Here is a 72089-nt window from a genome sequence, read left to right as displayed (position 1 = left end):
TGTGAGAGTGAAAGGCGAAACTAAATCCCTAGTAACTTCAATTCTTTACAGCACGTTCCGAAAGCAAGGAAGAAGAACTAAATCCTTAGCATCAAACTTTACAACATGCTTCGAACATCAAGCAAAACAAGAATCCGAGAGCTACTCTTACTGCAGGTGAGAGCACTTACCTCGGTTCCTTGGACTCACAGCCGACGGGAAGCTTCTAGGGTTTCGAGTGGAGCTTGAAACCTTGGCGATTCCTTTGTGTCCGCGTCTCTTCTTGACGAGAGGAGCTCGATTGTGTGAGGACCTCACGGAGAAGGGTGCTCGCCGGCCGTCAGAAATGCCCTAGCTCTCTGCCGCGTTTCTGCCCGAGAGGAGAAGCGTCGTCGAACTCGAGAGAAGGGGAGAGGGAAAGGATTCGGGAAAAAAACAAAAAGAAAACCTAAGCTCTTTTTTTTTTATAACTAGGTATTCTGTTAACTTGTTAAATAATTTTGCTATCTATTCTAAACAGATCCGTCCGCTTGGATCGCCTGGCAAGCCGCGTTTTGACCGGGTCAGAGGTCGCGGGTTCTATTCCTCAGCCGAACCCTTTTTTCCCAATTTATTTCCTATTCTGTTTTCCTATTAACTATTGCTTAAATAAATTTCATTCCCTTTTTAATCAACAACGCTCGCTGGAACACTTGGTCAGCCGGATGCGCTTAAGAGTTGGCTCGGCCTGAGGTCGCAGGTTCGAATCTCGGCTTGGACATTATTTTTGTCGAAACTTCTTTCGTTTAGTAAAAATACTAAACGATTTCCAAAAATTGCATAAAAATCTCTAAAATTTTTATAAAGCATTTCTAATTATTTTTAAGTACTATTAGGACTCCTAATGAGGAAATTTGGGTCGTTACAATCAGTCTGCACTGAAGAGTGTTCAAGGCTTTTGAGTCGATCTGGGCCTTATTCTTCATGCTAAGGTTCTAGTACATGTTCTCTGGATCAATCAGAACTTTGGTTGGTCCATCTACTGGTGCCTGATATCCTCGTCGGATTGAGAATCACTGGTCGATGTCATTTTTGAGGTAGACCAACATTTTTTTATTCTAGTACAGGAAATTGTCCCCGGTGAAGAGTGGAGAGGGGCAGTATTGTATTCTTCGTTTTGGGCCATTTGAATTCAACACTTGCACACAAGAAGATAAAAGGGAAGCTCTGCCAAAACTAGGTTTTGGATTAGTAACATGGAAGGAAAAAAATGATACGAAAGCTCGAATGGTGTTCCACCACTTTTGAGCAAAATCGAAACAAAAAAAAATTATCCGAAGAGGTGATTGCACCAATTCGAATTAAGTCGAAAATATGAAATCTGAAAAAGAACGAAGCAAAAGAAAAAAATAATAATCCCCTTGTTTGAATGGTGGTTGCACCAATTCAGAGTAAACGTGGCTCCGATACCAATTGTTAGGATCGAAGAAATTTAGATATCTCCACAATGGTAAGATATTGTCCACTTTGAGTCTAAGCTCTCATGATTTTTTTGGTCCCCGGGGCCATGGTGTGGCGATAGGACATCCAGGTTGTCACCTAGACACCAATGGTTCGAACCCTAGCTACAGCGTATTTATAGGAATTTTTCCTCCAAATGGGGAGCGTAATCAAAGAATGCTGGGCTTCTTAGCTGGCTGCCGCGTGCGCTTCCCGATTTACCCTGGTGGCCAGTGGAAAACTTCCGTGGGACCGGGCCGGTCACCCCAGAGATAGTCAATGAAGCTAACTGGGATTATCATTTTTTTTCTCGTGGTTTTATTTTTGGGCTATATCCAAAAGACCTCATACCAATTAAGATATATTTCCATTACAAGTCTATGATCCTTTCTGTTGGTGCAGGTTGCACTAATAGTCTGATTTTGATGTATGATAATAGGTTAAAGTTAGATGAGTTGTTTGTCTAACACTTCTACCGAGTGTGCAGGAGTTGACTGGTCTGAAGGACTTGACACCAGGTTAAAATCCAGTTAGGTCCGCAGGTCTGATAGTTGGTGGGAAATCCAGCTAGGTCCATAGGGCCCGATAGCTGGTACGAAGTCCAGATAGGTCCACGAGGATCAATATCTGGCGAGAATTTTGGTTGGGTCCGCGAGACCTGATAACTGGCCGATGTCCAGTTGGGTCTGCAATCCTGACAACTGGCGGGAAGCCCTGGTGGGTTAGAGGCAAGCCGAGTGACTGCAAATGGTAAGTAAAGGTAAACAACTGGAGGAGAGATCCAGTGAGAACGCGTTCCCCGTTGAGGGAACTGTAGGCGTCAGTTTAGCTTAGGTCCATTTGGAAAATCTAAGCTGAGACCTTAACTAGATCCTAGTCTCGGGAAGATAGGATCTAATTACAACTCATAATATATTATGTTGTGCTAATTCTGTTTTGCAGGGTAAAATATATATTTTTGATTGCTTGGAGTAACCTTTTCTTGCAAGTGGAAAGGCTGAAGAAAAGGGGTCCAGGCGCTCGGACTAGGCTCGCCTGGGCAGGACCGTGGGCGCCCAGGCAATCCAGACACCCAGACCCAAAAATTGATCCACATGCTTACGTGGAGTGCGTCGATTGGCCGAGCCACAGGTCCATACGCCCAGAGGGGTTCTAGGCGTCCGGAATGGATCTATTTAAAGACCTTCAACCTGGAGCTTCAGAATGATAACTACGACTTTCTCTTCTGCTCGGTGCTATGAAAAAGTTCCTATGACGCTGTGAAGCTCCTCCGACAACCAACGATCAAGATTTTTTTTTTCTTTGTCGGTAACACTGTTTTATAGTTTTTGTATTTGCAATTTGTAACCAATTTGAACTATTAGTGGATTGCCCAACGAAAGCACTCGATAGGAGTCATCGAAGGCTTCGAACTAAGTAAAAACTTAATTGTGTTAGCATTGCTTCTTATTCTTCCGTTGCGTATATGTTTTAAATCAAATTTTCGACGATCGCTATTCACCCCCCCTCTAGCGTTCTTTCCAATCCTACACTTTCTATATGTTTTTAATTTGGGACTTTGTTTGCAATTATTGTAACCTAACAGAAGCGAGCCATAGAGACTATGGGGCCCGACCCCGATGCAGAGAATATTGATTCTTTTAAGGAATCGAATGATGTCGAGTCAAAATCTAGGGCTCGGGGTTGTCAACAATCTATTAGGGGTCAAGGACCATATTCTCATAGAGCACAAGCAACAATACCAACTCATGCCACTACCAACTGGGTAATGGACAAAGCACGTATACCAATGCTCGCCTAATCAGTTAAGAATAGATTCACCCTTTTCCATGGAGATTCTGATCCATGAACTACTCATACTTAGTTGGATAACTTGAAGAGTACATTCAGATATATGACATGCACTAATGCGGAAAAGATGGAGCTAGCAATGTATCATTTCTAGACCAGGCCACCACTTGGTGGAGGATGCAACAGACGATTTTCGGAGAGCAGAGTATCACTTGGAGATTATTTCGAAATGCCTTCGAGAGACAGTACTTCCTTGCCGATTTTTGTATGGCTTGTCGTCACGTGTTTCTGAACCTCAAGCAAGGCGACTGTAGTGTGATGGAGTATGATGCAAAATTTAGGCGACTTGCTGAATTTAGCCCCCACCTGGTAGCTCAGGACTATGATTGGATGTTCCAGTTCATATAAGGTTTTGCTGCTTACATTCAGGTCAGAATGTCGGGATCCTCTATCATCACTTACTGAGATGCATTGGATCGAATAGTATTAATCGAGATGACCCAACATGTATCTCAAGAGAAGGAGAGAAACAAAACCGTTTGAAGGGCAACCAGAAAATACAAAACCCGACTCAAGGGGTCACGAGTTACCATGAAAGAATCTTCACGACCGTAGAAGATGGCTCAAATTTCATCAAGATCTCTCCGTCCTTCCCAACCAAATCAGGATGATGAGGTTAAGTGTTACCAGTGCGGTTCACGGAGCCATGAGAAGTCGGAATGCCTGTGGGATCAACCTATATGTTTTTACCGCAAGCTTCCAGGAGATATCAGCAGAGAGCGCACATTGAAGGCTCAATTGGAATCCTTAAATTTCCAACCTCAGAAAGATCAATCAACACAACCTCATTAACAGAAAGGACCCCAGATGACCCAGTCATCACTCCAACAAGGTTCCTTACCTCCATCAGCACAGTTATACCATGTACAATCCCAAGAGCATACGATGGTGCCTGCACCTATACAACGCCCTCTGTTGACATCTCCATATGTTTGGGCATACCCACCGCAACAATATTTACCTCCTCCACCACAATCATATTTGATGCCTCCACCTCAATTTCATCCATTGACTTCGATCCTTCCGAGTCAACCTCAGCAAGATTGGAAGCAACCAATCGTGCCTCCGGAGACCCAACAATCAAATGTAGAAGTCAGACGAGCCTATGCCAGGATACAAGAGGAGATACAACGGACCAGAGGTTCTATCATTTGAGGTGCTAGTTCAGTTTAGCATATTCTTACTACCATATTGATAGACATGGGTGGTCCACGTTTATCAATGTTACATATCTGACTAGGAGAATTCTGACATCGAGATCATGTTGATCAACTGTAATAATACCATCATGGGAGATATGCACAACAATCAAGTAGTCAAGGGTTGCCCCTTGGACTTTGAAGGTTATACTTTAACCGTAGATATATGAGATACTAAAATGGATTTGTATATGAACAAACTACATAGTTAGTACCCTTTAGTTTTAGCAAAATTATGTAACCACTTTTGCATTTTAATACAGAAGTGTTTCCTTGGTCTACACATATTCTAGGGGGATACTTAGTGTAACACATGAAAATTTGAGAATCAAATTTTTATTAATGGGGAGAATGTTATATATATATATATATTAAATTGGATAGATGATTATCATAATTGAATTTATCAAGGAAAATAATAATAAAATATTATTAAAAAATGAAAATATATCCCTAAGGGTGTGTTTGGTTCAAGTCATCCTCTATAATCTTAGTTATGTGATTACCAGGTAATCACATAATCAAGATTATGGGGAATACAATATAACTTATTAGGTGTTTGGTTCAACTAAGATTATACAATTACTTAGTTTTATATTTACTAATTTACCCTTTAACTTTTTGATCCACATCAAGGTCCAACGTGAGAACAGGAACTAGAACTAGGAACTAGGAACTAGGATCGTTTCACAGTGGGGAACACATATGATCTACCAAAATTCAATTAAAAATCATGATAATATATTATAAGCCCCATCAACAAAACATCACAAAAATCCAAAGAAACTTGCATACTTTGAGATTTAAAGAAGCCAGCTTAAAGCCGACGGAACCCCAGGTGGGCCAAGCAACACCGATTCCACCGCCGCTGCTGGTTGGGGGCGAGAAGGATCCGATGGGATGAAAATCATAGCTCGGAAGGATCTCAGGCTCTTGATGTTGTTGCTCTTTTTTGACATCTCCCCCAGCGGCGGTGCTGATAGGATGCTCCTCCTGGGGGTTGATGAGGTCGAAGAACTTGTCGGGCGGCTGCGGAGATCCTGAGAGCTCCATGATTTGCTCCAGTTGGCGAAGATCCTGAGAGCTCCATGATTTGCTCCTCTAGGGTTCTCTTCTCCGGTCGACGATCGGCGAGAGATTGCACTAGATCTTAGATTTGGCGTGAGAAGAGACTCATCCCACGGGCGAGGATCGTGGGATGAGTCTTTGGTAATCGACGAAGTGACAGAGGACGAGGGCGGAGGTGGAGGGGTCGAAGATCGGATAGGTTTTGATCTGAGGGCAATTTTGGAAGAAAAAGATTGATAACCCCGGAATCATGAAAAACCTAAGCTTTCCAAGGTTTTCTGATTCCGGGTTATATTCCCTGATTGCTGATGTGGCGAGAATGTTATATTATCGGGAATCACTGATTACTTAAACCAAACAAGGTTGTCAATGATAACCTACCAAGGTTATCATTGATAATCCCCAACCAAACATGCCCTAAGAGATATAGGAAGTAATCAGAATTTTTAGGAATTTGTAAGAATTTTTAAATTTATTTTCTGGATAATTTTTATTGGGTTTGACAAAGCCTATTTAAATTACCATATTTAAAGGAGGAGTTGATTGAAACTTAACATTAGGTTGGAAAATTAAAAACCTATGTTTTATTTCCCTCTCTACCGATCCCTTCTTCTCTTTGTCTACTGATCATGTCTGAAATCTGAGTCAGACGAAGGTCGACTGAGATGGTGCTAGTGTTGACGGAGAGACGACTTTGACACACCTAGCGTATGTGCATCGAAAAAACGAACCCCCACATGGAACTTAGGGGCAGTGGTGATGAAATCAGCGGTACTTAGGCTCTGCGCACACTCAGACAAGCACACGGAGCGTTAGAAACTAGAAACCAGGGAAAAAGTCTCCGGCGTAGGCCTTCCGACGCCCAAGTCAGATACTTTTCCCCCCAGAAGAATAGTGTACGAAGGAAAAAAGAACTGTAGAAGACGAGTGTGAATGTCCGCGTACCTGGCTAAGGAAAATGACCTCCCTTTTTATATGACGCTGTGTACCTTCAGAGCCTGCATGTTGTCAGAGAATGTTGGCTGTCAAGGCCTGTCGAGTGAGAGAGGATGTACGGTGGGCTCCTATTGGTGGAAGGAAGGTTCCATTTGCAGGTGATAGCAGACTACTGGAATATTCCTTGATGTATGACAGTTATTTCCTGACAGGAGGTTACGATTCCGTGACATTATTGTCGCTTAGCGCTTTATGTCCAACCCGGGTATAGCTACAGACAGTTCACGACCAAGCCTGGTTACATGACCCGAGCTGGGGAAGTCCGATCAGTCGGGGGCAGGTCAGGAACTAGTATAAGTTCCATCTTATGTCTCAGATCTGAGGGACCTACCTTGCCTGTGACCTATCAAGAATTATGCGTCCCTCTTTTTCCTGACTGTTGATTGTCACGTCCTCTTGAGTTTTGACTGTCACGTCCTCTTGACTATTGACTTTCCTGACTATCATATCCTCTTAATTTTTGACTGTCTGATCTTATCAAACTCCACTTTGATGCACCGTATCATCCACATCTCAATTGGAAGAAAAATTTCTGTGTTTTTGCTTCAACTAATGATCTTTTCTCTCTCCAACGCAACACCAAAATTGTAGGTATCTCCTTGAAAGTCTTCCCTTCGTAATACTTAATCTTTTATTAAACTAATTGGGTTAGGGTCATGGATTTGATTGGATGCATGTTCTTTTTGTTTTTCCCCCCACTTCTGCAGGATTAAGTAACTATGCTTCTTAGTTAGTATAAGCAATAGTTTGCACATAGAAGAGGCACAATCCTTTATGGGTGAATAATAAATTATTCAGGTTAATGCATAGAAATGATTGGTGGATAGTCTGTAAGTATACCCATTGCGATAAAAATTTCAAACTGCTCGTTATTTCCTGGTCACCTCTTGGAATAGTTTTTGTACCTTGCAATTTAGATGTATTGAAGTCTGTAGAAGCTTACGCAATTGAATGCTAGTTGAACTTAGGGCTTTAAATAAGCTGAGTCGAGTTGTGCTGAGTTGAGCCGAGTCAAGTTTTAGAGTGTTGAAGTTTGTTTGATAAGGTAACCGAGCCAAGCCTAAAATGCATCAAGCTTTTGAAATGATTGTTTAAGTTTGACTTGGTTTATTTTTTATGAACTTGAGCTTGTTTGAAACTTAGTCTGTGCTTGATTTATTTAGATGTTATCAAGTTCTCAATTCAAGTTTGGCTTGAGCTTGGTTCGAATTTAGTTCGTTTAGATATTATTAGCTCTCAATTTAAGATAATTTGATTATTTGAACTTTTAATTGTTTAATTGATTATTGAACTTGATAATTTAAATTTATTTATTTATTTTATTATTTATTTAGCATATTGAAAAGAGTTTCATTAATAAACATAGTTCGTGAACATTATTCATGAATATTATTCACAAATATTGTTCATAAACGTTATTCATGAACATTATTCATGAACGTTGTTCACGAACGTTAACGAACTGAATACATATATGTTCAAGCTTATTTGTTTAACTTAACGAGCTGTTTAAGCTTATTTATTTAATTAATTTGATGTATATTGAATAAACATAAATAAACTCTTATCTAATTGGATACTAAATTTGTTCATGAATACTTAATTTATTTACCGTCTTAGTTGAACTGTCTATGCAAGCATTTGCTCAGTATTTTGTATTAGTTGAAGATCTTTTGACTGGGATCTTAGGACTAAGGATAGTGTTGATTCTTGATAATGGAAATAAAAGTTAGGAATTTAATATTCAAGAAAAGTCAAGCCATTAAAATATAGTGATTGATTAATAGTATCAAACTGAGAAGAAATAAGTTTAATTGATTAAATCGTTAATCTATAATTAATTCACATAAATAAAATTAGTTAGATGTTCTAGATTTGATTCTAAATAAGTTGAGAAATTGCTATACTACAATTAAGAAATTAAGATGATTAGTAAATAAAAGGGGAAAATAAATTAAGAGCAACCTAGTTAGATTCTCTTAATTACTAGCTAGGATGGTTCTATTACTGAGATTTACTTCATATCTCATATTTGTAGGATTTGAGTTTGATAGATCTGTCAATTTGAAGACAACTAGGATATTCTATAATTTAAGATAGATAGTTCTTCCTTGATCTCTATAATTTCTTTGATCTTAGTATATGATTATTTATTATTATACAGGATTAGATAGCCGGTACGTGCTTACCCTATATCCATTATATATTATTTTTATGATTGACCTTTATTGCTATGAATATTTTAACATATGTTTTTAGTATTTATTATTATTATTATTATTTTAATATATATTTTTTCTTTGTTCTATGAACCTTGGTTCTAACTATTGTCATTCTTATGGTGTGTTAGTTGGCACAAAACAGTGCAACTGATAGATTTCAATGAACAACATACCTTGTAGAGTTTAAATTTACAAGCACAAAACACCTAATTTTATTAGTCATAACTTAAAGTTAAAACCCAATGTACAAGCCTATTTGAAATTTCTAAGCATACTATGTAGACTTGAAATACACGGTTGAACCTAGCATATATGAATTTCTGAAAAATCACAACCGCTAGGAAGAGTTTAGTTTATAGAACGTAGATATGGTATCAAACCTTGGTTGTGATTAACGAACAAAGTGAGCTTAATTATCGGTGTTATATCTGAGAGATATCCTATGGTAATCGCCTTGTGATATGCATTATTTATTGGATAAATAAATATGCACTATTTGAGTGTACATATTATATATATATATATATATATGATTGGATCTTAAACTCACTGATTGAATATCTGTAATATGATTTATAACACGAGAGAACTTGTAATTGTATTACAATTAGTGAGCATATCTACATGTGTAATTATGAATATATTGAAATCTTCCTTAGTCGACGAATTGATATGTTCAGACATCATCGATTCTGTGAGACTAGCACGGGTTATACTCCTTAGTCTAACCAAGTAGTTATTCCTCATTAGTTGGAGACATTGAGATGTCAAGAGTTAAACGTAAATGTTAATTATGGTAACTAATTTATTAGAGTGACCTACTGTAAGATTTCATTTGATTTTTTACATATATGGATATATCAATAAAGCTCTTACTATAGTTCATGTGTAAGTTTCCTTGGACTTATGATATTTAAGTCATCTTGGTCATGAAGACTTATACTTTAACATCTTAAGCAAACATCTCTTAGGAGGTTTGAACCTAGAATGATTGTGTATTAGTCAAAGTACCCGAAGATGTTTGGATAACCCACAAAGGATTCACTGCTCCTTGCGAGAAGATGTATACCTTATGACCAATTGTCAAGATTATTACTCAAATTCTTTGGCCAAAACATCACGTGTTAAGAGTATAATAATCTTGAACACATGCCTGAGTAATTTGAATCGACGGGATGAAGAAGTATTACTTGGGCTAGGTGTGACAAAGTCAAACTAGTGGAGACTGACACATATACCATGTCTTGAACCAAGTGGGTATAAGATGAGTGAAAGGAATGAGACATGACTCCTATAGATGCTGAAAAGTTTCAAAAGTAATTTTGGAATCAACCATTGATTTTATGGTCAATTGAGGATCATGATATACTACTAGGAGTTACTCATGATCAATCCATAATTAATGGTTAATTATAGACTACCAACATAATCGGGAACCTATTAGGTCACACGCACTATGAGTTTATCCGAAGGACTTAAAATGAGTTTAAGAATTGGATTCTCAAATCGAGAGAGACTAAGTCTAGTTGGACCAGACGAAGGGAAAATATGGAACATATTTTGTCAGAACTAAAGCATGGATGAGCCATGTCTTTTGAAGACGAGATGAACCTTCTGTTGGGGATCGGACGACTGGCTTGAAGGGGGGTTGGATAGACGGCGCCCCCAAATCGATCGCTTCCTACGTTGTTAGCTTGCGTAGTGGAATACAAAACAAAACTAACTAACTAACTAAACTAAAGGTAAGAAAGAAATGCAAACCAAGCTACACGATCGTTTAACGTGGTTCGGAGATTAGCGCTCATACTCCATGGTTATCCGTAAGGTGGACGATCCCGATCCGTCGGTGGATGACTCCCCGGCAATCTTCGGCTATCTCAAGTCGCTCCTTGTAGGTGGAGAAACTTCACCACAACACCAACCAAGACTCTTGAGACTAATAGACTACTAATTAGGGTTTACCACCACTAATTTTGTCAGTCATAACCAAGCTCCCAAGCTTGGATTATATAGCCCGCGGGTTGCAAATCCCGCCTACCAGTCGACTGCTAAAACATGCAATCGACTGCCCTTCGTGGAAATTCGACCGTTATATCCCAACGACTCGATAACAGTCGACTGCTCCAGTAAAATCCTAAAACTAGGATTTTACTCCGAGTACAATCTCTCATGCACTCGTACCCTCACGACTCACTTGACCCTTCATTACAACCTTGACCTCTAGCCTTTAAGCCTACTTCCTTTGGCTCTTGTCCCTCGGATGCATACAAGCCCGCGGCTTGTCCCCAATGCCATCCTTCGTGTATGCCTTGAAGTTGCTTCCCTCGGCCCTTGTCCTCGCTGCCTTGTCCACGATCCCTCAGATGCTCCATCCTTCACCGGACCCGAAGCCGTCAACCTGAGTCACATATGTATCCTGCAGTCCTGCACAACTCAAGTACACATATCAAATAACAAGGGTAAACCTAACTTAAACCCTTTGCCCAAATACCAAAACACATGGTCTCACGGACCATTAGGATTGCTCCAACAATCTCCTCCTTTTTGGTGTTTGCCAATACGTTTAAGTTAGGGAAAACATATAGCAAATAAACATGCTAAAACAAATGGACTTACGTTGTCAAGGCTATACACTTGGACTTATACCGCCGAAATAATGCACCAAGCATTAGAACCTATCCCAAGGCTCCCCTTACACCTACGCTCCCCATTGAGTTAGGATTTTACCACAGGGCTTTTTAAGAACCTACAAGGCTCCCCCTACGCAAAGGCACTAAGGTTTTCCCGACTAAACCTTACTTGAGCCCTTTGCCTAACATCCAAAAAGTTCTCCAACAATATCCCAATTGTTGAAAACTTGTCATCCAAATTGACCCTAAACTCATGTATTAATCCCCCATGGATTTTATACACCTGTACGAGTTGACTCGGTCAAAATCCAGTGCTGAAAATAATTTCAGACTGGTATCAGCCGACTGCAGGAAGTATCAGTCGACTGGTCGCTACTAGCTGAGCGAACAGAATGCTTCTGTTCGCTGCCAGTCGACTGCTAAAACATGCAGTCGACTGCTAAAACTAGCAGTTGACTGACACCCTTTTTCAGCCTTTTTCAACATTTCTGACCCACTTTCAGAAATGCACTAATAATTCTACAGACCTCCAAAAATCTCTAAATTTTGTGGAGAGGTGTGTTTTACTCATGTCTACTTGGGAAAAATACATTCAAAAATGTATCTATCATCAATCCCAAGATTGATACAAAATCCAAAAGTAGCTTAAGTGGTTCAATAGAACCTTGACCTAAAATCCTAGTTTTGGCTTCCTCTTGATGTATTTGCCCATACTAACCCACAATGTATCCTTAGCATTGGTTTATATGACATCTATACATCCAAAACCAATTATCATGCTATATGACCCCAATGCCATATTTCTAAGCATAAAACACATCCCAATTGTGTGCAAATTCCCCTGGATGTGACTCAAGTCCTTCTCCAAATCACTTGGCACAATCCATGACTTAACCTAGACTCCCAAGTAAAACCCACTTGAGATCCATTGGTCATGGGTCCCAAATTGACTCTTTGAGCTCCCCCCTAGAGCTCTTAACCTTAGCCACCTCCCTAGGTGACTCATCCACAATGGCTAGGCCATATTGGTGCAATTCCGGTGACACTTGGCCTACAAACCTAACCTACTTAACCTTGGACACCTTGTCCTTGGTTAATTTATCCTTACCTTTAAATGACTTTCCCTTGCCATTTATTGGTTTCTCCTTGCCATAGTTATATGCCACCCTAGCATACAACTTTCCCTTAGCCTTGGAGACCTCTCCCTTGCCATGATCATTTGCCACCCTAGCATATGAACTCTCATTGGCCTTAGAGGGACTAGATCGGTATCCCAAGCCCGATCTATCATTGTTGGGTCTTTGGCTACCCAACATCATCCTTAATTCCTTAGATCTAACATTGAATCTCTTAAGGAATTGTTCTAACTTATCAAGCTTTTCCCTTAAAGCTTGATTCTCCTTTTCTAGGTTCCTAACCCTAGAGTTAATTTGTCCATATTGGATATTTCTAGACCTACCCTTCCTAGGCATGTGTCTCCCATTCTTGGGATTAATGCCTTGGTTTTCCTTAGGTCTACCATTTCTAGGTTTATTATGTATTAGTCTCCTAGGGCTTTGATCTACATTAACCCTATTCCTATCATGATATCTAAATCCAAAATTTTGCATAGGCATACTATGATTATCATTATTTTTCCTAGCATGCATGGATGAATTTAAATTTGACTTTAAATTTAAATTAGGGTTTACCTTACCCTTTACCTTTGGAGCTCCCCCTTGGCATGAGTCTCCATTCTTCCTCCACTTCTTTTCCCACATCTTCAAATGCGCCAACTTCTTGAGCTTTTTCTTCTTTGGGTATTTGGTGTGGTAGTGTCTCATGTCTCCACACGTGAATCATCTAATGTGCTTCTTCTTATTGGCACCATTATTCTTACAACTCACATTAGTGTTCAAATTAATTTGAATGAGTTTATGAGTTACCTTCTTCTTACCCATAGGACATCTACTCTTGTAGTGTCCCTTCTCATTGCACCCGAAGCACACAATGTGGTCTTTTGATTTCACTTCGGTGGAGATGCTCACTAGGTTGACTTTTTCCAAGATTTCTTCTTCATTTGTCTTGGACTCTTCTTCAACCATTGAGGATGTTTCCTCATCTTCCTTCTCCTCGGATGTGACTGAATTCACTTCCTCTTCCTCTTTTGATGTTGAATTGATCTCCACATCTGATTGGTCCTTCTTCCCCTCTTGGACCACTTCATCACATTCTTCGGATTTTTCTTCTTCTTGTGTAGGCATAGGTTCTTCCCATTGAACATTCTTTATCTTGCTCCACAAATCGTGGGCGTTCTCATATTCACCTACACGACTCATCAAGTCATTTGGCAAAATATCAATTAAAATCGATATTACCTTTGAATTTACCTTTGACCATGAGGTTTGCTCCTCCGTCTAATATCGTGGTCGGAGCTTCTTTCCTTTCTTATCTTTCGGGACTTCAAACAGCTCTTTGACCACCATCATGGTGTCCCAATCCGTGTTAAAGAAGACCTCCATCTTCATCATCCAATATGTGAAGTCCCATAAGCCTTCGCCTTCGAACTGTGGTGGTTCTATCAAGCCGGTCATCTTCTTGTAGTTGCTCTTCTCGGCGGTTAGTCCGGTGAAGTACGACCTTGGCTCTGATACCACTTGTTGGGATCAGACGACTGGCTTGAAGGGGGGGTTGGATAGAGGACACCCCCAAATCGATCGCTTCCAACTTTGTTAGCTTGCGCAGCAGAATACAAAACAAAACAAACAAGCTAAACTAAAGATAAGAAAGAAATGCAAACCAAGCTACACGATCGTTTAACGTGATTCGGAGATTAGGGCTCCTACTCCACGGTTATCCGTAAGGTGGACGATCCCGATCCGTCGGTGGATGACTCCCCGGCAAACTCCGGCTATCTCAAGTCGCTCCTTGTGGGTGGAGAAACCTCACCACAACACCAACCAAGACTCTTGAGACTAGTAGGCTACTAATTAGGGTTTACCACCACTAATTTCGTCAGTCATAACCAAGCTCCCAAGCTTGGATTATATAGCCCGCCGGTTGCAAATCTCGCCAACCAGTCGACTGCTAAAACATGCAGTCGACTGCCCTTCGTGGAAATTTGACCGTTACATCCCAACGGCTCGATACCAGTCGACTGCTAAAACTAGCAGTCAACTGCTCCACACTGACTGAGCGAACAGAAAAATTCTGTTCCCTGCCAGTCGATTGCACCAGTCGACTGCTAAAACATGCAGTCGACTGCTACAGTACCGCTACAATGCGCTACAGTAACACTACAGTAAAATCCTAAAACTAGGATTTTACTCCGAGTACAATATCTCATGCACTCGTACCCTCACGACTCACTTGACTCTTCATTACATCCTTGACCTCTAGCCTTCAAGCCTACTTCCTTTGGCTCTTGTCCCTTGGATGCATACAAGCCCGCGGCTCACCCCCAATGCCATCCTTCGCGTATGCCTCGAAGTTGCTTCCCTCGGCCGTTGTCCTCACTGCCTTATCCACGGTCCCTCGGATGCTCCATCCTTCACCGGACCCGAAGCCGTCAACCTGAGTCATATGTGTATCCTGCAGTCCTGGACAACTCAAGTACACATATCAAATAATAAGGGTGAACCTAACTTAAACCCTTTGCCCAAACACCAAAACACATGGTCCCGCGGACCATTGAGATTGCTCCAACACCTTCTTTGGTTTAATTATAAATAAAATTAGTTTGGTTTTAATTATACATAATACCCCGATTCTGAGATTCTGGTTAAGTATGACTTAAAAGGTTAGATGATACTATCCATATCACCAAGGTGCACCTTCCTTTTCGGAAGCTCAAACTTAAGAACTCTAAAGTTAAGCGTGCTTGGTTTAGAGAAATCTGAGGATGGGTGACTTCCTGGGAAGTTTTCCAGGGTGTGTGCGAGTGAGGACAAAGCACGCTGAAAGGACCTCCGGTGGTCTGTGGAGCTAGTCGTAAACTCGATGGGCAATTCTGGTGACGTTCCCGGTGCGGTCCGGGCCGGGCCGATCTTGAGTGCGCCTGTGGCAGGAGCACCCTGGGCATCACCTAGCGAGGGAGATCCTGAGATTTGTCTGTGGGGTGATTCGTGGTTACACAACGAGGACGTTATGCCTTTAAGTGGGGGTGATTGTAATACCCCGATTTTGATATTCTGGTTAAGTATGACTTAAAAGGTTAGATGATATTATTCATATCACCAAGGTGCACCTTCCTTTTCGGAAGCCCAAACTTAAGAACTCCAAAGTTAAGCGTGCTTGGCTTGGAGTAATCTGAGGATGGGTGACCTCCTGGGAAGTTTTTCAGGGTGTGTGCAAGTAAGGACAAAGCACGCTGAAAGGATCTCTGGTGGTTTGTGGAGCTAGTCGTCGGAAATTATGGTGGTGTTCCTAGTTCGGTTCGGGTGGGGCCCGCTTGGGCCGGGGCGTTACAATGAGTGCATGAGAGAATTGTACTCGGGGTAAAACCCCTAGTGTTAGGGTTTACCAATCGACTGGTATCATCACTAGCCGACTGGTCTAAGGTATAGAAAGGTTTTGTGCCTTTGATTGTGTAGGTCAGTCGATTGACTAGTCGTCTGCTAGGTACTAATCGACTGGTGTTGATATCAATCGACTAGTAAAGAGCCGTAAAAGCGGAATCATGGATTTTGTGGAGTGTCGTTGGCCAACATCAGTCGACTGGTGTAGTCACCAGTCAACTGGTAACAGAAAAAATAGATTGGTTATTTCTCCCAAGCTTTATATAATGGAGCTTGGGGTGACTGGCCTTGGTGACGAAATAGGAGTAGTTAACCCTTATTAGAGTCTCTAAAGCTCTCTTGGTGATCAAGAGTATGTGTTTAAGTATTTGTGGTGATGTTTCTCCACCGACAAGGAGCTTTAGCTAGCCGAAGCTTTCCGAGGAATCATCCATCGACAGATTGGGATAGTCAACCTTACAGATAGACATGGAGTATGAGCAAGTTATCTTCGAACCACATAAACAAACGTGTCGTTAGGGTTTGGTTTTTTCCTTCTTGTTTTAGGTTAGCTTTTGTACTTGTTATTTTAAATTTCTGTTGTGCTAATGAATACGTAGGAAGCGACCGAAGTGGGTGATTAACTATTCACCCCTCTAGTCAGGCATCAAGGTCCCAACAAGTGATATCAGAGTGAGATCGCTCTTCTTTGAACTAATCATCGAAAGAGCAATGAGCTAGAGGAAGAAGATGGAGTTGGAAGGAATATTTAGATGGGGCATTCGGATCCCACCTCCATATGAGGGAGAAGACTTCTGGAATTGGAGGTCACGATTGGAGACGTGATTCCTAATGGATTAGAACCATTGGATCGCATTGGAGGAATCCTTCGAAGCTCTGACGGACAAGAAGGGGAAGTGTCTTCGGCCAAGTTATTGGACCGAAGAGCAAAGACAATGATCGGAGGTAAATGAAAGGGTAACAAAATTTTTATTAAATTTGTTGCCTTCTAATGTGTTTTCTTGTGTAGGTGAGTACTAGTGTGCTCATGATATATGGAGCAAAGTGATTGCACTTCATGAAAATTCTACGTAAGCACAAGAATTGGAGGAACCCAAGGAGTAGGGTTCATTGGTCCAAGAGGAGGAGAAGGACCAATCGGATGTTGAGACGTATTCAACATCCGAAGAGGAGGAAGAAGTGGAGAAAGAAGAATCCAAGACAAGTGAAGAACACATCTTAGATGCTCAACCCTCAAGCGCAAAGGATCACATCACATGTTTTGAATGTGCTGAGAAAGAATACTACAAGAGTTAGTGTCCATTGCACAAGAAAAAGGAGGTAATCCATAGCTTGAGTCAAGTTTAATTGAATACTAACTTTAATTGTAGGGATGGTACCAAGAAAAAGTAGCATATCATATCCTTCACATGTGATGAACGGGGGTCACTACCAGTCCAAATGCCCAAGGGAGGGGAAAATTAAGAAGCTCACTCAATTGAAGAAATGGAGGGAAAATGGAGGCTCTAGTTAAGGGGGAGATCCATTGGAAGGGGGAAAGGTAATCCCTAACTCCAATGTTAATTCAAGTTCTAGGGATATGCATGCTAGAAATAATGCTAGTTATTTGCCCATACATAATTATGGATTTAGGTATAACGATAGGAATAGAGTTAACATGCTTGATAACCCTAAGAAATAGAAGTTTAACGTTAGACCTAAAAATGGAAAACGTATCTCGGTTAAGGGAAAGGAGGTAGAAATGATCAAAGCATTAATCCCAAGAAAGGGAGACATATGCCTAGAAAAGATAGGTCTATGACTGTCCAAGGTGGACAAGTTGATTCTAGGGTTAGAAACATAGAATTGAAAAATCAAGCCTTGAAGTTAAGACTTGAGAAATTAGAGAAAGTCCTAGATAGATTTACTATTAGATCTAAGAGACTTGGTAGAGATTTGGGTAGTCAAAAATCTAAAAATGATAGACCCGAGTTAGGATATCGGTCTTCATCATCTAAGGGTAAGGAGAGATTACTCAAGGAGCACTTTGGTAGAATTGCAATAGCAAAGTCAATCAAAGTCAAAGAAAGTCATATGCAAGGGTTACATATGATTATGTTAAGGATGAGATGTCCAAAGTTAAGAAGACAAAGAAATCTTCTAAGGTGCATCATTTTAATGGTTTAGCCATAGTAGATAAGTCACTTAGGGAGGTAACTAAGGTTAAGAGCTCTAGGAAAAACTCAAAGAGTTAATTTGAGACTCATGGTCAAAGGATCTCAAGTAGACTATGCTTGAGATTCTAGATGAGTCATGGAATATGTCAAGTAGTTTGGAGACGGACTTGAGTCTCAAATCTAAGGAATTGACACAATTGAGTTGAGTTTCATACATAAAAATATGAATTTGGTTCATATTATATGAAAATTGATTTTAGATGTATAGATGTATATAAACTAATGCTAGGGATGCATTATGATTTAGTATGAGCAGATACATTAAGAGGAAGTCAAAACTAGGACTTTATATCAAGATTCAATTGAACCATTTAAATAGTTTTTAGTTTTGTGTCAATATTGAGATCTAAGATATATATATTTTTTTAAAATATATTTTTGTTGGAACTCCAAGGTTGTTTTGGTGTGATCAACAAGTTAAGTTAGGGTCTGTGTGTTTCTAACCTTGTGTCTAAGTGTGTAGGAGCTTAGGAGCACAGGTAGTCGAGCGGAAGACGTAGCTAGTGAGAAGGACGGCATGTGGTGCGTCCGAGGGACGAGGAGCTGCGGAAGAGTACACCGACATATGAGAAGGAAGCGTGCGGTGGTTCCGAGGGCCGAGAAGCCGGAGCGGAAGATTGCTCGGGGAGCAAGAGACGCAGCTAGCGAGAAGGTTGGCACGGGGTACGACCGAGGGACGAAGACTGCAGATGAGTACGTTGGAGGACGAGAAGGAAGCACGCGGCGATTCCGAGGGACGAGAAGCTAGAGCGGAAGCCCGCTCGAGAAGACCGGAAGTTGGGTTCGGGTGAACCCTATTCCGGATGGTAGAATCACCCAAGCAAGCAGATCCGGAGTTGAAGATTCGGATCGAGGCGAACTGGACCAGAGCAAAGGTCCCGGATGAAAAAGTCAACCAGAGTTGACTTTTTTGCTCCGGGGTGCCCGAAACAGTTCGGGGTGCCCGGAATGCTTTCGGGCGCCCGAACCTGGAATTTGACCAAATCAAGTCAAAACTCGATCTGAACGTTGGAGATAAAGTTTTATCCCCTCAGGGCGCCCGAAACCCCTTGGGGCACCCCGACCAAGACTATAAATATAGCCTTGGTCCAGAAGCTTTGCAATAACTTAAGCAATTCATTTTTTTTTTACACTTGTACGCTCTCTGTAGTTAAGCTTCTATTTTCTGCGCTTCATCGTTGTAAGAGGCTTCTCCGCCTGAAGGAGTTCTTAGTGTGATCATCTTCCTTGAATTAACAACCTTCCCGGTTGTAACCAAGTCAAATCCGGTGCCTCGTTTTTATGATTTACTTTCTGCTTACATTATTTTACAAGTGTTAGTTTAAGAGTTCGAGAAGGGTTTTTTGTTTTATTTTTACTGGATATCCAACCCCCCTCTAGCCGACTACAACGGTCCTACAAGTGGTATCAGAGCCGAGACGCTTCAGGAGGACTAACCGTCAATCGAAGCAAAGATAATGGTCGGACCAAGCATCCACCTGCCGAAATTCGAAGGGGACTTCGCTACCTGGAAAAAACGGATGCAGGTATTTTTTACAACTGATTTTGAATTAATTTTAACAATGGAATTTGACTTTGTAGTTCCAGAGGGTAAGGAAAAATATCAATGGACGAAAAAGGAGCAGGCCGACTACGTGGCGAACGACAAAGCAGAATACCATCTACTAAGCGTTCTTCCGCCACAAGAAGTCAACTGAATCGGCAACTACAACTTGGCGAAGGAACTTTGAGAGAAGTTCCTCAAGCTGCACGAAGGGACGTCCGAAGCCAAACTCGCTAGACAAGATCTGCTTCGCAATCAGCTCACCAGCCTGCGACTTGGAGAAGATGAGACGGTTGCAAATCTGCACTCAAGAATTAAGGAGATCATCACCGAACTCTCGAATCTCAGAGAAAAGGTAAGTAACTGAGATTCGCTCAGGTATGCGTTAAATTATTTTCCGAGAAATTTAAAATGGGCGTTACTAGTAGATGCCTTTTATATTTCAAAAGATTTAGAAAAAATTCCACTAGAAGAATTTTTCTCTACATTTGAAGTGCACGAAGCAAGATGTGCAGGTACGAAGGAGCCCAAGAACAACGTCGCCCCCAAAGCATCGAGAGACGAACCCGAGTCGGAGTCTTCTCTCGACGACGAGGAAATGGTAATGATGGTAAGACGGTTTAAAAATCTTTGTAAATCTAGGAAATCTAACCATCCGCAGGGGAAAAAGAAAAGGATGATCCGCTGCTACCATTGCGACGAAGAAGGGCACGTCAAGGACAACTGCCCCAAGCTAAAGAACAAGGACAAGGAGAAAGGTAAGAAGTCTGTCCAAAAGCGCAAAACCCTAAAAGCGACGTGGGATGATACGTCGTCCGAGTCGGAAGTTGAGGCGTTCTCCGGACTCGCATTAATGGCGAGTCATCAAGACGACAACTGCGACTCAAGCTCTTCCGAGATGAGCATCGAGAGCATCGATGAAGAGGGAGCCTCCTCGAAAGAAAGCAGCAGTTCAGGGGGAGACACGGACAACGAAATCGACAAGGTAAGTCTGGTACGTTCACTTCTTCTCGATAAATTTTTCAAGTTTGTTACATTATTAACTAAAAACTGCTGCAAGTTAGAAAAGGATAATAAAATTTAAAAGTAATATTAGCTAAATCTTGCCCAATAGAAGAATTTGATAAAATTAAATTAGAAAATGACAAATTGAAATTAGAAAATGACAATTTAAAAGTACAAGTAAATAATTTGAAAAACCATGTATGCTCATATAATGTTAGAAAATATAATAACTTAAACTGGTATTTTAGATATCACTAGGGACAAATTTGAAATATTTCAAGAAAATATGTCCTAAGAAATTTTTGGTTAATCTAGTTGGTTGGAATCTATATTGGGTTTCTAAGTCTTGATTAAACTAAAAAATTAATTAGAATTAAAGCTTTCAGCGAGAAAATTAAACAGATAGTTTCTTTATGAGGGTTTGTCTAAGGAAGTGGTTGTTGCTCCAATAACCAAGAAGGTCTAGTGCCTCGTCACTACCTGGAAGTCAAAATATTGAAATGAAATGTTTAATTAACTTTATGGTAAAACATTAAAAATAGAATTAATTAATGCTTTAAGAAGTTATTCAAACAATTTTTTTTCAATTTAGAAATTCTCTTTTAATTTTTACTTAGAAAATTTTTGCGTAAAATTTTTTACTTAGAAAAATTTTCACTTAGAAAAATTTTCAAAACTTACTTGTGTCTAAATATGTTTTTTTTAAAAAAAAATTATTGCAAATTTTTCAAATTTTTTGAAAAAGTTTTTTTTTTAAATATTCTTTTGCTTAAAAATATTTTTTTAATAAATTTTTAACATAGATACATGCTTAAAGAATTTTTTTTTTTGCCTAAGTTAAAAGTGTATCTAACTTACAAATTCTTTAATTTTTTTTTTTAAAAAATTATCTAACTTAGAAATTCTTTAAAGTTTTCTTGACAAAAATTATCTAACTTAGAAATTTTTCTGGTTAAAAAAATCTTAGAAATATTATTTAAGTTTTATTCATTGTAAAAAACTTAGAATTTTTTTTGTTTTAGAAACTTTTGACATAGAAAATATTTTTCAAAATTTTCTAACTTTTTAACCCTTAGATTTTTTTGTAAACCCCAATTTTTTTATGTGATCAAAGGGGGAGAAGAAAAAGTATAAGTTTAGGGGGAGGTAGACATCATTTTTTATCTTTTTGCACTTAATTACAAAATTAATTAGTTTATTTTATGTCTATTTTTACCCTAACTTAACATGGGTTGATCACATAAAAAATGGGAGATTGTTGGAACCCTAAGGTTGTTTTGTGTGATCAACAAGTTAAGTTAGATCCTGTGTGTTTCTAATCTTGTGTCTAAGTGTACAGAAGCTTAGGAGCACAGGTAGTCGAGCGGAAGATGCAGCTAGCGAGAAGGACGACACGCGGTGCGTCCGAGGGACGAGGCGCTGAGGAAGAGTACACCGGCGGATGAGAAGGAAGTGTGCGGTGGTTCCGAGGGACGAGAAGCAGGAGTGAAAGATTGCTCAGGGAGCAAGAGACGAACCTAGCGAGAAGGTCGGCACGGGGTGTGACCGAGGGACGAAGACTGCGGATGAGTACGCTAGCGGACGAGAAGGAAGCACGCGACGATTTCAAGGGACGAAGAGTAGGAGCCGAAGCCCGCTCGAGAAGACCGGAAGTTGGCTTCGGGTGAGCCCTATTCCGGATGGTTAAGATCACCCAAGCAAGCAGATCCGGATTTGAAGACTCGGATTGAGGTGAACTGGACCAGAGCAAAGGTCCCGGATGAAAAAGTCAACCAGAGTTGACTTTTTGCTCCGGGGCGCCCGGAGCAGACCGGGGCGCCCGGACCTAGAATTTGACCAGATCGAGTCAAAACTCGATCTGAACGTTGGGGATAAAGTTTTATCCCCTCAGGGTGCCCGGAACCCCTTCGGGGCGCCCCGACCAAAGCTATAAATATAGTCTTGGTCTAGAAGTTTTTTAATAACTCAAGCAATTCATTCTTTCTACACTTGTACGCTCTCTCTGTAGTTAAGCTTCTGTTTTCTGCGCTTCATCGTTGTAAGAGGCTTCTTCGCCTGAAGGAGTTCTTAGTGCGATCATCTTCCTTGGATTAACAACCTCCCCGGTTGTAACCAAGTCAAATCCGGTGTCTCATTTTTATGATTTACTTTCTGCTTACATTATTTTACAAGTGTTAGTTTAATAGTTCGAGAAGGGTTATTTGCTTTTATTTTTGCAAGCTATTCAACCCCCTTCTAGCCGGCCGCAACGGTCCTATAATATTTTCCAAGTAGACACTGGTAAAACAGACATCTCTATAAAATTTATTAATATTTGGAGGTTTGTGAAATTTTTAGTGTATTTTTAAAATTGGGGTCAAAAATATATTTTAGGCAGAAATAGGGTACCAGTTGAATGGTAACAATCATCATCGAATATAGAATGCTTTTGTGAGTTGAATTCGATGGGGGCAGTCGACTGGGGTTAAGAGCAGTTGATTGATATAGTCTGAAATTGGTTTTTAGCATTAGGAAATGACTAAAAGGATGATATACATGTATGTAATCTTATGGGGGACTAATACATTATAATTGTTGTCATTAGAGGTTAAAAAAATCTAATAATTAGGATATTGTTGGAGCTTTTTTTGACAATTGGCAAAGGAGGAGAAGTTTATGTTTAAGTGAAAAATCTAAATACCTTTGTTAGAAATCCTAGCTCAAGGGGAAATTTAGGTGAAGGGGGAGTCTAGGAATTTATGTGACCCTAGATTTTGATATTTGGGCAAAGGTTTAAGTTAGGTTATTGTTGTATTTGATATGCATTGTGGGTATGCAGGATGCAGGTACAACAAAGGAAAAGTCCAAGTGTGATCTTGTCAAATGTGAAAGTCTAAGTGGGAGTCTTGACAGTGTAAGTCCAAGTATGTAATCTTGGCAACGTAAGTCCAAGTGTGACTTAGCAAGGATGAAGTCCCAGAGTGAGGAGCTCTTGGCAAGGTTGAAGACCTGGCAACATGACCCGACAACAAGGACAAGGCTGATGTAAGCTCTTGAAGGCAAAACATGAAGGATGAGGAAACATATAAGGGACGCAAGGCTGATGGAGGAGGCTAAAAGGCAAGGTTAAGTTGTGTGTGAGAGGATGAGTGCATGAGAAAATTATACTCATGGTAAAAACCCTAGTGCTAGGGTTTACCAGTCGACTAGTATCATCACCAGTACACTGGTCCAAGGCATAGAAAGGTTCTGTGCCTTTGGCTGTGAAGATCACTTGACTGACCAGTCGACTGGTAAAGAGTTGTTAAAGCAGAATCATGGATTTTGTGGAGAGCCGTTGGACAACATCAGTTGACTGGTGTAGCGACCAATCGACTGGTAATGGGAAAAATAGATTGGTTGTTTCTTCCAAGCTCTATATAATGGAGATTGGGGTGGCTGGCCTTGGTGACCAAAAAAGAGTGGTTAACCCTTATTAGAATCTCTAAAGCTCTCTTGGTGATTAAAAGTATGTGTTTAAGTGTTTGTGGCAAGGTTTTTCTACCGACAAAGAGCTTGAGCTAGACGGAGCTTTCTGAGTAATCATCCATCGACAGATTGAGATCGTCTATCTTATGGACAACTGTGAAGTAGGAGCAAGTTATTTCCGAATCACGTAAACAAACACGTTGTTAGGGTTTGGTTTTCTTCCTTCTTGTTTTAGGTTATCTTTCATATTTATTATTTTGTATTTATGCGCTGCTAACAAATACGTTGGAAGCGACCGAAGTGGGTGATCAGTAAGGGTATTAAGCGACCGAATACATAAGAAGCGACCGAGAAAGGTATCTCAGTGGGTATTAATTGTGAGGGTATTAAGGGATACTTAGAGAGATTTTTTTTTAAATATCTTCAAATCATAAACATCCATCCATCCATCCATCCCTCTATCATTTATTTATTTATTATTATTATTTTTTTAAGGGACCGATCCGGTCGCACAGAAATTTATTATTAGACACCAATATAATCGGGAAGCAGTCTGTTGGACCCCGTAGTTATTTTGATGTGATCAACCAAGTTGGTTAGGTCCTGCTTTATGTTTGATCCCTGTGTCTGAGTGTGCAGGAGCTTAGGAGCGTAGGAAGTCGAGCGAAAGACGCAGCTAGCGAGAAGGATGGTACGGGAAGTGAGCCGACGGACTCGGTGCATAGGAAAGACGAAAGAACTGCGGAAGAGTACACGGGTGGGCGAGAAGAACGTGCGCGGCGTTCGAGGGATGTTAAGCCGAGATGGAAGACTGCTCGAGGAGAAGGCCAGAAACTGGGTTCGGGTGAGCCCTATTTCGGTTGGCCGGAATCACCCAAAAGAACGGAACTTCGGAAGTTGAAGCAAAGAAGAAGACGAGCTGGAAAGTCAACTCAAGGCACCTTCATCCCGATCGAAACGACCGTTTGCATTCTGATAGAGTTCTATCCGATCACTCGACCTGAGGCGCCTTGGAGCTCAGTTGGAGGCGCCTTAGACCTACGGGATAGACTTTTCAGGGGCTATAAAAGGACCCCTGGACCTAGGAAGTATTCATCAATTTAATCATCAACTCTGTAATCAATTCCTAGCAATTATGTGAGTGTTCTAAGTGTAAAAAATACTTCTCTGCCTACGGTAAAGGAGACTCTGCTAGTGAAGTTGTTCAACCGCCTTGGATTAACAACCGTCTTGGTTGTAACCAAGTTAATTTCTGGTCTCCTTTTTATTTCTGCTTTTAATTTTATTATAGTTGCTTTATTTTTGAGTTGAAAGATCCGAGGAGGGTATAGTTTATTTTTTCAGGCAATTCACCCCCCTCTTGCTGGCCTCCGCTGCACCTACAATTGGTATTAGAGTCAGACCACCTCAGAAGGACTAACCGCCGACTGAAGCACAACGATCAAGACGATGGCCGGAGCGAATATTCATCCCCCGAAGTTCAACGGAGACTTCGCGACGTGGAAACGCCGGATGGAGGTATTTTTCAAGACAGAATTTGATATTTGTTTAATCATGAAATATAACTATGCAGTTCCAAAAGATAAGGAAGAATACACCTGGACGAAGAAGGAACAAGCAGACTTCGTCGCCAACGGAAAGGCAGAGTTCCACCTACTTAGCGTGCTGCCGCCACAGTAGGTAAGTCGGATCGGAAGCTACGACTCCGTGAAAGACCTCTGGGAAAAATTCCTGGAGCTTCACGAAGGTACATCCGAAGCGAAACTTGCAAGATGAGATATCCTCCGGACTCAACTTAAGAACCTCCGGATGAACCAAGGCGAGAAGGTAGCGCAACTCCAAACGAGGATCAAAGGACTAATCACGCAACTCGGCAATCTCGGAGAATCGGTAACAAACCGAGACTCGATCCGGTATGCGCTCAACGCCTTCCCGAGAACTCAAGAATGGACGTCCTTAGTAGATGTGTACTACATCTCTAAGAACTTCGAGGTAAATACTTTAGAAAATCTATTTTCAACTTTTGAACTTCATGAATCTCAAATTGCAGAGCCCATTGAAGTAGAAAAGACAAGTCAGAACATTGCTTTGAAGGCAAGAGTAAACGGTTCTGACTCCGAAGCCTTGATCGACGAATCCGAAGTGACACTATTGGTAAGACGCTTCAATAATTTTTTTTCTAATAAATTTAGATCGCATACAAAGAGGCATCAACAAAGAAAAAGAACGGTGCGTTGCTACAACTGCAACGAAGAAGGGCATATCAAAGGTGGCTGCCCAAAATTAAAGAAAAAGGAGAAAGAGAAGGAAAAGACCAAGTACAAGAAATCAGAATCCTCCAAGCACAAGAACCTGAAGGCCACTTGGTCCGATTCGTCTTCTTCCGAATCAGACGTCGAAGCGTTCTCCGGATTAGCAATGATGGCTAACCATCTTCCCGAAGATGAGTCAAACTCAGAAATGAGCAAAGATGAAGGGGAGGAGCATCAGAAGAAGAAAGTAGCGATGAAGGGGGAGCATCACCAAGTCAGGTAAGTAAGATACGTGCTATAACCCCTACTTAGTCATTTCAGTTTATCAAGTCTCTTTCTAAAAATTTATTTAAATTAGAAAATGAGAATGCTGACTTAAATAGAATCTTAGATAAATTAAAATCAGAAAATGACAATTTAAAATTAGAAATTGAAAATTTGAAATTTGATGCATGTTTAAAAATAAATATTTTTCAAAATTCAAAACTTAAAATTTATGGAAAATTAAACTGATATGTTAAACATCATCAAGGTCAACTTAGAAAAATTCCCAAGAACTATGTACCCCCTAAGTATTTGACTAATCCAGTAGGAAGGAACCTCTATTAGGTTCCAAAATATGTGTTAAATTAATTTTTTTTTTTGGCTTTCAGTGAGAACATTAAACGTTGAATTTCTTTATAAAGCTTTGTCTAAGGAAGTGGTTGTTACTCCAATAACCAAGAAGGCCTAGTGCCTCGCGACTACCTGGAAGCTGAAATATTGAAATAAAATGTTTAATTAACTTTTTGAAAAAGCATTAAAACTAGAATTAAATAATGCTTTAAAAGTTTTTTAAACATTTTCTTGGAAAATTCTAAAAAATTCATTTTTACTTAGAAATTTTTTTAAGAAAATTCTAAAAAATTCAGTTTACTTAGAATTTTTTTTGAAAAATTCTAAAAATTCATTTTTTTCTTAGAAATTGTTTTCTAAAGAATTAGTTTACTTAGAATTCTTTTTTTCTAAAAAATTTTAAAAATTCATTTTTACTTAGAAATTTTTTTAGAAAATTTTAAAAATTCAGTTTACTTAGAAATTTTTTTTGAAAAATTCTAAAAATTCATTTTTAGTTAGAAATTTTTTAGAAAATTCTAAAAATTTAGTTAAATTAGACATATTTTTCTGAAAAATTCTAAACATTCATATTCTCTTATTATGACCCGTTTTTGCTATGATCAAAGGGGGAGAAAAAGGTACAAGTTTAGGGGGAGAGAATTTTTTTATTTAATTGTTTTCAACTGTTTTCAAAACTCTGAATTTTAAAAACAGTTTTTTTAACTCTTAATTAAATAGTTGCAATTTTACTTATTGCAAATTTATGCTTAACATGTTAGTTTAGTACTTTTCTTTAAAATTATTTTTTTTTTGTCTATTTTTACCTTAACTTAAACTTGGGTTGATGCACATCAAAAAGGGGGATATTGTTGGACCCCGTGGTTGTTTTGATGTGATCAACCAAGTTGGTTAGGTCCTGCTTTGTATTTGATCCCTGTGTCTGAGTGTGCAAGAGCTTAGGAGCGTAGGAAGTCGAGCAGAAGATTCAACTAGCGAGAAGGACGGCACGGGAAGTGAGTCGACATGCTTGGTGCGTCCGAAGGATGAAAGAGTTGTGGAAGAGTACACCGGTGGGCGTGAAGAACGTGCGCGGCGTTCAAGAGACGTTATGCCGGGACGGAAGGCTGCTCGAGGAGAAGGCCGGAAACTGGGTTCGGGTGAACCCTATTTCAGTTGGTCGGAATTACCCAAAAGAACGGAACTTCGGAAGTTGAAGCAAAGAAGAAGACAAGCTGGAAAGTCAGCTCAAGGTGCCTTCATCATGGCTTGAAGGCGCCTTCAAGACCGTTTGCATTCGGATAGAGTTCTATCCGATCACTCGACTCGAGGCGCCTTGGACCTTAGTTGGAGGCGCCTTACAACTACGGGATAGACTTTTCAGGGGCTATAAAAGGATCCCTGGACCTAGGAATTATTCATCAATTCAATCATCAACTCTGTAATCAATTTCTATCAACTAAGTGAGCGTGGTAAGTGTAACAAAGGCTTCTCCGCCTACAGCAAAGGAGACTCTGCTAGTGAAGCTATTCAGCCGCCTTGAATTAACAACTGTCTTGGTTGTAACCAAGTTAATTTCTGGTTTCCCTTTTATTTTTGCTTTTAATTTTATTATAGTTGCTTTATTTTTGAGTTGAAAGATCCGCGGAGGGTATAGTTTATTTTTTTCAGACAATTCACTCCTTTTTTACCGGTTTCCGTTACACCTACATATTATTAGAGACTCATCCAAATAGTTAGCATTCTTATATCTACTTCTCACTGAAGGAAAAATACCTTACAATGTATTATATTTAAGACTTGAACTTAAAATTCCTTACTTGTCTATTGAAAGGTCTAATCATCAGAAATGATGATGATGGGGATATTAGAAATTATCTAACACAATTTTATACCTGGTAATTTTTAATGGGATATTCTAGGTACTTTTAAGGTTTGAAAAGGAATGTGAGACGAGCACCGTAACAATCCAAATCCGATAAATTAAATTGGATTACCGTTTTGATCTTGATTTTATGCTAAATAAAATTATCAATTTTAATTTGAACTTTACACAACATTAAAATACCTTAAAATTTCATAATATATAAATTAATATGTTAATTATTGTAGTTTCTTATTTTTTTTATTGACTTTAATTATAATAGTTTTATTATTACTTTCAATGAGATTATTATTTAGAAAATAGTTTTCAATTAATCAATTTTAAAATATAAATAAATCGGCCCAAGTACTTAATATATACAAATAATTTATTTCGAAAATTATAATAATTTTTATATCTCATGAAGTAATTTTTAAAGAGTTTAAATAATTTTATCTCTTATAAATTTCTTTTTAAAATATTTAATTGTTTATGATTTTTATATTTTAAACAAATTACCACCGCCACGTCGCCCCTTCCGATTTTCTCCCATTTCTCACCGCTCTCTTCCTTTATTTTATTTTATTTGTTTAATCTTTTTTATGATTTATAAATTGTAAAAATATTCTTAAACCATCTCGGATCACGTGTCACTCACATGACCTTCTCCGCACCAGTCTCCCCATTATTAGATTGCAATACCCTTTCCACCGTCGCAGATTCCGGCGATATCGTCTCGTTCGTCTCCTTAATGGAATCCATGGGAGCATCACCGGAAGATCAGACGGAGGTGGTCGCCTCGTTCCTCTCCGACACCGACGCGAAGGTGTTCGTCGCCGGCCACCGAGGCCTCGTCGGCTCCGCCATCCACCGCAAGCTCGTCGCTCTCGGATTCACTAAACTCCTCCTTCGCACCCACGCCGAGGTCGATCTCACTCGCCAGGCCGACGTCGAGGCTTTCTTCGCCGCCGAACGCCCTCGCTACGTCATCGTCGCCGCTGCCAAGGTCGGTGGCATCCACGCTAATTCCACCTACCCCGCCGATTTCATCGCCGTCAACCTACAGATCCAGACCAACATTATCGATGCCTCCCTCCGCTGCACCGGCGGAGCCGTCAGCAAACTCTTCTTTCTCGGCTCTTCCTGCATCTACCCCAAGCACGCCCCCCAGCCGATCCCGGAATCCGCCCTCCTCTCCGGCCCGCTCGAGCCTACCAACGAGTGGTATGCCGTCGCGAAAATTGCTGGCATCAAGATGTGCCAAGCCTACCGGATCCAGCACGGCCTCGACGCAATCTCCGCCATGCCCACCAACCTCTACGGCCCTCAGGACAATTTCCACCCGGAGAATTCCCACGTTCTCCCGGCACTGATCCGACGCTTCCACAACGCGAAGATCTCTGGCGCTAATGAGGTCGTCGTCTGGGGCACCGGTTCTCCACTGCGCGAGTTCCTCCACGTCGATGATCTTGCCGACGCGGTGGTCTTCCTAATGGACCGGTACTCCGGCTTAGAGCACGTCAATGTTGGGAGTGGTAAGGAGGTGACAATAAAAGAACTCGCGGAGCTTGTGAAGGAGGTGGTCGGCTTCCAGGGTGATCTTGTGTGGGACAAGACGAAGCCCGATGGGACGCCGAGAAAACTCATGGACAGCTCTATGCTGGCTGGAATGGGGTGGGAGGCTAAGATCCCCCTCCGCGAAGGACTGGCAGATACCTACAAGTGGTACGTTGATAATGTTGTGGACAATTAACCATCATTTGTTGTTCTGTTGCAGTATTATTTTTATCATGTTTCATTATGCTTTTGGGACTAGAATTCAATCTTCTATAGTTACCTATTTGCGATGATTTATAAGAGTTCTACCTCCTTTCTGTTGATTTTGTCTTATCAAGAGAATAGATCTATGAAAATAAATTTGGAATTGGATGCCTGAATTCTAAAATTTTTGAATCACAAGAAGTTGAGAAAACATTTAGAATGATGATAGGTTACAAATTTTGTTCTGAGCTGAGCATATCTGATAATCCATGTACATCGTTTCTGTTCTCCCTGGACAGTGATGGCTTGACACATTCCAGTCCAGACAAGAACATGCTTTGATACTTAACACGATTTTTGGCACGCTCTCGTTGTGGCTTTGCTTGTGATATTTCTTCTTATCTTCATAAATACTAGTAGCTGCAAAGTCATCAGCGATATGGATTGTTATGTTAATTAACTGTTTCTATGTTGAAGTTCTGGTGGCAAATATAGATGAATTGGTGCTGTTCGTGTCATGTTTGTTTCACGTTGTCCATACTAGCAGTCCCATGTTTCTTTTAGCTTATTATTGTTAGCTAAATCATGCCACTTCTCTGACGGTGTATTTACCTCAGAGGTGGACAGAATAGGGAAAATAATTGAAAAATGGTTAATTGTGATTTGTGAAAAAGAAAGAGGAAAGATGGAAAGAAAAAGGAAAAGGGAAAGGAAAAAAGATGGGAAACTTGCGACAGCTTGGCTTTGAGTTTGCAGCTAGACTGCGGCAGCGAGCTTGTCGCAAGCTCATCGTGAGCTTGCAAGCTTTCCGTAGGGGCTGTTGATTCATCGGAGAGTTTAATTAGGAAGGAAAGAAAATTAGTTCCATTAGACAGTGAGTGGACAAAAAAGCAGATAAAATGTGATTTATGGACGAACTTTACATTTTTTGTACCAAGTAAACAGAGCAGACTGTCTCATACATTCTTTACCTAGCTCAGCCTTCAGGGTAAGTACATAAAGGTACCAACGGGCCTTCAATTGATGCAACTAATCAAGTGCCTCAAATCACAACAGAAATAACTTTATGTATAAGACTCGGTGAACTTTACATTTTTTGTACCAAGTAAACAGAGCAGACTGTCTCATACATTCTTTACCTAGCTCAGCCTTCAGGGTAAGTACATAAAGGTACCAACGGGCCTTCAATTGATGCAACTAATCAAGTGCCTCAAATCACAACAGAAATAACTTTATGTATAAGACTCGGTGAACAATGTTATACGTTAATAATAAATACCTTTTGGTCGTCGTTTCTTGTAATCCAGCATGCAAAATAGATTTTTCCTCACACAATACTTTAGCATTTTGAGATCTTTTTGATGTTTAAAGAGCTGCGCCTATTGATTCATGATGTATAATCACCTATTGATATAATAAGGTCTTCTTGTTGATCAAATTGGCAATGTGTTCTGTTTTTGTTTGTTACTCTAGGAAAGCAATATAGTTAATGTCTGGTTTAAATTTTTTTTTATATCACAGTTAGTATATAATTCTCTATTTAAATTATTTGTTGGGACGTTGTTGAGCACTATCTTGATTTTACTGAAAGCCAAGAAAATTTTACTCGAATAATACTAATACTTTTTTAGATGTTTAAAATATTTTATTTACTAACCAAATTTAATTTTCCATTTAATTTTATTTTCCAATCTCTAATCTCGAAATTTCTACCAATTTGATGTCTAAAATTTTCAAACATGCTCAACACCGTTAGGCTAAATAAGATATAAGATTGATTTACTCTTTAAGGGAAAAAATGTTAAGAAATTAAATAATTATTCGGATTGAAGAAGAATATCAATAACACTAGAATACCTAGTTTTTAATTTAGCCTTTCCCAATAAAGGATATAATCGGTTCATAATTAGGATATAGTTTCCCCTCCTAATCTTGTACATCTCCAACTCTCTAGCTTCTTCTTTCAGCGGCTTTTCTCCGGATAAAAATTGCCCACCTCAAGGCTGCCACAATTGTCACCCAATTAACCACATTCGTTCTGGGCCTAACATTTTCTTCATCGTCAAGATTGCGGTCATTGTACGATGAAGTTGATGAAGCCAAACCAATCATGTCGGAGCAGAACAAATTATTGTCGTCAATCATCTGTTGAGTCCAGGAGCGAATAAATCCTTCGTCGAGGGGGGACAAGCCATCGAAGGTCCTACTTCTATATGGATGTTGTTGGATGTGTTCAGCAGGCGAAAGCCTTGCGTCGTCATTCACTGCGTCTTCCGTCTCATTCAGCATGCTAAGGTGGCCAATGGGAGAAGAAGAACTTGGTAATGCAGCTCCTTGTGATGCGATTGCGCTCTCACTCTGTATGAATTTCAGGTTCTCATCATAATCACACACATCTTTCCAATTGTCATATGCCTTGTGCATCAATCTATCTGCTAAACCCTGCATTGGACAAACATTGTACACCATCAATCTACCACCACTACTCATCAGCTTATATTAACTAAATTTTTGCTAATTCACACATGCAAGTAACCTTCTGATGATCATCATTGAGGCATTCTTGTGCCGTGAACTGCTCATTCTCAATTAATCCACAGAATACGTATCCACTGTTGAAGATTGCACCGACTTGCTTTGTCTCATCCAAATAGTAGACATATAATTTTCCATCTAATACAGCAGTCGTTGCATGATTCACAAGCGTCTCCCACTTGTTCTTTGACATCCCGCTTCCAAGAATCTAGATCAAAATCACCAATTCATCAGACAATAAATAATACACAAAATGAGGGATTTTATCTTTTCTTGTTTTGGCATAAAACTCACATTCTGCAGTTTTTTTGGATCCTGATTATAAGATAAAAGGAAATCTCCAACTGTTCTAATTCCTTCCTCATTCAACTTCTTCTGATATGGCCCATCCTTTCCGATGCTCTCCAATCTCCATATTTCATCCTCCAAAACAGGAGGGTGACGTTTGCCGTGTGCTGTAAAAAGATAGTTTAAAGTCGAGAACAACATATATATCGAATAAGAGCAAAATGGCAAACATGCACAGACAGACCTCTCTGTTCCTTGACCATGAACCCCTCCGTCTTCGCCTCACGTATCCGCGTGCCATCGCAGAAGCCCGCGGCAACCTTGAGGCCAAGCCTGAATTTTCGACTCCGGTCCCAACTAGAATTATCAGTAAAGCTGAGCTTTCCAAGGGTGCCTAGGCCCTCTTTCAAACAAACCTGTGTCTCCCCTATCAAAAGAGGCCTTCTCCCTTCGCGCGGCTTGACGACATACCCCTCGAACTCAGTTGCCGTCCAGTCGTCCTTGTCGAAGTCGCCACGAAGGACCACAACATCCAGTTTCACAGAGGCTTCAGGGCCAGACGTCACATAGCGGCCAGTTTTGGCATCAAACAACAGGACGTGGATAACAGCACCCAACTCCCCTTGTATGTCCTCTCCAGTCAAGATCGTGTGGGGCAGTTTGTTCCTGAAATGGAGCTGCAGTTTGTTGTCATCATGCCCTTCAATTTGTTTGGGTGGACGGCTGCAAAAGTGAAATTTTTTCATAGAACTTTTGAACAGCATAGAGTGTTAATTAGTTCAGATCGGCTTCAGTGGAAAAAATGTATGATACCCTTCCACGGTCCTGTCAGAAGTCATCCTGCTTGCTAAAGCCCGCTCCAATTCTTCACTGACCTGTTTAAGCAGAATATCAAAGTCAGCGCGCAAATTCTGGGATGTGAAAGGAAAAGATGCAAAACTGGAAACATATAGGGGTAAAATGAGAAGGGTCAGGTCACGTCAAATCTTACAATTCTACGGACGATGGGCTCCAGTTTTGAGAAAAACTGGGTCAGATAATGCCTTCGCAGGGCCTCGACAAAGTACCTAGCAAGAGGGAATTCCCAATAATGAGAACATAAAGGGCTAAAAGAACAAAAAAATTAACAAAACGAATTCCGGCTGGTGTCGTCGGAGGTAGACAAGTCAAACGTACTTATCCGAATGTAAAATAAAAATTAAAAAAAATCATTTCGGAAAAGTATCAAAATGTATCTTGAAATTTTAAAAACTATTATAATTTGACATTCCAATCATTAACGCCATTAATAATTCTTAATTCCAATTGCCCGCGTGCTCAAATTTGCCCGGTTTGAATGTTGTAACCGGTTCAATCATGGTCGGCCCGCACACTGAGCAGAATTGTTAAATTCTGAAGGCTGAGGCAGTTTGTTGGATGATCTTAAATTTCGTAGAGATCTAGCGCATGCATCACATCGAACAAGACGAACAAACATCTGATCTAAAGCTTAATTAGTTTGGATGTAATTGTCAGCTTCAAGCTCCATTTGAATCAAAATCAATCATCTTTAATTTATTATTAATTCCATGCATATATCAACTTCTGAGACATCCGAACGATTGGCTTAAATTACTGATCGAGAAAAAGAAGGGAAGGCTTGCAGTTTACCTTGCAATTCTCCGCCGCTTGGGCTGATGTAGCAGGCACTCTTCGTTGTCGCTCCCTTCCATGGCTTGCTTATCCCTCCTCATGGCTTCTTCTCTTTCCATAGAGTCGAGACGAGACGAGACGAGACGACGACGACGACGACGAGGAAGGAAATGCGCGCAGCAGAAGAGGAAGAGGGGTTCGAGAGTACTGAGAGGAGATGAGGGATGAGTAGGCGGCTAATGAGCTCATAAAAAAGGAACAAGAAGAAGGACTGACTTGACTGAATTAACTACCAAGTCATCATTAACATTTGCGCAGGGTGGGTGGACCCAATCCTGCCCCGCGTCCGACACGTACGGTTGACCTGTGGGAACGAGTCGTGCTTGGCCTTTGGTTGGTTCAAGAACCAGTCGGAACGAGTGAGCACGTGCGCATCTCATTGACTTTAAGAAGTCATTTTAAAATGAATTTAATATTTTAAGAAAATTTAGTTTTTTTAATATTTAAGACCTTTTTTTTTTAAAAAAAATGTCGTCATAAATAACAGGACAGCCTCACAGCTGTGTGGTAGAACCCTAAACCCTTCTCCCGTAGTCTGATCGAGACGTTTGGATATCTCTCTGGCTGAGTAAAGAAATCATGTCTGGAGTCGCCTTGGAGCAAGTGCAGGAAAGCGGATTGATTGCCTTCTGCCTTCCACCTCTATCGGAGGATGATCCGCTGTTCGCAGAGAAGCAGGTGAGTATTACTAAAGCCTCACTGAGCGAGGAGCCGTCTTTTTTTTTTTTTGTTTTACATTGCGGGAAAAAAATGATGCATTTTGCTCTATTGATCCAAGAACAAAAGAGCTTTTGGCTATCGGATGTTAGACTAGGGTAGAAATCTTTTGTCAAATTCAAGTATCGACCTTGTTAATGGAATTTGATCGACTCATCACGAATCCCAAAAGTGCGAGCTTTTAGGAAAGAGGCCATATTTAGATCGTAACAATGTCATATTTCCTATATGAATGTTCATAGATGCAATTTTTTTTTTTTTTGCTACATAATAAATTGTTATGGTTTACTTCATTTATGGTAAAAAGTAAATTATATCAAGTACATATCTCAAGGCTGCCGGTTTTTAGAATGTTGATTGTTGTTTTTTTTTTAAATGTAGCATTGTGAGCTATCCTGTTTAAAATTATTCATGCAATTTTGCCTCTTGTCAGAGGTTATTGGATGTTAGACAACTGCAATTCAAGTTTGTTCTGCCACTGCATTCATCCATTGAAGAAGTGCTTCAAATTGCGGATAAGTTAGTTCAAACTGCAAGAATATTGTACATGAATGAGGTACAATGCTTATTCTGTCTTGTACATCACCTTGATGCATTTGTTATGCTTTAGTGATGGATTATCTAGTTTCTTTAACTGGCAGATAGAACTCTACTTTGCTGGAGATGATGACATTGGTCCATTCAGCCCTAGGAATGAGCTAGAATCCCTTAACTTTATACTAGCACACCTGAGCTCTTTGATTTCAAATGTTAAGTACTCATCCATTGAAGTGCTTCATCTTGTACACAATACAATATTTGCTATGATTAAAACTGTGGGGGACAACAACATTGACACAATGACTGCTAAAAAGTTTGGTACTGATTCTGAAGAGCTATTGTTGAAGTGGGGGCAAGATCATGGTCTAAAAACAATGCTGTCAATAACTTGTAAGTTTGCATTTAAAACGCTCATTTTCAGAAGTAGATTAGCTATTTATTTATTTATTTATTTGTTTATTTATTTATTTATTCGCATTTACTCCCTTTGTCTTGTAAAAATAAAATAACTAAAGCCAGGTGTCAACTTTGACAAGCAAGTTTGATATAAGCAGATAAGGTATCGACATTTCATTATAATAATCAAGCATTTTTGTGTCATTTTTGTTTTCTTGCATCAACAAATTTGATTTATTTATTTATTTATTTATTTGTAACATGTATGTGAGTGGTATAAAGGAAAAAGAGTTTCTGTTCAAGCAATTGCTTGATGTAGTATTGAAATGCCCTCTTAGTTTACCTTGTAAAGAGAAACTTTACATTCTTATTGCCTACAGATTTTGAGGAAGCTGGAAGAGGAGCAGTTGCACTAGAAGATATGAGCATTGGGGACATTGCTTTAGAAATCCCAGAATCACTCATCATATCTGAGGACCTTGTTTATAATTCTGACATGGTATGATGTTACAATTCCTGCTACTCTGTTTTTTTTTTGTCATTTTGGGTACTTGATCAGATCTTGTCAAAATTGTAACGATGCACACTTAGTGACTTTCAGTTTACTTTTTTCAAGATATAGTGGCAATTTCATATTGCCTACATGTTGACCCGTGTCGAAACTTGAAAAGGGAGGTCTTTCGTGTTTTTTTGACATTATAACTAACAGTATAGACTTTCACTATATAGTAATGTTTGAATTTTTCCAGAGTTCCTTACTTCATTTTAGGTACGTTCTAATGGAAAAAAGGACAGTTGATCTGAAAGTCATTTTTCTGCTCCATTAAGCTCTTGAAACTACATTGTTTATTTCTCTCTGATTTCCTTATTGTAATTCCAGTTTGATGTCTTGAAGAAGTTGGATGATATAACTCCTGAGACTATGTTGTTGTTATGGAGCATGAGGGAAAGATTTAATCCAAATTCCAAGTTCAAGATTTATTTTGACACGTTACCTACAGAATTCAATACAGGTATCTCTCAGTGTAATTTTGTTACTCTGAATTCTGAAACATTCAAGATAAGTAAATTTGATTAGTGTAGTATAAACACCACCAAAAGTGTGATTAACTAGGGGGCCTGGGTGCAACACTGATCGACTGTATATATTTTCTTATGCAACCGTAGAAAAAAATGTATTTTGTTCAATTGTATTCACATTTTCCAAGTTTTGAGACTACTTTGGGTTTACTATTTTTGATCTGAGTTATGAAGGTGTGCCATTTTTTTAGGTCGAAATGGTGCGTCATTTGAGTTCATATAAAAATGCTCACATTTTTTCACAAAAGAATAAAGGACAAGGCCCCCGTTTTGAATAACTCACTATCAACACCCAGATGAAATAAGGTACTTACATTACCCCAAGTAATGTTTTAACCTTAACAACGTCATTGCCATGCCCCAAGTCAACCCTTTGCTTTGGCAGGGACTAAGTTCACAAAGCTGTGCCAAAATCCCACCAACATTCACTGTATCATTCATTGGAATAAGTAGGAGTGCTAATAATGTTTGCTTTTATCCAGTTATTCCTTTTTACTCACTAATTCAGAACACAAAAGGAAATATGATTAAAGTAATAATTTATTCTAACTTAAACAATAAGCATAGAATAGTTCTGTGAGTACATATTAAGTAGAAACAGGAATTGATTGGAATGTTCATTGAGTTCTAAATGCACGATCAAAAGTGGGATTTTCCTTGCACTATGACACTACGAAGTGGTACACCCCATGCACTCAAAGATGGGTATGAGTATGACTATTAGCACTAGTAGGGGGTGATACACATTTGTTGACGATCAATTGAGTGTGCTACAGGCATATGCTAGCATATCTGCCAATGAGCTAAATTGAGGTCTAAATTCATCATCATATTATCAGCGTCTCTTTATTACATTCACTGTTATTTCATCTTAGAATACAGTTCATTTCTCATTCATTAACTAACTATTGTAAACATTTGTAAAAGCATATGGAGGACTCAACTGTTGGTAACAGTTCAATAATACTAAAACCTACTGATTTTGAAGATGCATTAGATAAATAATTTAACAAATAAATAATGTCAACAGAACTAAACAAGGTCAAATAAGGATACCTTCCTCTGTGATTGTGGCTTTTGATTGTAATGAGTTGATTAGAGATTTGAGAAGATTCTACTACTCTTGGTCTTTTCATGAGATTGGATCAAAGCCACATGCACTGGGGCTGCAAGAAACACTAGCAGATGGAGGAAAGAAATGTCTCTCATTAATGTTAAAAAAAAAAAAAAAGGGCAGTCCGAAGCTCTCGCTATGCGGGGTCCGGGGGAAAGATTCATTGTACGCAGCCTTACCCTGTTTTTTTTTGCAAGAGGCTGTTTCCAGGATTCGAACCCGTGACCTTTTGGTCACAAAGCAACAACTTTACCGTTGCGCCAAGGCTCCCCTTCATTAATGTTAAGAGGAAAAAAATATCTTTGGAAGCTGTACAAGTTCTCTTTGATCTTTGCCCTGGTAGAGATGGATACCCAATTGCGAGTTGTCTGCTGTTGGAAAAGGAAGGTTGAGGAACCCCAGTCTCTCTTAAAAGGAAATCCACTAAATTTCATGGGAGACGAATGGAAAAGAGATCACAAGGGCCATCAGAGATAGCAAAGGTCTGTGATCCAATGTCAAAATCATGACGTGGAGTATGTCAGTAGGAGCTCATAGCAATGGTGAGAGGGAGGCAGAAAAGTTAGGTTTTGGTTAAGCTTCTGCTATGGGTTAATTTTGGTAATGGGTCAACGGGCCTGGTATACTGAAATAGGATTTCACAGTTGTATGTAGATTAAAACAGTGTTTTGGGGCTAAATTTAGCATTATTTTTTCATTGGCAGTTACAGGGAGTTTTAAAAATGATGGGTGAAAGCTGAGGTCTGTGAACCAGAAGGGTTTTGTTTGGGCATTTGCCCCTTTTATTTTAGTTAGTATTGCTTTCTTTTCCTCTTTAGTTGTTTATAGAATTGCCCTGTTGGTTCTGTAGAGCTGAAAGCATTACTGAATTCTTATGTAATGCTCCTTTAAACACATATGATAAGAAGAAAAGAAATTGTTCCTTGTCAAATCTTGTATAAATTATATGTTTATTCTTCTGTAACTCTGTTCTCTTCTATCCTTACACGTTATGGTTAATGTGATTTTTTATTGACCAGGGTTGAATTTTCGAGTTGATGCACTTGCTGCATTAGAAGGAACCCTGCTCTTTGAAGAATTATTGCAATCTAAAGAGGTAATTTATTTCCATGTTTTTTTCTTTTCAGCGTGAAAAACAACCACTGTTCTTAATGCAACAATTTTATCCCTGATTTCAGCACTTACGCCAACAATTTGATGCATTATGCCCACAACAATGCGATAATTATCCTGACATTTTTGAACCAAAGCTGTATACTTGGGATAAATTTCTGTGGGCTTGTGAGCTTTGGTACTCAAATAGCATGAAGGTGGTTTTTGCTGATGGAAAGCTAAGAACTTGCTTGGTTCCTGTTGCTGGGTTCTTGAACCACTCAGTAGGATATCCACTCTAAATGAGCCAATGATATTGGTTATGATTTCGCCCCTTCGCTGATATTTTGTTATTATCTTCTTGTTACAGCTGTGCCCACACATACTTCATTATGGTAGAGTAGACCCGGTAACCAAGACCCTGAAATTTCCAATATCACGACCATGTGAAAAAGGAAACCAATGCTACCTTAGTTATGGGAGCTTACCAAGTTCACACTTCCTTATGTTTTATGGTTTTGTTCCCAAAGGGGATAACTTCTATGATGTTATTCCGCTAGGTAATATTCTTATTATGCTTCATTCAGTCTGATTATACTTGTTTAGCAAATTTGACCACGAGGAATCATTCTATTATGACATAACTAACTCAAATGATATGCTCTATTGTTAAACTGCAATCTGTTGCTTAAGGTTGTATGATATTGGCTATCTATTCAAGTGGTTACACAGAGGATGCATTTGTGAGATATTACCTTATATCTACAAACTGCACAATGCTTTAATCCCTTTTCCTTTCCACATTATGATGTTGAAGTTTCTGTTAGTGAACTTCTTATGAGGTCATATCCAAACAAACAATCAATTTCCACGTTTTGGCTTTTTTGGTTTCTATATCTGTATAAATATCTATATCTATATACAGTCTCAAACGTTAATGTGCTAATCTAAGCCCTTCTGTAGTATAGGAACGAATCTGCTTGTCTGATCCTCAATATAATTGCCTATTTTCTATTCTACAATCTCCTCCAATTGTTTCACTTTCTATAAATACATTTCATTTCTTGTCATGTCAATAAATAGCAGGCCAGCAATTCAAATTGTCCTTTTTTTGTATCTTTAATGACAAGGATTAGTAAAGAATATCTTTGCAACTATTGATTGTACACTTGTTTCTACACTGTATGCCTCTATTCTGACTCATTCTTCCTTATTGATTTTCTTTTTCAATTGCATGGGCTGTCGACTTCAATTATGATGATTATATATGCTATGACCCGTATCAACAAAATTAAATTATCTAATAGTGTCAATTTATAATTATTTTTCCGGATTGCTGACACAACCAAACTGGCCTCATATACATAAAATAATTGGGATTAACTTCATGAAATTGACTTGGCCAACTCAATCAGATAATGACCTTGTTATGTTTGTCCTTTTTAGGTTACTTGTTTTAGCATTCCAAATAATGGATAATGATATTTCTAGATTGATCTGAGTGTGCATTTTAATAGTCTGTTATCAAAGCAGTGTAGATCAGGATAATTAAACATGTTGAATTTGTCTGATAGGTACAAAATATACTTGTCAATCCTGCACATAAATGACTAGATCTACTCGGGGATTATAGATGGATTGTTCTCTGAATTTTTGGTACAGATTTGCTATATTCCTTTTAGAGAAAATTACATTTTCAGTCCTGTAACTTACCTCTTTTTTAATTTTAATCCTGTTATGAGTTAATTTACGTTCTTAGTCCTGTAACTTGTAATATTTTCCAATTTCAGTCCTTTTTCTTCCAAAATTAAAATTTTTCAACGGAGAATGTCTAGTTTGTGGTTGGAATATAAAAAGCACATGAGTCATAAAAAATCAAAATCCCCAAATTCAATTTACAACTCATCATTTTCCGTTGGAAAATTTCAATTTTAAAGGAAAAAGGACTGAAATTAGAAAATATTACAAGTACAGGACTGAAATTAGAAAATATTACAAGTTACAGGACTAAAAATATAAATTGACTAAAATTGAAAAAATGTAAGTTACATGACTAAAAACGTAATTTTCTCTTCCTTTTATTTAACATTTGAATTCATCTTGTTATGCTTGTTGCAATAATCATGATTTATGCTTGTAATGCTCATCCAAAACCTTCTAGCCGATTAGAAAAATACATGAAACCAGAGAACTTCCCGTTTGTATAGTTGCTAATGTGCAAGACCTTGGATTTTGTAGCAGTGAGTCAGTCAACCTTTCTGAAGAGAGCTGTTGATTTCTTCTTCAGTGTGAAAAGGTTCATATGGGTTTTAGCGGCTGAATTGCTTGCGAATGTTTCATGTTCCTTAGGTCCGGTGGATCATATCAATGTTAGTTCCCTCAACACAATTGAGACTAGTATGCTAGGTTGTCAATCCTTTCATCCTTTGAGAGTAAGCAGATTAGGACAAACCAGGTTAGGTCCACAAATCAACACAGTTTCATCAGGAACGGTGCACCAGAAAGCTCTAAATAGAATCAAGTTCACTAACCCTATCTAGAGTCGTCAAACAATAAGTATCAACAATAGGCTGAGTCAGTGGGCCCGTCCATCATACCATCACAATTCAAGTTCATCCCAATTTAAGGCGCCACCTATTTCCGCATCTTTCTTAGAGTTGTGATGGCACCTATATATGGCTGCACTGCACATGGATATAACAGAGAAAATAATGTGACATTGAAACATTGAAAATTGCACTGAGCATTTCAGCATTGTATGAGGAATCATCCTTGTCCTCTGACTGATTATTGTATGATTTCTCTTGCTTATAGTGTGACATCCTTTCTCGCTTGTGTTTCTCTCCTAGATTTTCATGCAAATCATACTATGTTTATCTCATATGTGTTATATTTTCATAACACCTTTAACATGCTTGCACTCTTTTCTGCAAAAAGCAAAATGAGCACAATCCTATCTCCTGTTTCTATGGATGAGAAACGCAATTTGCCAGGAAAAAGAAAGAATTGTAGTAATGTTCTTGCCAGACAATTCATGCTACATCAGATGTAAATTATTTATAATTTTATACATGTAGATTTTGATACTCCTGACAATGATGGCCATGGAAATCAGCCATTGGATGCTGCTAATGGTAGAAACACCCACATGGTTCGAGGTACGTGGTTGTCCAATGCCGATAAACCACATGTATATGGATTGCCGCCAAAATTGTTGGCTCATCTGCACGCTGTGTTGAAATCTGATGGTTCTGGACTACCCCCTTTTATTCCTGGAGAAGATGTAAGACTGGATTATTTCATAATGCCATCTTATGCAATGCAGAACCCCATTGTAGTTTTGGAGTTGCAAACTTGCATTCACACAACATTTAACTTTGAATATAAGAACCTCAATGACCGAAGTAGATCTTTATGCAGATAGACAAGGAAGATGAGAGAAATGCACTCCAAACCATTTTATCTATTTTTGTCCCGATGTTGGAAGGTCTCTGTAATACAGATAAAATGGACAGGTATCAATTTTCTGCCATCCACTGTCGCATTTGGCTTTGATTCTGAAGCTTTGATTTTGTTGTAACAGGGATAATTCTACTTGGGATGTAAAGCTATCTCTAGACTACAAGAATCTGCAAAGAAAAATTATTTCTTCTATAATCACATCTTGCAATTCTGGCCTACAAATGCTGGACTAATCAGAAGACATAGAAGAATTAAAGAAAGATCATAAAAGCCACGCAAAGGTTATTAAGACAGTACATGACTGACTGCAGAACATGGTAAAAATTGAAGCCTTCTGAGTATTACCGATAATGTGGTTTAATTAGCCCGCATAGAATGGACTCGATGGCTCTTATATGCTCAAATGACCAACTGATGGTTGATCCATGATCGGTAGAAAATTAAAGATATTAGTAAGCTGTGCACTACTGGAATCACTATCAGCTTAGTTGTCCGCTGGTTGTTTGTAAATCAAACACTTAGGAAAGACTTTTCTTTTGTGTTATCTCTAAACAATCATCTGTCATCTTTAATTCGAAGATCTAGAAAAAAAAAACAAGGCACTCCGTTTGAATCCAACCTTATCAAATTTGAACAGGTTAGAACAACTGATGCATGGGTACTTGGGTCGATCTCATTGTTAGATCTAAATGATCCACAAACAAATGAACAATTATATTGTACGTTTATTGGCATTTATCTAATTGATCAAACAGTTGTCAATCTCAAAATCACGGCCAAATTGACAAGAAAATTATAGTTGAGTTTAAGGTGGTTAATTGATCAAGTTGCTTATAATTTCACGGACTGCTTGGAGAGTAATCAATTAATAATTGAATTGACTGATTTATTTAAATTGAAACTGAACAAATAAATTTTTTTAATTTAACCCAATGACCGAACTTTTGTAAAAAATTGAACAAATTAAATTGATAAAATATCAATTAAATCAATTGAAATTGGGAATAAGAAGAATAGAGTTGTCATGAATTATGAAATTAATACTTTTAAACTCTCAATTGGAAGTTCGGGTATAGCCGAATTCAATTTAATCAAATTTAAAATTTTAAAACTCAAGACCGAATCAATTTCACTGAAATAATTTATATTCTAGGAAAAAAAATTAAAATTTCAAATTAATTCAACTGAACTTTTAATTTGGATCACTTCGGTTAATTAATTTGATAAAACAAAAGAAAAAATGCTTATAATATTATATAAATATTTGAGAAAATGCTTATGATATTATATAAATATTTTGTTAACGTCTGTCTTATCGTCTAGGGTAGAAAAAATATTAAAAATTTTAATATACTGGATATATTATATTGCCGTATAACGTGATATTAACAATAGCTGAGCGAGATTTGGAGCTCCAAGGAGATTCACAGAAACTGAGCGAAAGAGGTTTAGGCAACATCCAGAGGAGGGTCTGCCATGACAAGAGAGTCCGCGATGGGAGGGTCGGCAATGATGGAAGGATGCAAATGCAATGACGATGACGGGCTGCTTCTCATCTGATGCTGCCCTCCCCGTCTCAGCACAAACTAATGTTAGGAGATTGTTAGTGTAATCGTCTTTGAATCAAGGTTGACTAAGCTTGAGTGAATTCGAGTTTGAATTTCGATGTTTAGATAATATATGAGAAGATGTCAAGGTTGACCGAATATTTGATAATATGTGAGAGAGAAGTTAAGTAGGTCTTGAAGGACTAAATACTTGACAGAGAAAGTCCTAATTAGAGGTTAGGATAGGTCAAAGTCTTAATTGAAGGTTAGACGAGGCAAAGTTTTAACTCAAGAGTTAGACAAGAGAAAAGTCCTAACTATAGTTAGGCAAAGGAAAGTTCAAGTGGGTTAAGGAGGACCATAAGTTGGCAAAGGGAAGTCGGAGAACTGTATTTGGTGATAAGAAGTCCAACGGAAAGTTGGTAAAGAGAAAGTCCAAGTGGGTCAAAGATTAACTGGACACTTAACCGTCGTAAATCCAACAAGGAGTTGGTATGAAACGAGAAATTTTGACATAGCAAAATTCCGAAGGTCATAACTTTTGACTCGAATATCGAAACAAGGTGATCTCAGATACAAAACGAAACTCGTTTAGAGCGACTTTTTATTACTTACTAATCGATTAGGTAATCGATTGGAGGGGTCAATCTATTAGGTAATCGATTGGTTCACGAAACAAATTATAAAAGGCGCGTTAATCAATCAGATAATCAATTAAGGTCAATACAATCAATTGGTTGATCGATTGTGAGGTTTCTCGCGATAATCAATGGCTTCTGAATCAATCAGATGATCGATTAAAGTCACTCAATTGATTAAGTAATAGATTGGGAGAAGAATTTCGCGACAAACAATAAATCAATTGGCTAATCGATTGAGAGAAGTCCGCGAGCAAATAGTGAGTTTCTGAATCGATCAAGTGATCGATTGAAGGCTCATAATCGATTATGTAATCGATTGGGAGAAGCAGAAAAGAGTCATTGCGAGCTTTGGACAACTGGATTTGACGTGGCAATCGATTGAGGGTAAGGTCAATCGATTGGAGCCTAATCCGCGGATATAAAGACATTCGCAAGGATTCAAATAAACTTCTTCTTCTCCGCTATTCATCGCTGGTTCTTGGGTGTTTGGGGGAACAAATGCTGCTACATTTTCCACCACCAATAGGCTATTTCAAGTTAAGAACAAAACAAACTAAGTAAATGTTCATGCTATAAATAGTTTTCGATTTCTTTGTAACATAGGTTGCGGTTCTTGTTTGTATTTCTTGTATTTGATCTTATACGAGATTTCTTTATCTCCGAATTATTTTTAAAAAGGAGTGTTTTTCATAATGGAGTGTACGTAATTTGTGGATTCTTGATTAGTCAACTCAAAGCGGTAGATATATTATAAGTTTTCTGTTGTAATAAATTATTAGTAATGGTAAATCCTAATATTAGTGATGATTTCGAGTTTTCTCGTTATAATAAATTATTAACAAAATGATTGGAGCTAATCATTCTTGCATAATTTCTAAAGTATCCTAACAACTGATTGGAAGGTTACGGGAAAAAAAGTTAGGGAAAATTATTAGACTATTTTATTTTAGTGATTCAAACTCATTTTAACATAATAATTTTACCGTGGTTCTTAATTTTCCTTTCAATTTGTAGAGCTAAAATAAAAAAGAAAAATCATAGACTGTAAATTTATCCGTTTAATATTTTAAAATTCTAAATGAAATTAGACACATGCTAATACGACTGAATTTAAAATATAATTAAAAATAAACTCAAAAACGTGACTTAGATATATTTAAGTGAATTGGCACTATGAATTTTCTTTAAAAAAATTCAAAATTAAATGGTATATTTTTAAATTTTAAATGATACATTTGCAAAATTAAAATCATAAATTTGTGAGAAACAAAAATATTTTCAAAATATAAAATAACATGCCTTTACAATATTCGATTTGAATACTAGTAAAAATCAAATGAAAAATTAAAGCCCTAAGGTAAATTATAAATTGAAATTTGCATTTTATATAAATTACGATTTAATTTATGATATCCAAATTATTCAACGAGATTGGTGAATAATCAGTTAATAATCAAATTCTTCAAACCATTTAAATCAAAACTAAATAAATTATTTTTTTTTAATAAACTACCGAAATTTTGTAAAAAATAAAATTCAGATTTTTTAATAGGAAATAGGAGGAATAGAAGAGCCATGAATTACAAAATTAATAATTTTAAATTTTTGGTTTTGATTTGAACATAACCGAATTTGATATAATCAATTTAATCAAATTAACCAATTTAATCAAAATAATTGATATTTTAAAAAAATAAACTTTTAAAATAATAGAACTAAACTCGATTAAATCTTTTCCTTACCCTAGTAATATTAGATAGTATGTTTATGATATTAGCAATTCAAACCAATTTTAAAATCACTTGATAATAATTTTACAGCTAATTAATTTTCCTTTCAATTCGTAGAACTAAAATAAAAAAGAAAAATCTTGGTGTCATAAATTCGTGAGAAATAAAAAATAACATGTCTGAAAAGTTCTACAATGATATGGACTACTTTTCATTTGTCGCCGTAAATCCGTAATCTCCAACTCAGTACAAGAATGATTAGTAAGTTACGGATATTAGACTATTTTACGTAGAGGAGGTTATTTTCACGAACCATTTTAAAGTCCAGATGACTTAACGAGTTCGGTATTTTTAATGACATATATGATTTACCTGTATAAATTACAAGTAAGCTGAACAAAAGAAGACAAAATCAACACTTCCAGCCTCCGCTAGTACACACACGACCAAACGTAGGTAAGACTGCATTTGTAGAGATCTAGTCCATCATATCAAACCAGACGACCAAACGATGGCCCGCGTCCGACACGTACGATTGACCTGTTGGAATTAGTCGTCATGCTTGGCCTAGGGTTGGTTATATCTCGATGAATCCTGGACCCTACCTCTTTATTAGTGTGGTGAATTATACCCTACCTATTAAATAGATAAAATTTAACTCATCCCATCAATAAATAGGAGGGTTTTCTCTGGTCGATAAAAGAACACCTTGCGCATCTTATTGATTTTTAGAAGTCATTTTAAAATAAGTTTAATATTTTAAGAAAATTAGTTTTTTTTTTCAATATTTAAGACTTTTTTTTATAAAAAAATGTCGTTATAAATTACAAATTTAATTTATATTATCCAGACAATCTCACATCAATGTAAATTACTTTTTCCACCCCTCTGACAACCCACCCCCTCTCTCTCCTTTACTAAATGATTTTTTCACATATCTTTCTTTAAATAACAAATTATTTTTTTCTAATTTTATTTACTTCTTTAAATTTTTTTCAATTGTATTTACTTCTTTAATTTTTTTAATAAATTTTGTTTATTATTTTTTCATCATTTTTTTTTTATCCATATTTTACTTTTAATTTTTTTATAAATAATAACCCCTAAAATCTACTATTTAAAAAAAAAAAAATTACAAGAGATCAATCCTCTATTCCAATATCACCTGCTCTTATTCCCACTCGTCGCCTCAGCCCATCGTCGGTGACACCGCCGGAGGCCCTTGGTTGTCGCCTCGATTAAAATTATATCATAGGGGGAAGGTGAACGTAGTGAGGTAGCATCGGCGCGATCAGCGTCAAAATTTTGTCGGATCTGAGCAGACTTTCCTTCACCGTCGATTTGAGTCTCTGTTTAGATTCGGTCGAATACCGATGTCGATCGTGTCAATGGCGATCCTCCTGGGTTCACCTTCCCCCTAGGGTATAGTTCTGGTCGGGACGACGGCTAGAGGTCGCCGATAGTGGGCTGAGGCGACGAGTGGAATACAGGGACAGAGAAAATTAGGGACATAGAATCCGATCTAAGATTACAAATATGTTATTCTTGTCGAGAAAATACTTAATAAAAAATAAAAAAAATGGAATAAAAAAATAGTATAAAGGTAAATAATATGATGGAGCGGGAAGAGAGGGTGTGGAATGTGAAAATATATAATTAAAAAATAAATAAAATATTAAAAAATTAGATTATTTTTTAATATTAAATAAATATGATTTATCATGATAAATATATAATAAAAAATTATTTAAAAAGTATAAAATTGATAAAAAGAACTGATTAAAAAATAAAACCGTTAAAAAAAATTTGATAAAAAAACTGATTAAAAAGAAATAAAAATTTGTAAATAAAAAACATAGACGCCGAAAAGGGATATAAAAGTCAAAAAAGGGTGGGACCGGGAGGTGAGAGTGTCAGGAGAGAGGGGAAAAGCAGGTCTCCACATCAATGTGGTAGAACCCTAAAAATCCCGTAGGTTGATCGAGGCGTTTGGATATCTCTCTGGCTGTCCTGGCTGAGTAAAGAGATCATGGCTGGAGCAAGTGCAGGAAAGCGGATTGATTGCCTTCTGCCTTCCACCTCTATCGGAGGATGATCCGCTGCACGCAGAGAAGCAGGTGAGTATTACTAAAGCCTCACTGAACAAGGAGCCGTCTTTTTTTTTGTTTTTGTGTTTTGTTTTTTGTTTTTTACACTGCGGAAAAAAATGATGCATTTTGCTCTATTGCTCGAAGAACAAAAGAGCTTTTGGCTATCCGTTGTTAGACTGGGGTAGAAATCTTTTGCCAAATTCAAGTATCGACCTTCTTCAAGTATCCACTGTGTTTTTACTAGCAATTGCTGATTTATTGGCTTATCACTTATCCTAAAAAATCAACCTGTGCATTTAAATTTTAGTAATTTCCTTTCATGTTTGGATCTTCTGTAGTACAAGAATTTTACAGGTATACATTACTGACATAGATGGATTTTGAACATAAGAGCTTCTTCTGTAGTACCATGTTAAATTTGATCAACTCATCACTTATACCAAAGCTCAAGCTTTTAGATCGTAACAATGTCATGTTTCCTATACGAGTGTTCAGAGATGCATTATTTTTTTTTTCTACATAATAAATTGTGTTGGTTTACTTCATTTATGGTTAAAAGTAAATTATATCAGGTATATACCTCAAGACTGCTGGCTGTTAGAATGTTGAGTGTTGGTTTTTTAAAATGCAGCATTATGAGCTAATTTGTTTAAAATTGTTCATACAATTTTGGCTCTTGTCAGAGGTTATTGGATGTTAGACAACTGCAATTCAAGTTAGTTCTGCTACTGCATTCATCCATTGATGAGGTGCTTCAAATAGCGGATAAGTTAGTTCAAACTGCAAGAATATTGTACACGAATGAGTTACAATGCTTATTCTATCTTATACATCATCTTGATGCATTTGTTATGCTTGAGTGATGGATTATCTAGTTTCTTTGATTGGCAGATAGAACTCTACTTTGCTGGAGATGATGAGATTGGTCCATTCAGCCCTAGGAATAAGCTTAACTTTATACTTGCACACCTGAGCTCTTTGATTTCAAATGTTAAGTACTCGTCCATTGAAGTGCTTCATCTTGCACACAATACAATATTTGCTATGATTAAAACTGTGGGGGACAACAACATTAACACAATGACGGCTAAAAAGTTTGGTACTGATTCTGAAGAGCTATTGTTGAAGTGGGGGCAAGATCATGGTCTAAAAACAATGTTGTCAATAACTTGTAAGTTTGCATTTGAAGGTTCATTTTCAAAAGTAGACTAGCTTCTGTAGATTTTTTTTTTTCAGTTACTCCCTTTCTTTTATAAAAATAAAATAAATAAAGTCAGGTGTCAACTTTGACAAGAAAGTTTGATATAAGCAGATAATGTGCAGATGTTATTGGCATTTCATTATAATGATCGAGCATTATTGTGTCAATTTTTGTTTTCTTGTATCAACAAATTTGTTTTTTTTTTGAGACATGTACGTGAGTGGTATAAAGGAAAAAGAGCTTCTGTGTAGTATTGGAATGTTCTTTCAGTTTACCTTGTAAAGAGAAACTTCACATTCTTATTGGCTATAGATTTTGAGGAAGCTGGAAGAGGATCAGTTGCACTAGAAGATATGAGCATTGGGGGCATTGCTTTAGAAATCCCAGAACCACTCATCATATCTGAGGACCTTGTTTATAATTCTGGCATGGTATGCTGTTACAATTCCTGCTACTCTGTTTTTTTTTGTCATTTTGGGTACTTGATCAGATCTTGTCAAAATTGTAACGACACACCCTTGTTGAATTTCAGTTTGCTTTACTCAAGATATAGTGGCAATTTCATATTGCCTACATGTTGACATGTGCCTAAACTCATAAAAGGTAGGTCTTACATGTTTCATTGCATAGTAATGTTTGAATTTTTCAGTTTCCTTACTTCAGTTTAGGTATGTTCTAATGAAAAAAAAGGACAGTCACTCTGAAAGACATTTTTCTGCTCCATTAAGCTTTTGAAACTACATTGTTCATTTTTCTCTGATTTCCTTATTGTTAAATCAGAGAAATGTTACTCTGAAAATTGCTACATTGTAGGTTTTTTTTTTTTACTTTCGGTTCTGAATGAAATGTTAGATACAGGTCTCGATTGCGAGGACTTGCAACTGCATTCATTCTTTGCTTCAACAGAAGCAGCGGGAAATTGAATTTAGAGAGGGCTCTAATGAACAGAAACAAAGGTGAAACTGTGTTTTTTTTGTTCATTTGGTATTTCTAGCAATTTTTATTACTAAATTTATTATGCTATTGTTTTGGGTTAACATTGGCAAAGGGCCACTAAGTTGGCATGTAACTGGAAGTGGATTTTTCTGGTTATTCTCGTTCCAAGTTATGATTTTTATTTGTTGACTCAATATTCATGAGATTTATAAGGGACCATGGATTTAAACTTGACAAACTAGGAATCAGTGTCTGATGATTTTCATGTCCATTCCTTTTTTCTTAGTTGAGTGTTAGCAATTAAAAGATCCATGACTAATTGTCTGAACTTATAGTCGACAATCACAGAAATGATGGATGATTTTTACCTATATGCCTTTCTTCATAGTTGAGCACGGTAAGGAATTGAAAGAACCCTTGCCAATTGCTTCAACTTCTGTTCATCTATTCAGTGTGCTCAAAATCCTCAAGTCCACCAGTGATGTCATTTTCTTCCCTTCCTTTTCCTTTCCTTTTCCCATGCACATCTACTTGTAAAATAAATTGACATTCTTCTTGTTCTTACATAGGCAAAATTTTCAATTTTTACTGCAGAAAACTGTCAACCAAATAATGATTAATTGGTCAGAACTCAGAAGTCATAAATGACCATTCAATCTTTTTTTTTAAGATGTTTTCTACAGATTGCAATCTGATATTTCAAGATTAGAGGCAAAAGTTGAAAGACTTGAGGCACAATTAGCTACAAAGGATAGGGAGCTAGCCACTCTAACCTGAACGGTTGTCAAATTGGATTTATTTATTTATTGGCATTTTTGTTTTAAATAACTAAAAGTATGTTCAAACAGGAGGCTAAAAATAACGCAAATCTGAAAGCTCAAATTGAGAAGTTGTGGCAGGAGTGAGATGAATTCCAAAAGATGATCATTGGAAATCAGGTGGAATTGTGTTTTTAGGATATTTTTCTTTAGTTCTGACCACATATTTTAGTTAAATGTGCCCCTTGATGTTGTATAATATTTGTGTTTATTTTCTCTTTTTCTTCACAACCATGTATCTCCTTATAAGCAAGTGCGTACACAACAGACACATGAAATGAAGGAGGAAAAGGAATACATAAAGCTGCAAGGCTTATGATTTCCATTGTATTCATTCATTTCCACAACCTTTTCTTTTTATTGCATAAGAATGTTATGGCTCATGTTTAATACATAAAACAATGCTTCATCAAACTGAAGGCTGGTAGAAGAGACTAAAGGAAGTGTTAGTTGAGGAAAAAAAGGAATCTCAGTCAGGCATGGAGATAATGAACCTATTACAGGTACTCATTGTGCTTATACATGTGATCCATGCATATCGATTTCATAATTCCTGCATTTTGCCAATTCCAATCTCGGTCAGGCATGGAGATAATGAACCTAGTACAGGCACTCATTATGCTTATACATGTGATCCATGCATATCGATTTCATAATTCCTGCATTTTGTCAATTCCAATCTCGGTCAGGCATGGAGATAATGAACCTAGTACAGGCACTCATTATGCTTATACATGTGATCCATGCATATCGATTTCATAATTCCTGCATTTTGTAAATTCCCATTACCTGTTGGACATACTTGTATGGTCCTGGTCAGCTGATCTTGTCAACAAATGTCTTTTCTATGTTCTTTTTGTTATTCCTTTTATTTCAATACACTTCATTGCCGTTTCCAATGATTAGAGATGTCTCCATCTGGAATTTACTCCATCTGAATAAACTTACTATCACTTTTACCAGAAAGAAGGACGTTAGCATGGGACATGGAATGGAAAGAAGGCTGACAGTGACTTTTATAAGATGATAGTAAGAGAAATATCAACATCTCTAAGCAAAAATTGTTGGGGATTTTAGCTACTGGTATTTCAATTCTCTAAATCCATCTTCAGGTTGATGCATATGAGGTGAAGAAGCAAGATCTGATGGCAGAGAACTCTGATCTGAGGGCTTTCTTACGTTCTATGCATTAATAATTTATGATTTTAAATTTAATTCTTATTTGATTATTGAGACTCCTTGTGCAGTTGAAATTTAGGATAATGTCTATCCATATCTCTATGATGATTACATGTCAAATATCATGGCAGGATGGGGGCCGTAGGATGCCCTTTCTTTTAATTTTTTCCATTGTGTTTGTGATAGAAACCCAGTTCCAGATGTGAACCTGGCTTCTGGTGGAAATATGCTGGATTATCTGGATCATGAGGCAAACAGGCCTAAAACATGAATTGTATATTCCAAGAGGGCTAAAACACAAAAAAGGGCAGTAGGCAGTTTATATTGTAGAGCCAGTTATGTCTTTGTGGTAGTTATGTTTTCATGTTTAGAGTATGTGTGTGATTATAAGTTAGTGGGGAAGGGATCTAAGAATTATTATTAAAAGAGAGTATGGTCTTTGGCTGGTGGAGAGAGTTTCTCTATCAGATTTGAGTGTTCTTGTTGTACTTTTTTTGTTAACTCTAATACAATTCTGTGTGTACCTTTATTCTGAGTTTTGGAACCCTAACATTGGTCCGACCTGCCGGATGTAAGAGGGGTTGTATGCTTAGAAGGAATGCCAAAGATGTGGGTTAATGTTTTGGAAGAGAGGGTGACGACGCAAGGAAGTATGGAGGAAATCAGAGGTATTATGCAACAATTGATGTATGGAGTACAACAACATGGTTCTCTTTTACAAGAGATCAGCAAGCAATTAGGAATAAGGGTTGAAGCAACACCATTGAAGGAGGCATCAATTTCTGTTGATGAGCCATCTCAATCTGAGCCTCAAGAACATCAAAGTGATCAATTGGAGGAGTACAGTATGTCTATTAAGAAAGTAGAATTATCAATGTTTGATGGTTGGGATCTAGTGGCATGGATTACTAGGGCTGAAATTTATTTAGAAGTACAAAATACTTTTGATGAAGTTAAGGCCAAGTTGGCACATGTAAGTATGGAAGGCTCTATCATTCATTGGTTTAATCTTCTTAAGGAGACTGAATAAACACACTCTCATTGCTCGTTATGGAAGGCATAGACATGAAAATCCTTTTGAAGAATTGGCAACATTAAAACAAATTGGAAATGTGGAAGAATTTATTAAAGCCTTTGAGTTGATTTCTTCACAAGTTCTACGTCTACCAGAAGAGCAGTATATTGGCTATTTCATGATTGGATTACAACCTCATATATGAAGAAGAGTTCGAATGCTAAATCCATTGTCTAGAGGGCAATTAATGCGCATGGCAAAGGATGTTGAAGAGGAACTGTTAGAGGATAGGGGGATTTCACAAAAGACATTTGGGAAGGAGAAGTTATGGAGCAATTTTGGCTGGGGTTCGGGCAGTTTTAGACCATATGTTGGGAATAATTCAATTCAAAGGAAATTGGGTCAGTCTTTTCAAATGGGCAGAACTAGTACAACATCAGGATGGGGTTCCAAAAAGATCCGTGCCTCTAAGGAAGCTAGTATTGCAGGTTCCGCATCAAATAAAAATCCTTTTTTCTCCCAAGCCTCTACAGCACGAAAAGGAGAAGGAGATAAGCGAGGGTTCATGGAAAAATTAAGAGGAATTCGTTCGATTTCTACCTAGAATTATTGGAACAAAGGGCCAAGGGATTATGCTTCAAATGTGGTGAAAAATTCCACCCCCTTCACCAATGTGCAGAGAAACAATTGAAGTTATTAGTGTTAAAAGAAAATGAAAGATTAAATTCAGATGGAGAGATAGTGAGTCTTGAGGCAAAGACTTCAGAAGATGAGGAGTTAGAGTGTAAATTTATGGGATTATTGGGTATGAATTCAGGTAGAACCATGAAGTTAGAAGGCAAAATAATAGGGATTGATATTGTGGTGCTTATAGATAGTGGAGCCAACCATAATTTTATTTCTCCTCAATTAACTGTAGCTCTCGGATTGAAGGTGCAAGAGACAAGGAAATTGGGAATTAAACTTGGTGATGGACATAAAGTGTTTACTAAAGGTAAGTGCCCGGAGTTATACATTCACTTGGGAACTTTTGAGTTGAAAACAGAGGCATATGTATTAGAATTGGGAGTTTCTTAATTGAAAACATTGGGGAAAGTTGTAATGGATTGGAAGGAGATGACTATGCCGTTCCATCATGAAGATCTTTTAGTCACTCTACAAGGTAAGTTGGAGGCAGCGAAGAAGAGTAAACAAACAGGAAAAAGGGGGTCTGCTCCCTATATTGCCTTTTGCAAGGGCATTCTCTTACTATTGATGAGTTTTTACAGGTAGCAGAGGGAGTTCTTTCTCACACAACATTACTATCAGAATTAGAATTGAATGCATCACAACAACTGGAATTATCGTAGTTATTGGAAAGATTTTCTGCAGTTTTCGAAGAAGGAAACAGGTTGCCACCTAAGCGAAGTCAACAACATGCTATATTGTTGCAAGAAGGGTAGAGTCCTATTAGTGTGCATCTATACTATTACCCACACCATCAAAAGGAGGAAATCGAAAGACAGATTCAAGAAATATTGCAATCGGGGTTATTTGGCCTAGTGTAAGTTCTTTCTCTAGTCATGTTTTATTGGTAAAAAAAGGATTCATCATTCAGAATGTGTGTTGATTATATAGCATTAAATAAGGTCACAATTCTAGATAAATATCCTATCCCTGTGGTAGTTGAACTACTTGATAAGTTATTTGAAGCTATGATTTTTTCAAAAGTTGACTTGAAATTGGAGTATCATCAGATTAGAGTAAAGGAGGAAGACATTCATAAGACTGCATTTCGCACTCACAATGGAAATTATGAGTTCTTAGTTATGCCTTTTGGGCTCACTAATGCCCCTTCAACTTTTCAAGTGAATGATTTATTTAGACTGTTCCTTCGTAAGTTTGTATTGGTTTTCTTTGATGATATTTTAGTGTACAATTCCAATTGGCCTACACATTTGTCTTATCTTTCTATGGTGTTGGAAGTTCTTCTTTAGAATCAGTTTGTGGCTAACTCCAAGAAGTGTAGTTTTGGCACGACAACAGTGGAATATTTGGGTCATATCATTTCCGGACAAGGTGTTTCAGTTGATCCTTCTAAATTCAATATATTTTGGATTGGCCGATTCCAAAGAATGGCAAAGGAGTAAGAGGTTTTTTTGGGTCTGATGGGTTAATTTGTAGAAAATTATGCTAAGGTAGCTAAGCCTTTGACATAATTGACTAAGAAGGATAATTTTCACTAGGGATCAACTTCTTTAGAGTCTTTCTTGGAACTCAAAATACTCTTGACTAGTTTCCCAGTTATTGCATTTCCAGATTTTTCCAAGCCTTTTGAGATTGAGTGTAACGCCTCTGGAAGAGGAATTGGCACTGTATTAACGCAAATTAGAAGACCAATTGGTTATTTTAGTAAGGATTTATCAAAAGGGAATTTGTCAAAATCTGCATATATAAAAGAATTGATGGCTTTGGTTTTGTCTGTTCAACATTGGCGTCCCTATCTTCTTGGGAGACCTTTTATAGTATATACTGATTAAAAGAGCCTTAAACATTTACTACATCAGTGGATCACAACCATAAATCGACAATATTGGATGGCCAAATTATTAGGTTACCAATTTGAAGTTATTTACAAATCAGGTTTGTTGCTGATTCATTATCTAGAATATATGAAGAAGGTGAATATCACTGGTTAGTGTCTTACCCTTCATGGGAGGAAAGTGAAAATCTTATTGAATAAGCTAAACAAGACCATCAATTGCAGGAAATTATGGCTGATTTAACCAATAATCCAGGTTCTCTCATCTAGGTTTTGAGATGCAACAAGGAGTTCTATACTATAACAATAGACGTGTTATATCTGCTTCATCTCGGATTGCTCATTATGGAAGGCATAGACATGAAAATTCTTTTGAAGAATTGGCAACATTAAAACAAATTGGAAATGTAGAAGAATTTATTAAAGCCTTTGAGTTGATTTCTTCACAAGTTCCACGTCTACCAGAAGAGCAGTATATTGGCTATTTCATGAGTGGATTACAATCTCATATCCGAAGAAGAGTTCGAACGCTAAATCCATTGTCTAGAGGGCAATTAATGTGCATGGCAAAGGATGTTGAAGAGGAACTGTTAGAGGAAAGGGGGATTTCACAAAAGACATTTGGGAAGGAGAAGTTATGGAGCAATTTTGGCTAGGGTTCGGGCAGTTTTAGACCATATGTTGGGTATAATTCAATTCAAAGGAAATTGGGTCAGTCTTTTCAAATGGGCAGAACTAGTACAACATCAGGATGGGGTTCCAAAAAGATCCGTGCCTCTAAGGAAGCTAGTATTGCAGGTTCCGCATCAAATAAAAATCCTTTTTTCTCCCAAGCCTCTACAGCACGAAAAGGAGAAGGAGATAAGCGAGGGTTCATGGAAAAATTAAGAGGAATTCGTTCGATTTCTACCTAGAATTATTGGAACAAAGGGCCAAGGGATTATGCTTCAAATGTGGTGAAAAATTCCACCCCCTTCACCAATGTGCAGAGAAACAATTGAAGTTATTAGTGTTAAAAGAAAATGAAAGATTAAATTCAGATGGAGAGATAGTGAGTCTTGAGGCAAAGACTTCAGAAGATGAGGAGTTAGAGTGTAAATTTATGGGATTATTGGGTATGAATTCAGGTAGAACCATGAAGTTAGAAGGCAAAATAATAGGGATTGATATTGTGGTGCTTATAGATGGTGGAGCCAACCATAATTTTATTTCTCCTAAATTAATTGTAGCTCTCGGATTGAAGGTGCAAGAGACAAGGAAATTGAGAATTAAACTTGGTGATGGGCATAAAATGTTTACTAAAGGTAAGTGCCTCGAGTTATACATTCACTTGGGAACTTTTGAGTTGAAAACAGAGGCATATGTATTAGAATTGGGAGTTTCTTGATTGAAAACATTAGGGAAGTTGTAATGGATTGGAAGGAGATGACTACAAGGTAAGTTGGAGGCAGCGAAGAAGGGTAAACAAACAGGAAAAAGGGGGCCTGCTCCCTATATTGCCTTTTGCAAGGGCATTCTCTTACTATTGATGGGTTTTTATGGGTAGCAAAGGGAGTTCCTTCTCACACAACATTACTATCAGAATTAGAATTGAATGCATCACAACAACTGGAAGTATCACATTTATTGGAAAGATTTTCTGTAGTTTTCAAAGAAAGAAATAGGTTGCCACCTAAGCGAAGTCAACAACATGCTATAGTGTTTCAAGAAGGGCAAAGTCCTATTAGTGTGCATCCATATTGTTACCCACACCATCAAAAGGAGGAAATCGGAAGACAGGTTCAAGAAATGTTGCAATCAGCATTATTTGGCCAAGTGTAAGTTCTTTCACTAGTCATGTTTTATTGGTAAAAAAAAAAGATTCATCATGGAGAATGTGTGCTGATTATAGAGGATTAAATAAGGTCAGAATTCTAGATAAATACCCTATCACTGTGGTAGATGAACTACTTGATAAGTTATTTGGAGCTATGATTTTTTCAAAAATTGATTTGAAATTGATCAGATTAGAGTAAAGGAGGAAGCCATTCATAAGACTGCATTTCGCACTCACAATGGAAATTGTAAGTTCTTAGTTATGCCTTTTGGGCTCACTAATGCCCCTTCAACCTTTCAAGCAGCAATGAATGATTTATTTAGGTTGTTCCTTCGTAAGTTTGTACTGGTTTTCTTTGATGATACTTTAGTGTACAGTTCCAATTAACTTGCACATTTGTCTTATCTTTCTATGGTGTTGGAAGTTCTTCTTTAGAATCAGTTTGTGGCTAACTCCAAGAAGTGTAGTTTTGGCACGACAACAGCGGAATATTTGGGTCATATCATTTCCGGACAAGGTGTTTCAGTTGATCCTTCTAAATTCAATATATTTTGGATTGGCCGATTCCAAAGAATGGCAAAGGAGTAAGAGGTTTTTTTTGGGGGTTGATGGGTTAATTTGTAGAAAATTATGCTAAGGTAGCTAAGCCTTTGACATAATTGACTAAGAAGGATTATTTTCACTTGGGATCAACTTCTTTAGAGTCTTTCTTGGAACTCAAAAGACTCTTGACTAGTTTCCCAGTTATTGCATTTCCAGATTTTTCCAAGTCTTTTGAGATCGAGTGTAACGCCTCTGGAAGAGGAATTGGTACTGTATTAATGCACAATAGAAGGCCAATTGGTTATTTTAGTAAAGCTTTATCAAAAGGGAATTTGTCAAAATCTGCATATATAAAAGAATTGATGGCTTTGGTTTTGTCAGTTCAACATTGGCGTCCCTATCTTCTTGGGAGACCTTTTATAGTATATATTGATTAAAAGAGCCTTAAACATTTACTACAACAGCGGATCACAACCATAGATCAACAATGTTGGATGACCAATTTATTAGGTTACCAATTTGAAGTTATTTACAAGTCAGGGTTGCTGCTGATTCATTATCTAGAATATATGAAGAAGGTGAATATCACACTTAGTGTCTTACCCTACGTGGGAGGAAGGTGAAAATCTTATTGAAGAAGCTAAACAAGACCATCAATTGCAGAAAATTATGGCTGATTTAACCAATAATCCAGGTTCTCATCCAGGTTTTGAGATGCAAGAAGGAGTTCTATACTATGACAATAGCTTGTTATATCTGCTTCTTCTCCTTTGATACAATTACTCCTAAAGGAATTTCATTCTTCCCCTTTAGGAGGACATTCCAGTTTCTTGAAAACTTATAGAAGGTTAGCAGGTCATCTTTATTGGAGAGGTATGAAGCGTTGTGTACAAGAGTTTGTGTAATCTTGTGATGTGTGTCAAAGACACAAATATGATGCAACCGTTCCTGGAGGATTACTCCAACCTTTTTCGGATTCCGGACCTAATATGGGATGACATCTCTATGGATTTTATCACCGGGCTTCCTCAATCAAGCAGGCATGAAGCTGTTTTTGTTGTGGTGGATCGGTTATTTAAATATGCACATTTTATTTTGTTGAAACATCCGAATACAGCCAAGACCGTAGCTGAATTGTTTGCTCGAGAAATTGTATGACTCCATCGAGTTCCTAAATCCATTATTAGTGACCAAGATCCATTATTTGTTAGTCACTTTTGGAAAGAAATATGTCGACTGTAGGGCACAATGCTTAAGATGAGCTCTTCCATCCTAAAACAGATGGACAAATTGAAGTCTTGAATAGATGTTTGAAGGGATATTTACGTTGTTTTGCTTTTGAACCGCCTGAAAATTTGGCTTATTGAATACCATGGGAAGAATTATGGTATAATACTTCTTTTCATATATCTATTGGTAAAACTCCTTTTGAAGTAGTTTATGGTCGAAAGCCTCCTACATTAACTCGTTTCTTAACAAATGAAACTAAAGTTGAGGTAGTGGCAAGGGAGTTATTTGATAGGGATGAAGCTCTCCTTCAACTTAAATACAATCTTTCTAGGGCACAAGAATATATGAAAAGATATGCTGATAAAAAGAGAAAGCCACTACAATTTGCAATAGGAGAATGGTGTTCCTTAAATTAAGGTCCCACAAGCAGCACATGGTTTCTAGGAGGATTAATCAAAAATTGGCAGCAAGATATTATGGATTTTTCCAGGTTATTGCAAAAATATGGAGAGGTTGCATATAAGCTCAAACTTCCCCCTCATTCTCGAGTTCATCCCATCTTTCATGTATCGTTACTTAAGAAAGCTATTGGAGAATATAATGTACAAGTAGATCTATCCAATGGACTGGAGGTGATACTTGAAGATGAAGTGGAACCCGAATATGTGATTGCTAGTAGACACATTGTTCATAATGGCGAAGTGATTCGTCAATGGTTAGTCAAATGGAAGGCCAAGGACATGATTGACACAATGTGGGAGGATGATTTCACTCTTAGAACTCAATTTCCTCATTTTAGCCTTGAGGACAAGGATAGGGTTGTAGCAGGTGGTAATGATAGAAACCCAGTTCCAAGTGGATATGCGTGACTTTCTAAATGCTCCAAATGGCCCACCACAACAAATTAGTGCTCTGAATGAAAAACAGGATGCAAAACCTCCTCAATCCCCATTAGGTGGAAAGATGGGTTGATATCTAACTCCTTTCCTTTTAAATTTCTGAGAGTCTGTATGGGTATTGGGGAAAAATTTTCTTCTAATAGATAACTTCCCTAATGGATTTTTTAGCAGGATGTCTTTGATCTACCTTTCCATATGGCCAGAGATCAGATAGAAGAGAGCTTGTGGACTAAGATGTCTTCAATAAAGGTCTGATTACTTGGTCCTTCCATAAGAGCTTTTTTCCCATCATTTATTTATTTATTTTTATATTTTTGGTTTAGGATTCATATAGTCGACTCCACCTAGTGGGATAAAACTTGGTTGTTCTTTTTTGTTTTATTTTTATGGTTCTTCTTGAGGCAGGCGAGGATGACACAATTGCAAGATGAGCAAAAGGAAGCAGAAGTTACTTGTGAGGCAACTGAAAAGGAACTTGAGCTTGAAGCTCAGCTTGTTGAAGCTAGCAGCATCATTCAAGAACAGGTCAAGATTTTCTTCCAATCATATTGTTTTTTTGGTGTTCCAGTGCATTGATGAATATGCAATTTTAAAACTGTGGTGCAGTTTGACTCTATGGATATAATTCTCGAAGTAATGGGAGAAAGTTTTTCTTGTGGACTTATAAGTTATATTTTTTTAACATGTTGAGAAAGTATATTATCTTTTAATGTCATGGTCATGATTACATTATCATATAAGATGATAGGTTTGTTACTGCATCAAATCATCAACATTTTTTTTTAAAAAAAAACTTAATGCTAAGATACATTGCTAAATTCGGTAAAGTGTATCTTGAAATTACTTTATGAAACAACTTTATCATGTGTATTCGTGTAGTATTTGGTAAAATTATACTTAGAAAACATTTGTTGCCATCTTTATATATCCACACCTTAAGTTTTTATATTATTATTCTGAAACTTATATGTCATTAATTTGTCATATGTTTGTAAAAAATGGACCATAATTTATAGGCAATATTACCTTATGAGTCAAAAGTAGTGTTTATTTTATACATTGTAAAATTTTATCACTATTCCAGAAAGTGATTGCATATATTGTTATGTAGGCTTATGCAAGTATTATCTTACTAATGAAATATAGTATTTGTTTTATATATTATAATGTTTTATTGCTATTTTGGAAACGGATTGCATACATTGCTTGTAGTACATAGGCATATGCTTTGAGACAATACTTGCTTGTGTTTGAGGCTGCATATGGTATAACCCACCCAAACAAATTCTAGTTTCTTGAGTTCAAGTTATTAGTTTCTGAGGTTCATACACAAAATAATTTATATGGAACTGTGTTTCTTAGAATACTTAATTTGACATGTTCTTTAATAAATGTAATTTTCCCTACTTGAATTTCTAAGATAATCAGATATATGGGAGATGTAAACTTACAACAAATGATCTTGTGTGTCATTGCCAATATAATTTACATTTAATAGAATATGGAGTGTGTGCTTGATGTATGTTAGCATAGTCTCATACCAAACATGTTATGTGTTAAATTGACTGCATGTTGCTTTTATACATTGTTTTTTAAACCTTCATTTCTATATTAGTTTATTTAGAAAATCATTATCACTGAAATACTATTTTAATAATTTAATTAACATATAAATAGTATTATTCTATTAATATTTTGCAATGTATCTACAAGATACTATAAATTTAGTATTAACTATCATTTCATTAGCAAATATATTATCTCAGTAAATTATTATAAAATTTAAAAGTAACAATTTTGATATAACCAATTATCATAATCGTCTTCATCAAGCCAATTATCATCAAAGACTATTTGTCCCGACTATTAGGGGTATGTTATATGAATCTTATTTCTTTATTGAGTTGAAGTCCAGGATATCACTTGTTTGTTTTCTGTAATATGAAATATTTTAATGTAATCTTTTTATTTTACTGATAACTTAATGAGTTTCACTTTTAAATATTTTGTTAACTTCTTGTTTTATCATCAAGCCAATCATAATATGTTCTAATATATTGTGATTGTTATTTTACCACAAGATCAGTAATTTAATGCTGAAAATTACTTTTTTGAGAAGTTATATTAGTTTTCTTGATGATTCAAATTTTTTCCCCTGAAAAGCATCTTTCAATTGTATCGCCTCATCTGGATCGATAAAATGGCTGTGAAGGGGTGCATTGACGAACCTTATCTGTTGGATACCAAAAAGAACATGATGTTCTTTTAAATTACTTAGCGTTCTCATTAAAATTTTCTTAAACTATTTGACTTTTCTCTCTCTCTTTGCTCTTCAAATGCTTAATTCTTATTATTCTATTACAGGCTTCAATAATGTCAAAACATTTTGCAAAGACTGATAAACCAAGGTGAGTCCATCTCTCAGAGTTTATCTTGATTATGTTTGTCTGAGTTGCTTTTATGATATGATTCTTTTTCTTCAGGAGATTGAGCAGTCATTTTGATGCTGCATCAGCAGAGGTACGTAGGTTATCATCTTGGGACCATTTTTTTGTTTCTTATGCCTCCTTGTGATCATGGGACTAACATGTCTGGATTATTGACGATCCATTAAGATGTTTTTGATCCTTTTAAATGCCAACTTCTGATATATATATATATATAAATCTGAAAATACTGTCTTCGACAAGTCATCTTTACCGGAATTTAACCGGTCTTTTTCTGCTTACAGAATGGTACCAAAATTTCTATCACATTTTTCCATATGCCTACTATTGATAGTGTACATAAATAATTTAATATTTATTTAACTTAGCTGACAAATATGTGAGACTTGCCATTTGAGATTGTGTGACTACCTACAGTAGAGGAAAAAACCTGGCCACAGGGTAAACTAAAACGATCCTTTTTTTTTTGTTGCCTGAAATTACTATATGAACTAGAAATTTGAGTTATTACGGGTTCCTTCATCTCCCTGTCAAATATTAGGCTACTTCAGTTTTTGCCTCTTCTCCTACTGTACGCTACTGCTTCTTTCATTACTCATCATATGCACCAGCTTTTTCTGATTATGTATGTTATGAATTTTCTCTTTCTCTCTCCACACTACAAAAGAGTGTTTCTGCAATGATTTCCAAAACCATCATGAGCAGCAACAGATAGTGACGGTGAGGTAAATCGTCCCAATTATTCTTTTTTTTTTTTTATGATGGTTGTGACAGTGAAATTAGCATTACAAGTGGACCATTGGAGACAGATATATCAATTGTTCTTAGAGTTAGACTAACCCTTCGTGACAGTGTTGCGACAGTATTGTTGTCGTTGCAGATGCCTAGGCTTTGTTAGGGTTAAACTCCTGCATTGATTGCTGTAGAATGATTAATCTTTGCCTGTGCATTCTTGAAACTTTCTAGCAATCAATTACTTAGATATTATCTTTTGGGAACAAATCATTAATGATTTTGGCATGAGCTGGTGGCTGTACCTCAGCAAGACTTTTTTTTTGCAAATTCTCATGAAACATAATTGCACATAGCCACCATATACATTCCGGAACACCATAACATGAAGTAAGTATTAATTTCTAGTCATTTCCTTTAGAAATTGTTATCATTTCAAATCTAATTATTTTCTATTTTGCAATCCTCATCATCATACAAGTACTAATCCTCATCTTTCTTAATTCTAGGAAGTGTAAACGCTCATATTACCATGATATGCTGATGGAGTTAAGGAGCCTTTTTATTTGTTTTGCCTAGATGGCCAAGTCATCTTCAAGCATCAGAGATGGTATAACTTCTGAGAAATGATGTTTAACGTTGTTAAAATTAACAAGCAGCATGGATTCAGAATAGCCTACTGAATCCACCATCGTACTTGGTATATTGCACCTTAGAAAATCTGGATCATTTAACCTGTGAATATCTTGTCGTATATCAAGAAACTTGGAAATTGCAAAATTCAACACTGTCATTTCCGTGATCGTTTTACAATCTTTGATATTTTAAAGATTATTAGCATATCATGTCTGATCAGTGCACAAGTATTCCAAAGCTCTTATGTGAGACCTAGGACAGTTAGTTTGAGAAAGGGAACTGTATGATTGCAGAAAAGGTGAAATTGTCATTTTAGCAGTCCTAAAGTGGCTCCATACATTGTGGAAGAGGATAAATTACGGAGGAAATTTTGCACTAGTGCAGCGGTCTTTGTATTAGGAGGTTAGACACCCTAATGAGATATTTTTGTATTGACCCCAAGTGGTACCAACTACACTAAGATATATGGGAGCGAAAGGGAATTGTATGACGATAACACATGACAAATTCCAAATGATAAATATTCTAGATGTTAATTTTATATGCTTGTTACTTCTTACATGCTCATTAATATGTTTTGTTGTATATTTTTGATATTTTATTTTAGAGCTCGATATGATATCTAATGGCTCTTACATTACATATACTATCTGCTTATGTTCTATTTTCTTTAAAAAAGAAAATTTTGATTATTAATTTGTGGAAAGCTCAGAAGATTTGTCCTGGATTTGTTATTACATTCTGCTGTGTGCTTGTAGTTAGATTTTTGTTGCCACAACCATTCATTTCAGGCTACCTAAGTTGCACAACAGAGTTAGTTTGAATAATAACAGGAATAACTGAATATCGCTTCTGTGCGAAAATAGATCAATCAGCTTGATTGGATTGTTAGCATGCCTAGATCACCTAACCCAACCTGAACCTATCAGCCCAGTTTGCTCGGTACACCTGACTCATCCGACCAATTTAACCCCCTCAACCAACATGATTTGTCCGACAATGTGACCTTGACCTACTCAGCTTACTCGACCTTCTTCACCCTCTTGGCATGCCAAAATTGATTGTCTCACTCAAGCATGGATAAACAACTGAACGATTAAGGATGGCAAGTTAGCAACCCTACCTTGTTTGTTTTTTCATAAAAAAAGTTGGACAATAAAATCTAAAATAAAGTACCTTAATTTGTATATATCTATTATGATATAAAATTTATGTTGGGTAAGCCGGTTGCAATGCAGAAATTAAATTTATCACAACCATTAGCTATGCATATTTGTGTTATTTTATTCCTTATTTCATTTATGTATATGGGTGGGTAGGGGTGTTAAGTCGGATTCCGTTTGTTTTTTATTTTAAAATTTATAAATTGTTAAATTGACTAAATTAAAATTTCATCAATTGACTATTATATTGTAAGCAATTGACTAATGTATCTGTATAGTAACTATTCAACTCAATCGATGATTTAACTATTCAATATCGGTTGACTGATGACGCCATCAATTAATCCGTTAATTCAGTAATCAATCAAATTAATTGATTTTATATTAGTTCAATTTATCTTAAAAAAATTGTATTTTAATTTGTTGATTCAATCGGTTATGTTTAGAACTGATTACCCACACCTAATAATAATTATCTGCCAATTCAAATGGTTGGCACTAGATCATAAATTTTTAACTACTGGATTAATAAGAAATTTCTTTGATATATATTTTTATGATAATTTTTTAATCTGACCCTTATGATATTTAAGGTACTAATTTAGATTTTTATAATTTCTTAAAATATTAAGATTAACACATGTAGAATTTTTTGATTTTTCAATTTGATCTTTTAATTTTTCATTTTCATCCTTTAGTATATCATATATTTCTAAAGGACATGTATCCGCTAAGATTGTTTTCAATTCTAAAACTTAGTATTTTTAGAGTTAAGCTTATATAACGATCTACTCATAGATTTAATACCTGAATATAAAGTGTCAGGAGGTAATAGACATACCTCACTTAACAGATCCGATTTGAAGTTGGTTACGTCCTCCTCACTACTGCTTTCTTTCGTTGTGGCTCCTCCTTCATCTATGCTCTCCTCTTGGTGACTTGCCATCAGTGCTAGTCCAACATATTACTCTAATTCAGATTCTGATGATGTATTGTCCCAAGTTGCCTTCAATGTCTTGTGCTTGGCCCTTTCTTGTTGTCCTTCTTTTTCAGCTTTAGACAGTTATCCTTGATGTGTCATTCTTCATTGCGATTATAGTATTTTACCTTTCTTGCTCTTCTTTTCTTGACCTTCACTTGATTAAATTTATTAGATCTAAAAAATTTCTTAAATTTCCTTACTATAAATATTGTTTCGTCATCGTCGAGGGAAGTGTCAGCGTCTGATTCATCTTACTTGGCTTTTAGGGCAATATTGTTTAACTTTTCTATTTCTTTAGTATCTACACATCGACACTCATAAAGTTCGAAAGTAGAAAATAGTTTTTTAAGCATACTTATCTCGAGATCCTTAGAGATGTAGTATGCATCTACTAAAGCTGACCACTCTGGAGTTCTCAGAAAAGCGTTAAGTGCGTATCAGATAGAATCTTGGTTCGTTACCGATTCTCTGAGATTGTTGAATTGGGTGATCAGTTCTTTGATCTTCGCATGAAGTTATGCTACCTTTTCTCCCTTGTTCATTCGGAGGTTCGTTAGTGGGCTTCGGAGGATGTCCCATTTCGCTAATTTGGAGTTGTAGCTTTCGATCCAGCTAACCTCCTGGGGCAGAAGAACACTAACTAGATGGAATTCTACTTTTTCCATTAGCCACGAAGTCGTTTTGCTCCTTCTTTGTCCACGTGTATTCTTTATCGGCTCTGTGCTGATCCTTAGGTGCTATAAAACCATACTTTATAATTAACAAAATTTCAAAGTCAGTTTTGAAGAATACCTCCATACACTTTTTCCACGTCATGAAATTTCCCTCGAATCTCAGTGGGTAGATGCTAGATCCGGCCATTTTTTGTGCTTCGGATGACGGTTAGTCCTTCTGAAGCGTCCTAGCTCTAATACCACTTGTAGGATCCGTGCGGCCAGCAAGAGGGGGTGAATTGCCTTGAAAATAAATTTAAACTTTTCTTGTCCTTTTCAAACTAAATTAGAGAAACACTTGCTTGTAAAAGAATTAATTAAAATAAACTAATTAATGAAAGAAAGAGATGTTGGTTTAGCAGGGTCGACAAGAGGGGGGTGAATTGCCTATATAAAAAAATAAATTCCTTCTTGTTCTTTTGATTTGATCAACAACATAATAATAATAAATAAAATAATAAAACTGAATAAAAGTAAGAGGATAATCTATTTATTTAGTTACAACCTAGGTGGTTGTTAATCTAAGGTATTGAAGAAAGCTCCACTCGAAAAACTCTGTTGAAGGCGGAGTAGCCTATTATAGACATTTACAGCTCACAGAATAACTAGGAAGTGAGTACATGACTTGTAGTTCAGTTGTAGTTTCTTTCCTAGGTCTAGGGGTATTTTTATAGCCCCTGAAAAATCTTATCCGAGGCTAGAAGGCGCCTTCAACAAGGCTTTATCTTTACTAACAGTTAATTTTGCTCAGTCCAAGGCGCCTTCAAAAGGTTAAAGGCGCCTTCTATGGGTGGTTGAAGGTGCCTTCCCACAGAAAGGCGCGGAGGGGCCTCCAACCTCATTGAGGGTGCCTCCAGCAGCTCCGTAACTCCCCTTTGGCTCTTCTGCTGCTCCGATCGCCTGGGTGATTTCGTCCATCCGGAATTGGGTTCTCCCAGACTCATCTTTCAGCCTTCTCCTTGAGCAATCTTCGTCCCTAGCTTCTCATCCATCAGACTGTTGTGCATGTCTTTCTCGTCCATCGGTGTACTCTTTCGCAGCATCTCATCCTTCGGATGTACCGAACCCGTCAACTCCCTTCCCGTGCCATCATTCCCATTAGCTGTGTCTTCCGCTCGACTTCTTGTGCTCCTAAACTCCTGCACACTTCTACACAAGGATCAAACACAATAAGACCTAACTGAATTTGGTTGACCACATCAAAACTACCCCGAGGTACTTACAAGATATACATAATTTACTTGGTTCGTAATCGAAAAAGATTGGTAATCGAAGACTATGAAAAGTTCACTAGAATTCTCCTTCGGTCGGAGTATACTCTTACAACATTGACAGCTCACAATCAAAGTAGTAGAACAAAAAAGCAATTCAAGTACAAGTGTTGATCTCTACTACTGAGACCAGAGCTCTATTTATAGTCTACTGGTCAAATATGACCGTTTACAGATGTGGCAGCTTCGAGCGGCTAAGCGTGGATAAAATTTTATCCACGTCGCAATGGTTCTCAATGGCTCGCAATAGAACAACCTTATTGGGTCCGGGCACTTAGACCGCTCCAGACGCCCGGACTGTGCTAATGTAGCTCGTTCGAAGCGTTGTCAAGGGAGGCACCCCTAGGCTGCCCCAAGGGGTCTAGGTGCCCGGAGCAGTCTGGGCCGCTGGAGCATTCCGAGCGTCTAGAGCTGCTCCAAGCACCTGAAGTTGTTAACCTCTGTTGGCTGCTCATTTCTCCTCCATTCTGGCTTCGTTCGCGTGGGTGATTTCGGTCATTTGGAATAGGGCTCAGCCGAACTCATTTTCCGACCCCTCATTTCTCTCAGGCTTCTCGTCCCTCAGAAACGACGCATGCTTCCTTCTCGTTCGCCAACGCACTCTTCCGCAGCACCTGGTCCCTCAGACACACCGAGCCCGTCGACTCTCTCCCATGCCATCCTTCTCGCTAGTTGCGTCTTTTGCTCAACTTCTTGTGCTCTTAAGTTTCTGCACACTTAGACACAAGGCATCAAACTTATACATGACCTAACTTAACTCGGTTAACCACATCAAAACTATCTCAGGGTACTTACAAAAAAGGTTGTTTAGCCTTGACAACATATATCAGGACGTGGTGAGATGATAGCACGTTAGGAAGACTTAGTCTAAGTATGTCCGAATTGGATAAAGAATATCCTACTTGGTGCATTCAATTAAACCCAAACTTTATACTAAGTTAAGTGTTCAATTTCTTAAATTGGATTTGTCTAAGGCAGTGGTCGTTGATATGATTAAAAAGGGTTCTATGCCTCACCACGACCTTGAAGTCATGTCTAGAAATATCCACTTAATTGACTAAAGTCTAAACTTGAATCTAACTTAAGGTCAAACAACCCTCCCCAATTTAAACTTAATCTCAATCAAGTAAAATTGAAAATCATCTCTTTAAACTCAAAAGACAACTATATATTCTATGCATTGAGACATGTAAAATGGGTGAGATGATAAGGATAATTAAATTCAATATATAAATCCTAGACCTCTAAGATACATGGGAATGTTTTCTTTGTGGTTAACAAGGATATCCTAAGAATGTGTCAGGTTAAGGGTGAAATTATTAGAAATAAAACCTGACTAGTAGTTAAAGGATTTAGTCAAATAGAAGACCTAGATTTATGATGAAATCTATACACTAGTAGCTAGACTTGAGTCCATTAGAATGTTGCTAGCTTATATAACGTATAAAAAATTCAAGTTGTATCAAATTGATGTCAAATCAGTATTTCTTAATAGTTTTATAAAAGAAGAGGTTAATGTAATTTAACTACTAGAATTTGAAGACCTAGGCCACCTAAATCATATTTCTAAACTAAAGAAAATTTGTTATGGTCTAAAATAAATACCTAGGGCTTGGTATGATAGGTTGTCAACTTACTTAATGTCAAAAGGGTTTAGCCAAGTTGGTGACCATATAGTAGATTTGTAGAAATGAGCAAGGATCTATTTTCGGCTAAGTCGAGAGAAAATACCCTCCCATATGGAGGCTTGCTCGGTTTTCTAATTTATCTCTCTACAAATGACTATTGGGCCGACCGTGTGGAGTGCCTGGGGTTGGCATATGACTTTTTATAGAAAAAAATTTAAACAAGGATAAATTGACTCAATCATATTTGTTTAAACCCCTGAGAAAAGAATATTCATAGCTCAAATCCACGTAGATGACATAATTTTTTGGTCAACTAACACAAAATTTTTAAACGAATTTATAACTTTAATGGAAAGTGAATTTGAAATGAATCTATTAGGATAATTAACATTATTTTTATGATTAAAAATAAAATAAATAAAAGATAGAAATTGTGAATTTCAAAATAAATATGTTAAAGAATTAATTAATTTTTTTTTATGAAAATAACTAAAAAATTAATACACCTACAATGACAAATGTAAAAATTAATAATGATCCAAAAGGAAAATTAATTGACTTAAAATATTATAGGAGTGGTATAGTTAGTCTATTATATTTAACTACAAGTCGATTTGACATTTATTTGTAGTTGGTATGTGGGTAAAATTTTAATTTTGTGCTAAAGAATCATAGTTAACAATATTGTGATGAGTAGTTATAATATGACTATCAATTGTGATAATAAGACTATCAATTAGTATCCGAATCAAGTTGCACATCATCCATTAATGACTTGTAATCTATTTCCTTGAGGTGGTGCAGTGGTTAAGTCATGACGTGTTGTCACATGA

At 37.4% G+C, this 72089-nt stretch overlaps 3 protein-coding genes and 1 pseudogene across 3 annotated transcripts; 3 read left to right on the top strand and 1 right to left on the bottom strand.

Annotated features, from left to right (window-relative positions):
* Nucleotides 1–29481: 29481 nt before the first annotated feature.
* Nucleotides 29482–30772, top strand: LOC122055896 (probable GDP-L-fucose synthase 1). The gene has a single exon (XM_042617577.1). It carries the CDS (start codon nucleotides 29500–29502, stop codon nucleotides 30592–30594), a length of 1095 nt encoding a protein of 364 aa, XP_042473511.1. The 5' UTR covers nucleotides 29482–29499; the 3' UTR covers nucleotides 30595–30772.
* A 1673-nt stretch (nucleotides 30773–32445) lies between these two features.
* On the bottom strand, nucleotides 32446–35303 carry LOC122055895 (calmodulin-binding protein 60 B-like). The gene is made up of 7 exons (XM_042617576.1): nucleotides 35076–35303; nucleotides 34417–34492; nucleotides 34239–34300; nucleotides 33670–34148; nucleotides 33432–33592; nucleotides 33139–33345; nucleotides 32446–33044 (listed from the first exon to the last, which is right to left on the bottom strand). The coding sequence occupies exons 1-7, from the start codon at nucleotides 35174–35176 to the stop codon at nucleotides 32553–32555; spliced, it is 1578 nt and encodes a 525-aa protein (XP_042473510.1). The 5' UTR covers nucleotides 35177–35303; the 3' UTR covers nucleotides 32446–32552.
* Nucleotides 35304–35613: 310 nt separating this feature from the next.
* Nucleotides 35614–43771, top strand: LOC122055894. Its single transcript, XM_042617575.1, has 11 exons — nucleotides 35614–35795; nucleotides 36268–36390; nucleotides 36476–36764; nucleotides 37151–37269; nucleotides 37651–37783; nucleotides 39984–40060; nucleotides 40143–40340; nucleotides 40427–40616; nucleotides 43134–43339; nucleotides 43477–43571; nucleotides 43640–43771. The coding sequence occupies exons 1-11, from the start codon at nucleotides 35697–35699 to the stop codon at nucleotides 43749–43751; spliced, it is 1641 nt and encodes a 546-aa protein (XP_042473509.1). The 5' UTR covers nucleotides 35614–35696; the 3' UTR covers nucleotides 43752–43771.
* A 1284-nt stretch (nucleotides 43772–45055) lies between these two features.
* LOC122054677 lies at nucleotides 45056–64096 on the top strand (annotated as a pseudogene).
* The last annotated feature ends 7993 nt before the right edge of the window (nucleotides 64097–72089 follow it).

This window comes from Zingiber officinale, chromosome 3B, assembly GCF_018446385.1.
Source record: "Zingiber officinale cultivar Zhangliang chromosome 3B, Zo_v1.1, whole genome shotgun sequence".
Lineage (NCBI taxonomy): Eukaryota > Viridiplantae > Streptophyta > Magnoliopsida > Zingiberales > Zingiberaceae > Zingiber > Zingiber officinale.
Note: the sequence above shows the minus strand (reverse complement) of the source record. Positions and strands in the feature narration are given on the sequence as shown.

What these genes read in the sequence shown, in the direction of transcription:
- LOC122055896 (XM_042617577.1), top strand. Translation starts at nt 29,500, where the DNA reads ATGACCTTCTCCGCACCAGTCTCCCCATTATTAGATTGCAATACCCTT.
- LOC122055895 (XM_042617576.1), bottom strand. Translation starts at nt 35,176, where the DNA reads ATGGAAAGAGAAGAAGCCATGAGGAGGGATAAGCAAGCCATGGAAGGG. An exon ending in AGCCCATCGTCCGTAGAATT is followed by an intron (nt 34,301 to 34,416) that starts GTAAGATTTGAC and finishes CTGCTTAAACAG; the next exon opens with GTCAGTGAAGAATTGGAGCG. An exon ending in TCTGACAGGACCGTGGAAGG is followed by an intron (nt 34,149 to 34,238) that starts GTATCATACATT and finishes TCACTTTTGCAG; the next exon opens with CCGTCCACCCAAACAAATTG.
- LOC122055894 (XM_042617575.1), top strand. Translation starts at nt 35,697, where the DNA reads ATGTCTGGAGTCGCCTTGGAGCAAGTGCAGGAAAGCGGATTGATTGCC. An exon ending in TTGTTTATAATTCTGACATG is followed by an intron (nt 37,270 to 37,650) that starts GTATGATGTTAC and finishes TTGTAATTCCAG; the next exon opens with TTTGATGTCTTGAAGAAGTT. An exon ending in CTATGATGTTATTCCGCTAG is followed by an intron (nt 40,617 to 43,133) that starts GTAATATTCTTA and finishes TTATACATGTAG; the next exon opens with ATTTTGATACTCCTGACAAT.